This window comes from Scomber japonicus, chromosome 24, assembly GCF_027409825.1.
Source record: "Scomber japonicus isolate fScoJap1 chromosome 24, fScoJap1.pri, whole genome shotgun sequence".
NCBI lineage: Eukaryota > Metazoa > Chordata > Actinopteri > Scombriformes > Scombridae > Scomber > Scomber japonicus.
This window is the reverse complement of record NC_070601.1, coordinates 4,305,864-4,377,952: the sequence shown is the minus strand read 5'-3', so window position 1 is coordinate 4,377,952 and position 72,089 is coordinate 4,305,864. Positions and strand designations below refer to the sequence as shown.

The 72,089-nt window shown below is 38.8% G+C and overlaps 2 protein-coding genes and 1 long non-coding RNA gene across 3 annotated transcripts in view; all 3 read right to left on the bottom strand.

Moving 5' to 3' along the window:
- Positions 1 to 10,772: 10,772 nt before the first annotated feature.
- LOC128354455 (uncharacterized) lies at positions 10,773 to 11,241 on the bottom strand. Its single transcript, XR_008321041.1, has 3 exons — positions 11,228 to 11,241; positions 11,069 to 11,130; positions 10,773 to 10,933 (listed from the first exon to the last, which is right to left on the bottom strand). It is a non-coding gene; the product is annotated as an uncharacterized LOC128354455 (long non-coding RNA).
- A 12,851-nt stretch (positions 11,242 to 24,092) lies between these two features.
- Positions 24,093 to 52,720, bottom strand: LOC128354438 (glutaminase kidney isoform, mitochondrial-like). Its single transcript, XM_053314680.1, has 18 exons — positions 52,429 to 52,720; positions 43,080 to 43,176; positions 41,516 to 41,634; positions 38,852 to 38,981; positions 38,310 to 38,389; positions 37,328 to 37,491; positions 35,709 to 35,767; positions 30,929 to 30,961; positions 29,375 to 29,433; positions 28,647 to 28,713; positions 27,950 to 28,000; positions 27,683 to 27,859; positions 27,451 to 27,582; positions 26,565 to 26,657; positions 25,215 to 25,276; positions 24,576 to 24,652; positions 24,415 to 24,478; positions 24,093 to 24,246 (listed from the first exon to the last, which is right to left on the bottom strand). The coding sequence occupies exons 1-18, from the start codon at positions 52,695 to 52,697 to the stop codon at positions 24,099 to 24,101; spliced, it is 1,881 nt and encodes a 626-aa protein (XP_053170655.1). The 5' UTR covers positions 52,698 to 52,720; the 3' UTR covers positions 24,093 to 24,098.
- An 8,205-nt stretch (positions 52,721 to 60,925) lies between these two features.
- LOC128354444 (NGFI-A-binding protein 1-like) overlaps positions 60,926 to 72,089 on the bottom strand; it is a 24,828-nt gene continuing 13,664 nt past the window's right edge. The window contains exons 6-9 of the mRNA XM_053314686.1: positions 71,861 to 71,980; positions 68,150 to 68,318; positions 61,606 to 61,761; positions 60,926 to 61,052 (exon numbers count right to left, since the gene is read on the bottom strand). Coding sequence (XP_053170661.1) covers positions 60,976 to 61,052; positions 61,606 to 61,761; positions 68,150 to 68,318; positions 71,861 to 71,980 — 522 coding nt within the window. The 3' untranslated portion in view covers positions 60,926 to 60,975. The remainder of the gene's footprint in view (positions 61,053 to 61,605; positions 61,762 to 68,149; positions 68,319 to 71,860; positions 71,981 to 72,089) is intronic.

Genomic DNA, 72,089 nt, shown 5'->3' with positions numbered 1-72,089 from the left:
TAAGATTAAGTCGATTAGTTTCTAAATGTCGGTTTCGATTATTTCTTTATTTAATTGTGCAGCCCTACTCCAACCTTTTTAAAATACACACACACACACACACACCCCATTCTGACTTCATCCATGTGTTTATCACCAGGTGCTTTTGTTGCTGGTGTACCATGACATGATGAACGACAGATGCACTTTAAACAAGTTGGAATGCGACGTGGAGGTAAGTCGAATAGTTTTTTTAGATATCGCTTCCTGTTTTAAGTCTGTGCCAATTCAATGACATCATTCCTACTCTTGTCTTTTTAGCAAGAGCTTGCAAACCTGACTGGTTATGTGATGGAGAGTGAGGGCAGTGTTTATCTGAGCAGTGGGCCATTGAGACGTAAGTCACAAGTTTATTTCATATTTCATTTGATATGTGATACTAATGTCTGACTGACTGTAAAATGAGTCAAAACACATTTCTTTATGAATTTCAGGTTTGTCTGTCAGGGGTGAAATACTCGATCGGCCGTCGTCCACCTCTACCTCCGGTGCCTCATCCACCTGCTCCTCAGATGATGATGAGTCCCCCATGGTCCGCCGCACACAGAAAATCACATTTCTGGACATGCAACCGGTGGCTTCTCCCTCCGTCAGGTATCACTGTGGATTTCAGTTCATTTTAAATAATTTTCAAACTTCTTCTGTTTGTGTAATGTGTGCAATGTGCTGTGACAATACTGTACCTCAGTATCTGCATGCCAACAAAGCCTCTCAGACTTGAATTTATCAAACACTGTTTTATCGTGTTCATCAAACAAGACTAAGGCCATTTAAGCAGCAGAAATAATGAAACTCATTGGAGACTCACATTTGTTTATTTATTCAAAATAATAACTTTCAAGTTTTCCTGAAAAATGCAATGTATGTAAGTTGAAGGTATGAACGTTAACATTTGTAGTTATAATTATTGCCTGTATCATCTTCTCTTTTTATTTTATTTATGGGTAAGAGTATGTTGTGGTGCGAGCTGTCAAATTAATTGCCCTCCAGGGTATTAATAAAGTTGTCTCGAATCTTGAAAGCAAAAGTTCCCTGCAAATTTATCGGGGAGGGTTAGGGCTTCTATTAAAAAGGTTCTCAGCATTCACAGATGGCAAGTAAAATGATTTAATTTAATGCACCATTGTCTTATATTATGTATATTACAATTATGCAGGATGTACCGACCAGATCAAATAGTTTAAGTCCTTAATAACCAATTGATGCAAGACAGATCATTTTTTCCTCAGCTCTGGAAACAATTTTTCAATATGTGGGAATGCCCCATAACCAATAATTGATTGCTCTAGACTAGTTAAATCAGTTAAATGACACTAGTGATTTAAATGGTCGAAGCCAAATACATGGATCAAGAAAAGATTGAACTAAAATATACATGAATGACTAACCCTAACCCTAACCCTAACCCAATTCTTAAGGAAAAGCATTTCAAAGAACCTTAAACTTTTTGTCACAGGTGTTATTAGTATCTTAAACTGGGTTAAGTTACTGCATGTCTGGTTTCAGTTTTTAATGTCCAACTCTCTCTCTCGTTTCTCAGGAACTCCTCACAGAACAGATTCAGATTCTCCAGGGAAAGGTTTCCTGTTTAGAGGAAGAGATATGCATTTGACGAGTCTCTACTTCTCGAAGACCATGGCTTCAACTTTTTCTTCCAGAGCTTTCTGATCCATTTCGGTCTGGAGTATCCTGGCCATGAGTAACTCTTTTTCTCTGACTAGACTCTGGTTTTGTTGTACTTGCTCCTGTAGGCTCTGGATCGTCTCTTCCCGTTGAGTACTTTCCAGCTGCTGTTGAGCCAACAGATCTTCTTTGGACTGAACATCCTCCTCAGCCTTCCTCAGCGAGGACTCAAGAGTCTCCATCTGTTTCTTTAAACTTTGGATCTCTTGGTGGAGCAGATCAGATTGCTTTTTTGATTAATTGTCTTTTTGCTGTGTTTATTAGCTCAGTCTGTTAGAGGACTGTTTAAACATTTGGAGGTGTTGAGTTTGATCCTTATGAGTCTCAATTCTTCCTTTTTCCCATCATACTTTAGTCAGTTCATAAACGGACATGTTTTAAGTGTGTCTGTATGTTTGTACTGCATTTGCATGATTAAAATTAACATTTTTCAAATTGTGTAAAAAGCTTTTTCTAGTTTCACAGGTTCAAATGTTTTGTCTTTAAATGTCTCATTTGTCTGAAGTCCAGAACAATAAAACATTGTATTTATTATCATGTGAAACAAAGAAGCATTACATTTTCACAGATGACAAACTGAAATCCCATTTTTCTGTAAAGTTGTTCATTTGTATGTTTTATTAAAAAAACCTGTTGTATCAAACTTAAGAGTATAAGAAATAATAATAGAAGCTTTAATTTGATCTATCTTTATTTAAAAACTGGCACACAATAACCTGAACATTATTATTGTTTATTTACACACAGCTTAGTGCAGGATCACTTTCAAATTTCTACAATCTTCACAAAACTCAACTTTACATGAAAAGTGGAATTTTTATAGAAATCATGTACTTTAATAGTTATATTTGGAAAATCTGCTTTGGACAAAGAGCAAGAGTTTTCTTCCCCGTGAACAAACCATCACATCTTTAGATCATACTTTATCAGTGAAAAACTCTCATTTTTGTCTTTTTTAACTTTGAAAGATGAATAAAACATCTGGACTCCTGTCAAACCAAACCTTACTCCACATTTCACCAAACAAGACTTTTACAATCTGTCAAACAGAAATACAAGAAACAAGGGAACGGGGCTTGTGTGTTTGTCAGGAGTATAATGCCACGTGGTGGAAATATGAAAGGGTTTCTGTTATTGTCTATAAACGTTGCCATGGAACAATTCAGTCTGTTTTAAAGGGAATCAGCCTGCTATGAGTTTCCAAAGATTATTGACAAATCAACGAAAAAGAACCTTGAGAGCTTAATTTAGTTTCTAATTTTAAAAAACACATTTGACCAAAACCACCTGATCAGCTGCTCTTCCTTTAAGAATGACATACACATTGATATGTCTCTTTTAAAGTACTTTAATACAAAGTGTAATTGGTCTGATTTCATGTTGTCGTGCTCATTAGCATGTCAGTGTAATCTGTGAATTGCTCATCAGTTTTTTAATTGTCATAGCTTTTCTTTTAGGCCCCAAATCACAAACATGTTTTTGACAATAATTTATTTTCAAATGTCTCAATGAGAGGAAAAAAACACTTACTTATTATTTTATAAAGAAAATACGTGTATTAAAACAGTACACACCAGCTACATTCAAATATTAAAACATTTCTGCAACTGTGCTTGTACTTCCCCCTCATGTCCACCAGATGGCGCCATTTCACCTGAAACAGCAGCTGACAGCAGACTGGATGTTATCGTCAACATGGACCAGTCTGATGACTCTTCAATGTAAGTTTACTTTCTTTCAAATTGTTTTTAGCTTCTTCTACTGTAACTATACACACTTTGTTTCTTGCTATTTCATGTTTGTGTTTCATCTTTTTATTTATTTATCTCAAACTTTGGAGAACTCTAATGTTAGAAGATAAATCTAAAATCTGGTTCATTTTTGATCACCCTGTTGGAGTCAAACTATATCAATCAGAAGATCAATATTTCCTTTCTGCAGCTCTTAGAAATCAACATGTTTTATACGTTTAAATATTAAATGTGTCGTATTCACTGATGTGGAGGAACAGTTACAATAACATGCAAACAGTCTAATTACACTCAGACAGGAAGAGATGATCTGTGTATTTATTGCTTTATTTCTCTTTGTGATTATACTTCATCTACTGAGGGAAGAGTTCAAAGTTAAACTACTAAATTATGTTAAATTAAGATCTAACATAGTAAGTTTTTACTGTCAAATAATTCATACCAAAGTAAATGTGTCACGATTATATTTTAATACATTTCTTTTTGTGCATCATGTGAAATATTAATGATACAACTACTACTACTACTACTATCACGTCAACTTGCTGCTGTGAGTCATGTATACAGGTTGTGTGTTTCAGAAGAAAAGGCAAAGGTGGGGGGGGGGGGGGGGGGGGGGATCAATTTGCGACTGCAGAGGCTGTGAACAGGTTGTGAGTGAGTCTCATTCTCAGAGGAAAAGCAAAGGGGGGAGGGGGGCGGGGGATAGACTGACCTGTGATGATTATGATCCCAGGCCACACAACACAAACTGCTGCTTCCAAATAAATAGTAATACATTTATAAAATGAATACAGACGCGTTGTAGCTACATGTAAATTATTGGGTTATGTGAAAATGCAATAAATAAATAAATAACTTTACACCTGCACTTTCATGTGGTCAAGCACTCCCTGATAGCAACCCTAACCCTAACCTCTAATCACCCAGAAAACATTTTAATGCCAGTTGTAAAAAGGATGAAAATCTGTCAGATTACTTTTCATTTATTTATTTTATTTTATTCATTTGTATGATGATGGATGTGTGTAATTTACTTTGGTGTTTACATACTATATTTCATTTATTTATCTTATTTTTTGTGTTATGAAGGATTTGTAGGGAGGAGCGCCGATAGTCGGTCCGCCCAGGGCGCAAAACTAGCCAGGACCGCCTCTGACCGCAGCGTCGGCACACCCAGATTCAGGGTAAGAAATGTTTCAAACAAAATTAAGCACCTCCCACCAACACACCTGCTCCTCCAGCTCATCTCCTGGATCCCACACTCTGCATTAAAACCACACTTTAACAACATTACTAAAGATATTGATTGTAGAGAGCATGGCTAGACACATAAATAGAGAACATCTGCATATCCAAAGAAAGACAAAGACAAACATTAGCAGCTGGATTGTGTCTTTTCTCTTTCACTCCAATTCTTAAACTCAGCTTCTCAATTGAACATTAAACTTAAGGTCAAACTTTTATTTTCATTAGTTAAGTGTCACTTAAAGCCTGTCAAATGTATTTATCAAACACATCACAAAATATCTCTGCAGAGATAGCTCAGCAGGATGAGTGACAGCTCTTTGTTGCTGTGTATCAGTAGAGTTGTTGGTTCAATCCCTGCAGCAGGATGGAAATATTCTTGTTAACTCAGGTTTACACACACCAGTCATACTGCCCCCTATAGGCTGCTTCACTAACTACACACACTCTGGTTAAAGTGCCACAGGAAACGAACCACATCCACACTTTCATTTCAGGATTTGGAATTTTAGGCCTATGGCAAGGCGGTGGGGCGGTATATTATAATATATATATATATATATATATATATATATATATTATAATATATATATACATATATATATATTATAATATAGATATATATATATATAGGTGTGGGTGTGTGTGTATGTGTATATGTATATATATATACATATATATAATAAGCAACAAACATACAATGGCAAAACACTTCCAACTGTTTTAAAAACTCGTTCACACTTTCCACTAAAACGTCACCCGGACGGGATTTTTTCCCTCATAACCCCCTGCGGACAGACCTCCGAAACATCGGGAGACACTCCACATGAGACACAGTTTTAGTATGATCCGGTTACTGATGCAGGAGAGGGATCGAACCAGCGACCTCACATCCACAGACGTATTTGAGATCTGTCTCCGTCACTACACCAGGTCCCCTTCACACTCGCACCTCTTCTCTCAACGCTTTTCAACCTCTCCTCTCTGTGATGTCACTGAAAAGTCACACGCGGGCCCGGGATCGAACCCACCACCCTTAAAACGTAAACTGGCTGTCTAACACACTCAGCCACAGCCTCACACTATCTTTACAAGTCTTCATCAGCTTTTCAGTCTCCAGCAGTTTGTCTGACTTACAAAACTTTGCCAGCACAGTCGGGATCAAACCCACCACCCTTATGACTTCAGACTCACAGCGCAACACACTGAGCTACTCAGTCTGTGTTCTCATTTCATGTTTTCAGTCCTCAGTGGGATTGAACCAACAACTCTACTGATACACAGAAACAAAGAGCTGTCACTCAAAAAACTCATCAAACTATTTAAACTACTGGACCAAGTCCTTAAAAAGATGCTTTAGACAGTCCGTCTCAATCGTTAAGCGTGTTATTCATTATAAAAATAAAAAGGCCCTTCACTGAATTGAACCCACAATCGTAAAACTTGAGTGTTGCTGTTTAACACTTTGAGCCACAGAGTCAAGCTGCTGCTGAGAGGTTTCACCAAAGCTTTTCAGTCTTCATCCAGCAGCTGATCAACACACAGTGCAGTGCTGGCTCAAATGGGCTCAAGGTGTTGTCAATTAATTAATTAATCTTCAGTGCTGGATTTTGTGCCTGACTTGTGATTCACAGTTGAACCCACTACTTCAAAACCTTCAAGCAGCTGCCAGTCAGACTGACCGAGTGGACCAGGACAGTCATGACTCAACATGTTGGCTTCAAAAAATTCTCCAAGCAGCTCTGGCTTCAACCTTAAAGCCTTTGAATTCACTCAAAATACACTCAAAGTGTTAGACAGCCACACTCAAGTTTTAAGATTGTGGATTCAATTCAGTAACGGGCCATTTTATTTTAAAAATGAATAACATGTAAAGATTGAGACAGACTGTCTAAACCATCTTTTTAAGGACTAGCCTGGCGTCGTTTTTTAAAGTCAACGGCCCCCGGTGGTTTTAATAAATACACGTTTCTCAATTTATTGTGAAATAAATCTGATGAAAAAACACTTTAGTTAATATTATATTCATAAATCCTCACTGTGAAAAACAACCTCTGCCCATCTAGTTCAACAGATTATAATAAATAAATCAAACTAATTTAACATATTCATATTGATGTTAATCAGTGTGTACATTACACCAAATTACATCAATTAATATATATATATATATATATGTATATATATATTTGCTCCTGAATATCATTCACACTCAGACAAATATCAAAGTTGCTTTAATTGAAAAGTATTTATTGAATTTAATTATCACACTGACACATTTTACAGGTTATAAAAATATCCCATGCAATATTCCATGAAGACTAAAAACAAAAACAGAAAGATGATTTTCATACTTTGAATCACACAGTGCAGAAAGATGCTGAATGAACAAATATTGCAATACACATTTTTACCAAGTTACAACAGCAGGAGGTGCTGCCACAGGTTGAGGAGGTGCTGGTTGTAGGAAGGAGGAGTCAGTGGATGGGGAGGGGGGAGATTGATGAGGATAAAAGAGGAAGGGATGGGAAAGGATCAGGATCCTCTGGAACCTGTACAGAGACCTGCAGCTGTAGAGTTAGACAGGCATGAAGAAGTTATTATGTACAGTACATTTTCATTTATGTTATTTTGCAGCTCTCATATAAGCCCTGACCCTAATCATCAACATTTTCATAAGTAACTGTAACAGATTACAGTTACATTTATGAGCTGTTGCAGGTCTTCTCTTATACGTAACTGTCTTAAAAATAGTTGTTCCAAGCTAAATTTTGCAGGAAAAAAATCAATCTTGTGATTAATTGACTTGTTTTGGCTCTAACTTGATAGATAATGTAATAGAACTGAGTCAGAGGAAGTTGCTGCAGTTCCACCATTAGTCCACTAGATGGTGACTTATGGGTTTATGGACCTTGAGACTGAAAAGTTGCAGGAGTGATGTTTTGAAGGTTGCATTTACAACATATGAGGTGTGTGCTGGACACACTGGGTGGATGGATGTGTGCTTGGTGAAGCAGCAGGAGGAAATATTTGCAGGGTGCATGTACAAGTAAGTTATGTTGTTTAATTACCAGCAAGTTACAGCAAATTGTCGCTGGCCAGTTAGGTTACGTTACAAGGCTGGTAAACATTGGCTGCGCTGTTTCTTACCTTGCTCTATGTTGACTTTACTAGTTCCAACTTCACCGTCACCACCTTTTTAAAAATATGTGTTTAGAACATTTCTAAGGCCTCTATTTACTTCTTCTCTTCTTCACTTCTCTTTACTTTTCTGAGCACCGGACTTGTGCTGACCGGACATTTTGAGCGTACTGAACTTGAAGTTGAACTCAAATGACAACATCAAATTAACTTGAGGACAGAGTCAGAGGAAGTTGCTGCAGTTCAACCATTAGTCCACTAGATGGCGACATGGGTTTTTGGACTTGAGACTGATTTGAAAAGTTGCAGGAGTGAAGTTTTTAAGCTTGCATTTTCAACATGTGAGGTGCTTGGTGAAGCAACAAAAGTAAATAAAAGTGCAGTTTAAGGATTTCTCTCTACTTTTAGACGCTGTTAAATGCTTTATGCTTTAACTCTTCACTCAGTAAATGAGTGACTCGGCATTGACTGACTGTCCTTCCACATCAGTGAATACAACACATTTAATAGTCAGACATATTCATTTCTCAGAGCTGCAGAAAAAGAAAGGAGATATTGATCAGCTGTTGGTTTGATTCTGGCAGCTTGATCAATAATTAACATGTAGATATTTAGATTTATCTTCCAAGATGTTCTACAAAGTTTGTGATGAAGCACAAACATAAAAGAGCAAGAAACACAGTGGAAAGTTACTGTAGATAAATAAGTTAAAATGAGTATGAAAGAAAGCAAACTTACAGTGAAGAGTCCAAACTGCTGCTTTACTCAATGATGACAGTCATGTGACTACATGGCAGTCATGTGACCTGCATCAGGTGACTTCATGGATCCCAACAGGTGACACCCCACACACTGCCATCTGCTGGTCATTTATGAACATTACCGGTGCACCTGTGTGTGCAAAGTCTCCTCTAAGATATTTTAGTTGATAACTCCTAACCCTTACTTCAAAACTATCCCAGGATCAAAGCCACAACCTTAGAACGTCCAACCTCGTCCATGCAGCGTGTCTGAGAGAATATCTCACTTTTGCAGTCTAACATCAAGAGGACAGACTGAAAAGTTTGATAAAACCACTTTCCCCAATGAAGATCCAGCGACTCAGTGGTTAATATATCTTCTCACTCACAGAGATTGTGAGTTCAATCCAAGGTTACTACTTTTAAAGTCAGAAAGCCTAAATAAAATGTGAAAAGCTCTAAAAAAAATTAACAAAAGAGTGTCAGTCTGCATAGCTCTGGCTGTTAGATGACTGCTTGAGAACCTTGAGGTCATTGGTTCAAATCTTGCACAGCCCTGAGTACTTTTAAAGTCCAACATCCAAATCAAGAAGATAAATGCGCCCAGAGAAAAGGTCTGAGTGTAGACAGGCTCGCTGGTGTAGTGGGTTTGTCTGAGATCATAAGGTGTTTGTGCTACAACACACGGTTTGAATCCGGGTGTTGCTGGGATACAGATAGTAATTTAAGTAATTGGTCAAATTTCTAAGTAATTTTAAAGTCCAACATCCAAATTAAAAAGATACCAAGCAGGAGCACACCTGGCTCGACTCATTTAATCAGCTGAACTCACTCTTCAGTCAGCTGATTGGTGTGCATGTGTGCTCCTGCTTGGTTGGAATGAAAACCTGCAGCCACATGGCCCTTTGTGGAATGAGTTTGAGATGCCTGGTCCAGACTTACAGAATAGGAGTATATCTGTACTGTCATGTTAGCATCCTTTCTTTCTATAGAGTCTCCTCCAACACATTGATCCAATTTTCCACCAAATTCCACAAAGGAGGTCCAAAACAATAATGAATTAATGCATTTGTATGTAGCCTGCCATATAGCCACTGTTGGTCAAACACTGAATGCTCCCTCAGCTCAGTAGGTCTTGAATGCAACCCCAGGCTTGGCCCCGCCTCTAATCAAGGTAAGGTTATTTAAGACACCTGTGTACATTTGTTCTTCCTTTTCTGCTGCCGTGTGGTCTGGACGGAGGTCGGTATGCTGAGATGTAACTGCCAGAAGTTGTTGTTTCTGAGAGCTAACTTTGGTTTTCTATGCTTAGTTTCTCTGTTGGTGTCTCCAGCTCGTAGACCCTTTTCCCTACTATGGTGGAAAGTGGTGCCTGGACAGTTTGATTCTATTGTGTATGCAGGTGGCTAACTAACTCTGTCTCTTTTTGTAGGATACCATCTGCTGCTGCTTTTTGCCTGCCCTCTTTAGTACAGCCTTATAAATATTGGAGATTAGGACCATCTATTTTTGTTTAACCTTTGTAGTTTTATTAGATTTAGTGGAGTTGTGGGCCAGTCTGCTGGGACAGGTTTGTCCCTCTGGTTGAGGTCTCTTCACAAGTGAGTATATGTTGGCACACCTAGAGATCTGCTAGCCCTAGTCCACTTGTGTTTTGTTTTTAACTATTGGTAGTATATTCAGATTGTGATTTTTAAACTGAATTTGTAATAAAATGCTTTTACATTTAAACTCAATATTGTCTTTAATTTACTTTTGTCAGCTTATTCTTGAAAAATGTATCTGAACCAGTTTATGATCTGAACTCTATTTTGGAGTCACTGACTTTTCATGTGCCATAATTCCAAGTGGTGTATCACATCTAGTCACTTTCCAACCATTAGCACTGCTGTGTACAATGTACAGCAGTTCATTTTGTATAGTCCTGCTGGAAATGGTCCAAATGCACCATTTCCTTATTAGAAGTAACAAATGGTGTTTACCAACACCTCATTTAGTTACTTCAGTGTACTTAGTAAAACTTGCTTTGGTTCCTCAGACTGTGCTAATTGTCTTATACCTACAATGTATTGCCATGTAGTTGTGAGATATTGCACTATCTGTTGAATACTGATAATGTAGTCAAATCTGGGGAAAAAAGCCTAATAAACCATGAAACAGTTGCTGCAGATTTTTCAATTTTTATTCAACCATCACAGATTTTACATTCCAGTAAAGTTCATGTAATCAATGTTTGACAGTTTAAATTTCATCCTCAAACTCAGGCTGAGCAGAAGTGCCTGGTCACATCCCAGCAGGTGGACTCCAGTTCTCCACACCAGTCAAGCAACACTAAAAAACAAAAAGAACACACACATTACTAGAGAGCACTTGAGTTTTGAAAAGAAATTGCAATTCACATGTTAGCTTAATAGAATCTGCAGATAGAGATGTCTGCCATGGCAGTACAGGATTGGGGATACATACCTGACATCAGTCTTGGTTCCTGCTGTGTACTGCCCCCTACAGGCCAGCTGCTCCACACACTGCTGTAGAGAAAATAGTTAAAGCAGGAACAATACTGGTCACTGCTCAGGGTTTGATTATCAACACATTAATATCATTTACTGGTTTTGCATCACTCACCTTCATCTCCACACTTAGCAGCTCATCAGTAGCTCTGCCTGCAACAGTCAAGGAAAAGTTACTTCACATCATAAGTCATATGGCTACTTTGATTGAAAACTATTTTCTACCACCTATGAAAGTTCAACTTCAAAGCTTCCTTATAGGAGTGAGTCTGAAGTGTGCAGCCTTGTACTCTCATTGGGCCAAGCTCTGCAGCAGCTCAGCGACAGACTCTAAAACAGAACCTGCAGCCAAATACAGAGATACTCTACCAGCACTAACACTGAGCCAGACACACTACCTGGACAGCTGGCTGAGCACTGGAGTGAAACAAACAGCCACCATGATGTGGTATCTACTGCAATTTAAACATTTTGCTGTCTTTTAAAAATCACTACAAAATAATTTGATGTGAAAAATAAAGAAATGTAAAGTTCTGGGACATGACTTGAATGCAATGTGAATTTTAAAGTGAACCATCACAACTCTTAACTTTTACTCCAAAGAAAAAGGCTGGGGGTTGGTAGTTTCATCCCATGGCAGCGGCTCTGTCATGGGGGACCCAGCATCTCTGAAACAAAACATAAAGGTCATAAGGTGCTGCAATGGAGCCACCAAGTGTCACAGAAATTGGAGGGCAGGCAATGAACAAAAAGTTGACTTAATTACTGGATTATATATCTAAAGTCAGGTAATCCTTGTGATGTAATATGTGCACATAAGTGCTCAAGTTCAGCTGCGTGGTTGAACACGTTCAGTAACGTTAGCCAGCAGCACAGTAAAGTGAACAGGTCACGCAAAAACCGCCAAAAAACGACTCATAAGCGCCATTTTATAAAAGTACTTGAACTTTCTCAAGAATTTAGTCCAATAATACATTTCTGTAAAAAAGCTGAAATTCTTACCGCGTTTAAACAGACATCAGAGTCACGTCTCCCACACGTTTTTCTTCTAGACTGAGATCCAGAGCGAAAGGCACGCTCATATTTATAACCTACGGCTGTCGCAGTGCATTATGGGAAGAGACGCCCTTCCAAAGATCGTCTCTTAAACAGAACGACCACTAGTTTATTTCCCCCTGGATCTTCATTCGTGTTATATATAAGTATAAAAGGTGAAACAACAACATTTGTACAACATAAAATTTTCGGAACCCAGTCTTTAGGATAGCTCAGTGAGATAAGTGTTGGGCATTAGGTAATTGAAATTAAGGTTGTTGGTTCAATCCCCGTGTAGGGTCAATGATCTTTAATGTTACTTTACAGCATTGGTGGTAACTCTAATTAGAATACTGCCCCCTGTAGGCAACCAGTAGAAACACATCCACAATCCTCTTTGGAGGATTTGGGATTTTAGGCCGATAGGACGCAGACAGATATGTGAGCAGGCCGGGGATCGAACCCACCACCCCCAAAACTCAAACCGGCTGTCTAAATCACTGAACCACAGGCTCACATTGGCTCTGCAAGTTTTTCATCAGGATTTGACTCTCCAGTAGTTTGTCTGACTTTCAAAAACTGCAACAATTGAACGAATAACCTGATAGCTTCCCAAGTAGTCATAAGGCATGAGATGTGTCTGACTTGGAAAAACAATTGGACATAGTGAGAATTGAACCCACGACCACTAAGATTCAAAGCAAACAGCTAACAAACTGAGCTAATCCCCTTGGGAAGAAGAAGTTCAAGAAGGTTTCCCAACAAGTTGAGCTGTTTGAGTTGAGATGCCAAGGTTTGGTTTCTTGCACCTGAGGCTCCAACTTGTCAACCTAATTGACATTGAACATTACTTGCTTCAATTAATGTTAATCTAATGATTATTAATAATTATGTATTAATAAATTAATAATGTTAATCATTCATAATCATTGCTCCAATTACAGATTAATTAGGTTGACAAGTTGGAGCCTCAGGTGCAAGAAACCAAACCTTGGCATCTCAACTCAAACAGCTCAGCTTGTTGGGAAACCTTCTTGAACTTCTGATTTTGCTGATTGAATTCCAAGGGGATTAGCTCAGTTTGTTAGCTGTTTGCTTTGAATCTTAGTGGTCGTGGGTTCAATTCTCACTATGTCCAATTGTTTTTCCAAGTCAGACACATCTCATGCCTAAGATGACTACTTGGGAAGCTATCAGGTTGTTGGTTCAATTGTTGCACAGCTTTTTGAAAGTCAGACAAACTGCTGGAGAGTCAAATGCTGATGAAAACTTGTGTAGCCAATGTGAGCCTGTGGTTCAGTGATTTAGACAGCCGGTTTGAGTTTTGAGGGTGGTGGGTTCGATCCCCGGCCTGCTCACATATCTGTCTGCGTCCTATCGGCCTAAAATCCCAAATCCTCCAAAGAGGATTGTGGATGTGTTTCTACTGGTTGCCTACAGGGGGCAGTATTCTAATTGGACTTACCACCAATGCTGTAAAGTAACATTAAAGATCAATGACCCTAAACGGGGATTGAACCAACAACCTTAATTTCAATCACCTAATGCCCAACACTTATCTCACTGAGCTATCCTAAAGACTGGATTTCCAAAATTTTATGTTGTACAAATCTTGTTGTTTCACCTTTTATACTTAAATATAAAATGAATGAAGATCCAGGGGGAGATAAACTAGTGGTCGTTCTGTTTAAGAGACGATCTTTGGAAGGGCGTCTCTTCCCATAATGCACTGCGACAGCCGTAGGTTATAAATATGAGCGTGCCTTTCGCTCTGGATCTCAGTCTAGAAGAAAAACGTGTGGGAGACGTGACTCTGATGTCTGTTTAAACGCGGTAAGAATTTCAGCTTTTTTACAGAAATGTATTATTGGACTAAATTCGTGAGAAAGTTCAAGTACTTTTATAAAATGGCGCTTATGAGTCGTTTTTTGGCGGTTTTTGCGTGACCTGTTCACTTTACTGTGCTACTGGCTAACGTTACTGAACGTGTTCAACCACGCAGCTGAACTTGAGCACTTATGTGCACATATTACATCACAAGGATTACCTGACTTTAGATATATAATCCAGTAATTAAGTCAACTTTTTGTTCATTGCCTGCCCTCCAATTTCTGTGACACTTGGTGGCTCCATTGCAGCACCTTATGACCTTTATGTTTTGTTTCAGAGATGCTGGGTCCCCCATGACAGAGCCGCTGCCATGGGATGAAACTACCAACCCCCAGCCTTTTTCTTTGGAGTAAAAGTTAAGAGTTGTGATGGTTCACTTTAAGATTCACATTGCATTCAAGTCATGTCCCAGAACTTTACATTTCTTTATTTTTCACATCAAATTATTTTGTAGTGATTTTTAAAAGACAGCAAAATGTTTAAATTGCAGTAGATACCACATCATGGTGGCTGTTTGTTTCACTCCAGTGCTCAGTCAGCTGTCCAGGTAGTGTGTGTCTGGCTCAGTGTTAGTGCTGGTAGAGTATCTCTGTATTTGGCTTTGGCTGCAGGTTCTGTTTTAGAGTCTGTCGCTGAGCTGCTGCAGAGCTTGGCCCAATGAGAGTACAAGGCTGCACACTTCAGACTCACTCCTATAAGGAAGCTTTGAAGTTGAACTTTCATAGGTGGTAGAAAATAGTTTTCAATCAAAGTAGCCATATGACTTATGATGTGAAGTAAATTTTCCTTGACTGTTGCAGGCAGAGCTACTGATGAGCTGCTAAGTGTGGAGATGAAGGTCATACTGCAGACTGACTGAAGGTGAGTGATGCAAAACCAGTAAAATTGATATTAATGTGGTGATAATCAAACCCTGAGCAGTGACCAGTATTGTTCCTGCTTTAACTATTTTCTCTACAGCAGGAACCAAGACTGATGTCAGGTATGTATCCCCAATCCTGTACTGCCATGGCAGACTTCTCTATCTGCAGTGGACTCTTAGTATTGGGAGAGACTTTGGCACAGATTCTATTAAGCTAACATGTGAATTGCAATTTCTTTTCAAAACTCAAGTGCTCTCTAGTAATGTGTTCTTTTTGTTTTTTAGTGTTGCTTGACTGGTGTGGAGAACTGGAGTCCACCTGCTGGGATGTGACCGGGCACTTCTGCTCAGCCTGAGTTTGAGGATGAAATTTAAACTGTCAAACATTGATTACATGAACTTTACTGGAATGTAAAATCTGTGATGGTTGAATAAAAATTGAAAAATCTGCAGCAACTGTTTCATGGTTTATTAGGCTTTTTTCCCCAGATTTGGCCACATTATCAGAGTATTCAACAGATAGTGCAATATCTCACAACTACATATCAATACATTGTAGGTATAAGACAATTAGCACAGTCTGACGCATATCAGAACCAAAGCAAGTTTTACTAAGTACACTGAAGTAACTAAATGAGGTGTTGGTAAACACCATTTGTTACTTCTAATAAGGAAATGGTGCATTTGGACCATTTCCAGCAGTGCTAATGGTTAGAAAGTGACTAGATGTGATACACCACTTGGAATTATGGTACATGAAAAATCAGTGACTCCAGATCATAGACTGGTTCAGATACATTTTTCAAGAATAAGCTGACAAAAGTAAATTAAAGACAATATTGAGTTGTAATGTAAAAGCATTTTATTACAAATTCAGTTTAAAAATCACAATCTGAATATACTACCAATAGTTAAAAACAAAACACAAGTGGACTAGGGCTAGCAGATCTATAGGTGTGCCAACATATACTCACTTGTGAAGAGACCTCAACCAGAGGGACAAACCTGTCCCAGCAGACTGGCCCACAACTCCACTAAATCTAATAAAACTACAAACTACAAAGGTTAAACAAAAATAGATGGTCCTAATCTCCAATATTTATAAGGCTGTACTAAAGAGGGCAGGCAAAAAGCAGCAGCAGATGGTATCCTACAAAAAGAGACAGAGTTAGTTAGCCACCTGCATACACAATAGAATCAAACTGTCCAGGCACCACTTTCCACCATAGTAGGGAAAAGGGTCTACGAGCTGGAGACACCAACAGAGAAACTAAGCATAGAAAACCAAAGCTAGCGCTCAGAAACAAGAACTTCTGGCAGTTACATCTCAGCATACCGACCTCCGTCCAGAACACACGGCAGCAGAAAAGGAAGAACAAATGTACACAGGTGTCTTAAATAACCTTACCTTGATTAGAGGCGGGGCCAAGCCTGGGGTTGCATTCAAGACCTACTGAGCTGAGGGAGCATTCAGTGTTTGACCAACAGTGGCTATATGGCAGGCTACATACAAATGCATTAATTCATTATTGGTTTGGACCTCCTTTGTGGAATTTGGTGGAAAATTGGATCAATGTGTTGGAGGAGACTCTATAGAAAGAAAGGATGCTAACATGACAGTCCAGATATACTCCTATTCTGTTAGTCTGGACCAGGCATCTCAAACTCATTCCACAAAGGGCCATGTGGCTGCAGGTTTTCATTCCAACCAAGTAGGAGCACACCATTTCACCAATCAGCTGTCTGAAGAGTGAGTTCAGCTGATTAATGAATCAAGTCTGGTGTGCTCCTGCTTGGTTGGAATGAAAACCTGCAGCCACATGGCCCTTTGTGGAATAGTTTGGAGACCCCTGGTCTACATGAAGGTAAGACTATAGTCACCTGCAGGAGGCGCACATGGAGCATCAGAGGGTCTCTTAAAAATACAGCACACACACATACAGACACATATGGATTTAAGGACTTGAGACTGATTTGAATAATTGTAGAAGTGATGATTTAATACAGATGAGGTGTTTGCTGGACTCACTGGGTAGATAGACATGTGCAGGAGGAAATATTTGCAAGGTGCATGACATGTACAAGTAAGTTATGTTATTCATTTTGACTTGTTTTTATTAATTTCAACTAAATAATAAAAGTGCTGTTTAATGATTTTTCTATTTTAAGATGCTGTTGAATTCTTTATGCAACAATTTTTAAACCTACAAGGGGCCTTAATTAGTTTAACAAGATCTGGCCTATAACTCCCAAATAATCTTTAAAAAATAAAGTGGATTTCTTGCAACAGATCCACTATTTGAATTCATACATTATATTATTTATTATGCATAATACTGACAGCCTAGCAGGTGTTGCAGGTCTTCTGTTATACTTAACTATCTCAAAAATATTTTTTTTGGCTCTAATTTGATAGATAATGTAATGAAACTGAGTCAGAGGAAGTCGCTGCAGTTCCACCATAAATCCACTAGATGGCGACAAGAAGCAGCAACATGATGCTCAGAGGAGGATTTACTAACATTCACTGACTGAATCATTAATATTCAGCAAATTCAACACCAATAAAACAACATTTAAATAGATTGAGGTGTCTATTAGTTCTCTTTAGTCTTGTAACCTTAATATTTGACATGATGCACAAAAAGAAATGGATTTAAATATAATCGTGACACATTGACTTTGATATGAATTATTTTACAGTAAAACCTTCGTTTGACCTGTGTTGCTGTTTATAAACATAAAGTTCACCTGAGCCTCAGTGGAGAGGGTTAGGGTCACGTCCCTCCCTAATCTAATACACAAGGAAATGTGTTGATTGTCGATGTATATACTTTATAGATGTAGTGATTGTTTACTTTGCAGTGGGTGAGTAGTTAAACTGTTGCGGTAGCATTAGCATTAGCTATTGTATGGTGAGTCGCTAACAAACTGTAGCATTAGCATTAGCTACTGTATGGGTGAGTAGTTAACAAACTGTAGCATTAGCATTAGCTACTGTATGGGTGAGTAACTGACAAACCGTAGCTGTAGCATTAGCATTAGCTACTGTATGGGTGAGTAACTGACAAACCGTAGCTGTAGCATTAGCATTAGCTACTGTATGGGTGAGTAACTGACAAACCGTAGCTGTAGCATTAGCATTAGCTACTGTATGGGTGAGTAACTGACAAACCGTAGCATTAGCATTAGCATTAGCTACTGTATGGGTGAGTAACTGACACACCGTAGCATTAGCATTAACAACTGTATGGGTGAGTAACTGACAAACAGTAGCTGTAGCATTAGCAACTGTATGGCTAACGAGCATTAGCATTAGCTACGGGATGGATTGTGGTTTCTAACCTGACTTCTCTGGAGTGTCGCCACCTTGCGTTAATATCATGGGGCGTTGTGAGTATTTCCTAACAGTGATTTGCTCTTGTTGTGTTTGTTGAGAAATAAAGCAATAAATACACAGATCATCTCTTCCTGTCTGAGTGTAATTAGACTGTTTGCATGTTATTGTAACTGTTCCTCCACATCAGTGAATACAACACATTTAATATTCAAACATATAAAACATGTTGATTTCTCAGAGCTGCAGAAAGAAAATAATGATCAGCTGCTGATTGATATAGTTTGACTCCAGCAGGTTGATCAATAATTAACCAGATTTTAGATTTATCTTCTAACATGTTCTCCAAAGTTTGTGATGAATAAATAAAAATATGAACTACAAACTTAAAAGAGCAAGAAACACAGTGTAAAGTTAATGTAGATGAAGTCAAAATAAGTATGAAAGAAAGCAAACCTATAGTGATGAGTCTAAACAGCTGCTTTAATCAACGATGACAGTCACGTGACTACATGGCAGTCATGTGACCGGCATCACGTGACCCACCAACACCCCCCCCCCCCCCCCCTCCAGGTAAACTGGTGCTGGTGTTACTGGTTATCAGACTGGTTCTGCTGCTGAAGCTTCTCTTTAATGGTTTCATTTGTTTATTGCTCTTAAAAATGTGAAGATGTAATAACCTGCATTTATTTTTAAATTTAGATAAATAAAGTTCTAGTTATTTAATGAAGTTTATTTTAATTTATTTAAAAATAATGGAAGGAAGAAAGTAAGAGAAGACAGGAAGGAAGGATGGAAGGAAGAACAAATGGAAGGAAGGAAGAGAAGACAGGAAGGATAGAAGGAAGGAAGAGAAGACAAGGACAGGTGGAAGGAAAGAAGAACAAATGGAAGGAAGGAAGGAAGAGAAGACAGGAAGGAAGGACAAATGGAAGAGAAGACAAGAAGGACATATTGAACAAAGGAAAAGAAAGAAAGAACGAAAGAAAGAAAGAAAGGACAGATGGATGGAAGGAAGGAAGAGAAGACAGGAAGGAAAGATGGTAGAAAGAAAAAAAGAAAGACAGTGTGGATGGAAAGAAGTAAGTAAAATAAGAAGGGCCTCATGTTTGACCCCCTTCCTGTGGAGCTAAAACAAACTAAAACTTAAAATCGGTTTATAATAAATCTTTATATTTTTATATCAATGAAGACAAAAAAACACATCGGAAAAAAACCCACAGAACTCACGAGAAGTTTTACGACTTTTATTAAATGTTTTTCATCTGTGAATAAATACATCTGGACTGCGTGCGACACTCGGCGAGCGTCGCAGGCAGCAGAAACATGAAGAGGAGAACAGAACGACACCGAACACGTTACATTCAGAACAGTTTGAGTCGCAGCTGCAACAACAAAAACATACAATCTAACAATCGCATCGTAATCACCGACGAGCCGCAGCGCTAACAGGTCGGGGTCAGCTCAGAGAGAAAATAGGAATTATCTAATCTGTATTGCTGATTTTTATTTAACCCCTCCTGTTGTCCTCAGGTCAAGGAAGGAAGGAAGGAAAGGAAAAGAGTAAGGAGGAAAAGAGGAAGGAAGTAAGGAGAGAAGGAAGGGAGAAAGGAAGGAAGGAAGGAAGGAAGGAAAGGAGTAAGGAGGAAAAGAGGAAGGGAGGGAGGAAAGGAGGAAGGAAGGAAGGAAGGGTGGAAGGAAAGGAGGAAGGAAGGAAATGAGTAAGGAGATAAAGAGGAAGGAAGGAAGGAAAGGAGTAGGGAGGGAGGGAGGGAGGGAGGGAGGAAGGAAGGAAAGGAGTAAGGAGGGAAGGAGGGAGGAAGGAAGGAAGGAAGGAAAGGAGTAAGGAGGGAGGGAGGGAGGGAGGGAGGAAGGAAAGGAGTAAGGAGGGAGGGAGGGAGGGAGGAAGGAAGGAAAGGAGTAAGGAGAGAGGAAGGAAGGAAGGAAATGAGTAAGGAGGGAGGGAGGAAGGAAAGAAGGAAGGAAGGAAGGAAGGAAGGAACAAACAATCAAAAGAGATGGGGTAAATTTGACCCGGGAGGACGACACAACGTACAATCATCGAGTTTATATTGCTAATCGTCACCGAAAAAGTTTTGTGCTTCTGGGAAATTTCAATTAAAAGACTTTAAATGATTTTAATTAAAGAATATAAAGTGGAAGCATCGATTTCAGGGTTCAAGTTTAAAGTTTTAATTAATTATAAATATTCATCATGTTCGGATGAAACTCGCTAATTTGTGCCTCGTGTTTGGAGCTGGTGGCGCCCCCTACTGAGCTAGTTTGGTTAAACACTGTAAACAACTGCACCGCCCCCTAGTGGTCGGTTTGAATGAGACCTTCAGGGTACATGTGTTTAGCGATGATTGGTCCTTTTTTTTGGAAGTTGATCAAACTAATTAAGACATTAACAAACTTTATATTTAAGTAACTTTTGATAACCCTGGTCCAGTAATGATGCTCCTAAAATTTCGGAAAATCTAACCATGTTGAAATAAGCGTGAGTAACTAATGTTCGGATTCGTCTGAAACCCCAAAATCCACGAGAAAATGTTGCTAATGAGACTTAAATTCTCGTCGGTTTTATAGTTTGTGTCGCTTTATGTTTTCCTTTTTTAATGTGCACTTGGGATTTCGTTGCCATGGACACCGTCGTATTTAGTCGATTGATTGGGTAGTGTAACCGATAGTCGCCATGGTGATTTTTGCAGGTAGTTTTCACTGAACTTCTTCCTAAACTCTAGCTAACTTGTTTATGTCCTTGTTTAAAATTAAGGATAGTGCTTTTGGTTACCATGGAGACAACACTTTAATTTAATTTTTAACTGTTGGGAATCAGCCTTTTACGGTTTATTTATACACGTTACAGGCCCAAAACGTAGAGTTGGTTGTCATGGCGACCCCATCTGGTTGATTACGTTAATAAAGGAATTTGCACAAACCTATCTGAAGAAAAAAAAAAAAGAATAAAACCAGTACACAAAGTCAAGTTAAACCCTTTTTAAGCTTGAACCCTTAAAGACTGAACTGATCTCGACCTGAAGGCGGAGAAATGTTCGCTCTAAAAACATAGACATCCAAACCTCCGACACGCTACAAACACACAAAAAAAACAACTTTCAGAGTGTGACAAATATAAAAACTTGTGTTATAAAGCTCATCCAGTTTTAGGTTTTTTTTTTTTTTTAATAGTCTAAAATCTGCCGTTGAAACAGACCGAAACCTTCCTGAGTCCTCACACGTACAAACCTTCATATTTCATGTGATACATTAACAACACGTTTACTGAGAAGTGGCTGAAAGCTTTTTGATTCTCACAGATTTTTTTTTAAGGGTTTAAGCGTCAAATGAATTGCACTTAAAAAAAGATCAGATTTTTGTGTCAAATGACGTTAAAATAAAACCAGAAGTTAAAATTTGAGGTTTAGCTGCTGTAAGAAAAGCTTTAAAGTTTATTATATTGAAATTTAAATTAAAAAGGTGACAAAATCTCTTCTATGATTAAGTGCGATTCCTTTGACACAAGTTATTTTTGGGTGTTAAGAGTTTTAAATCTGCGAGCTGAGATGTTTTTAACGTTAAATCTAAAAATAAATAAAAAAAACAACATAAAAAGCTTATGAGAACCTTAAAGACTCAACATGTAACTTTTCTGCATTTAAATGTCTAAAACCAAGATGAGAACCGTTATGTATTTTTTTGCTGAGTCACATTTTAGATCGAGGTTGTTTTGACGACTTTAGCCGGAAGTGGCACCTTGAATTATCGTTAAATGAATGTTCAATACAGTACATAAATATTCAATCTGGTCCTTTGTGTCTTAAATCTTACTTTAGTGTGAATATTGTGACGAAGCAGGTTAACTGGTTGAATAGAGGCGACTTTCTGATTGATGAGAACTGTTGTAAGAACCAAATACACTACAACTGGTCGTTATCGGAAACGTTACGAGGTGATTTCTTCTTGCCGAGCACAAACTTAACTTGTTTAAAAAGGTTTGTGTTGATAATGAATAAAGCCTGATGAAGGTACATTTTGACAGTCACTCGTTAAAACAGAACACTGGACGTCCTCTGTCTGGAAAATAGCATCAGAAAAATGCAGTTTTTTAACATGAAACTGATTTTTTAATCACCTGGTCAGTTTGTTCTCGTTCTGATGTCAAAGCTGTTTTTTAACAATGGAGACGACTCATTAAGTTAAAACACTGGACGTCCTCTGTCAGAAAAACACAGATATTTAACGTAAAACTAAATTATTAAGTGCTTTTTAAACTGATTTTAGGTCCTTTTTTTTTGGAGTGGAGGAGTTCTCTCTGAATAATTCGTCTCCTGCTTAAAAACAGTGAATTTAACTCCTGATCCGGTGCTTCTTGTGTCTTGTGTTTTGTGTTTGACTGTCAGGAAAATGTAGATATTCAATGTTTTTACTGTATTTAATCACCTGGTCAGTTTGTTCTGGAGTGAATGAGATCTCAAAGCTGGTTTTTAACAATGAAATCGACGACTCCCACGATCCCCGCGTTACATTACGTCGTCTTTGTTTAACTGCGGCAGAAAAATGACATATCGTGCCTTTTAAAAAGTTGTCGATCTTGACAGCAGTGGAGTTTCTCTCTGTGTGCTGTCAGCGCTGGCAGTGTCACATCTGATATGTAGAAACACAGAAAACAACCTCAACTTTTTGGCTGACTTGCTTACAATTCTTTTTAACTCATAAAAAAACAAAAATAAATAGCAAATAATACAACAAAACAGTGAAAAATAAAATCTCCATTTTTTGGGGGGGGATATTAGAAAGCAAAAAATAAGAACGTCACCTTTTAAAAGTTTTTAAACAAGGTGACAAAAAGATGTAAATTTCATCATATTCGTGTCATATTTAAAGATTAAATACTGACAGTTTTTTCGGAGTGTATCGGTGAAATCTAACTTCACACACACACACACACTGATCCCACTACAGAAACTACGACTCTACACCTGCACGTATTTACACTAAACGCGTCCTCTGTGTCAATACACACACACACACATACACACTACATGAATGTACACTTTATCTTAAATAGATAAATAAATATATCGAGGTTCACACACACACACACATTAAAGTGTATTTTTTTGGGGGGGAGGAGGAGGAGAGGAGGGGCGATACATTCCACCACGTTGTGATGATGACGATGAAGTGAAGAAGGTTTATTTTTTTACTTTTTTCCCCCCAACACCTGCTGCTTCTTGTTTTTTTTCTGCGATTAAAAACAACCCTCGATTTTAGCGGCCGTAGCGACGACGGAGAAAAAAGCTAAAATACAGAAGGAGACAGAATAATAATAATAATTAAAGCCGCAAGCAGTGATGAACGGGCCCTCGCCACCCCATGCATGTTGGTTTACAGATACAATAGGGCTTCTCGCTGGTCAATGCTCGGGCCCTAATAATAATAGTAATAATAGTAATGATAACAAAAATGAAAATGTTTCCCCGTCCCCCAGCTTTTCAGCTTTTTGCTCAAAGTTCATACGATAATATACAAAAAAAACCAACAACACCTAGTAACATGATGAAGGGACGCCGCTTCCTTTCAACTGAAGTTGTTTTAACGGATTTAAATCTACTGTACAGTTTATTGTCTGAGCTGATTTTAGTGACCTCTGACCTGATCTCACATCTGTTACATTTCTTCCCATCGGACAGTTTAAGAGGGGAGCTCTCTGTTTTCTCTGTTTCCCCCCTCCCTCCCTCGGTGCGTCCCATCCATGATTTAACGTAGGGAGGTGGAAGGAGAGGAGAGGAGCGGTTTCACTTTCATTCACACCATCAGGCTCGTTATCTAACGTTGGGTTTTTTCTTTCCCCCCTCCTCAGAGCAACCCGTCCAGGTTCTTCTCGGCGCTCTGCTTGTCTTCGGGCGTCTCCTGAGGACTGTACTGAGTGTGGTAGTCGCGGAGGATTGTCACGACGTCGTGGTGGCCGAAGTGGACCGCCTCGTCCATCGGTGTGTTTCCCCACCTGCAGGAAACACAGAAAAACACTCAGTGCGGTTAAAAGACAGGATCACAGTTGTCCAAATGTGTCAAATTTAACCTTTTTTTTACATTTGAGATCTGTAAAAACAACATAAACACATTTATTTAGCTGGACTTTTACTAATGTGATATTCAGGCTCTTGAATGTCACCTGTCTTTGGGAACCGGGTTGACTTTACAGGCCTCCAGCAGGAAGCGAACCACCTCAGTGTGACCTGAAACACATCACATCAGATCAGCTTCACAACAGACAGAAACACACCGATCACTGATGTCAAATCTATTAAATCTCTTCTTCTCTGTGTTTTTTACCTTCAGCAGCCGCCACATGCAGAGCCGTCCTGGAGTCGTAGTCTCTCTGCTCCATGTCCATGGAGGACAACGCAAACCTGGACAACGAAACGGAAAAAAACTAAATTAAATACCAAAATATCAAAAAATATGTAACATATACCAATAAAATACTCAGAATGCAAAGAAGCACCAGTATGTAGTATCTAAAACTACTAACTCCTAAAAACCTTTGTATTCAGCACACAGTTTAACATAAAATCAATACTGTTGGATAATTGACTGTTGGATTAATAAAATAGGTGATTTAATAATGTCATCTTGGACTTCAGGAAACTATAATAAACACTTTTTATCTTTTTTTCTGTCATTATCTTGTGTAATATTTAACTTGTGTGCAAACTAAACTGAACTAAACTAAACTAAACAGATATAAGAGACACTTGTAATGTGAAATAACTCCTAACAGCAACACATTTGAGCAAAACAAGGTTGAAAACATGAGAAAAGACACTAGTAACAGAGAATAAAAAATGAGTGTAAATAAAGGAATTTTTAAATTCTAAACATCTCTCATCAGGTGAGTAGATCTGATCCTGTTTGTGGGGGGTTACAGAGATGAAAGGACTCTTAATAATAGAGAATAAATAGCGTGTTTACCTCCTCAGAGCTGAAACGTCTCCTGTATAAGCAGCAAACAGCAGATTGATCACCGACTTCACCTGAAACAACAACAAGAAACTATTAAACTCTGATTCATGAAGAAGAACATCATAAAAAAGCTCTCCTGCTAATTAATCTATATTTATGTTATTCAGTGTTTATCCAGCAGAGGGCGCCGTTGATTCTTTATGTTATTCAGTGTTTGTCCAGCAGAGGGCGCCATTGATTCTTTATGTTATTCAGTGTTTGTCCAGCAGAGGGCGCCGTTGCTTCATCTCCTCGCAGACAAGGTCATGCAGCATCATCATCATCGAGGCCTCTGAGGACACGCTGAGGCCGGATGTGACGCAGACTGTCTGAAAAATGTTTCTCTGCGTGTTTATGTGACGTTTGAGACTAAAAATAAACCACAGCCACCAAAAATAAATAAATAAATAAAGGAGTAGAGCAGGTTGACATCTGCAGATTTCTACCTTTTTTTATTTATTTTTTTTCTGCTTAATGGATGACAGGAAGAAAAAGGAGGGAGATTAAATCCTACATTCATTTATCCTTCATGTCCCGGCTGAATAGAGTCATAATTCCTCTAGAGGTAATTTAATTAATCAATTAAGCTGAACCAATGTAAACAACAGCAGATTAATGAATTGAGTAATTAATTAAAACATTATTAATACACTTGTAGTTTAAAGAAAGCATCCAAACAGCCTGCAAACACATTATAACTTACTGACTACAGCAAGAAAGAGACAATATTCAAGACTTATGTGCATGAAGTTTAAGACTTTAACTTTAAGGGCTTTTAAAGACCTGCAGATATCTGTACGTCTTTAAAAGTCTTAAAAAGATTTGATTTAGGTTCATAAAATTAATAATAAAAGGTGTTTAAGGAGTCTCATAAAGGTCTTAAATGTTATTTCCAGCCCACCAAGCAGTAATGTGAGAATTAATAATAATAATAATAATAATAATAATAATAGGTAATTTTAGTAAAAACCTGGGTGGAAAATCCCAAATTTGATTGTTTCTTACCTCTGATCTGAAGTAAATGAGTTATATTTTAATTTCTCTGCTGCTTCTCCACGTCCAGATCAAGATTAATTTACTCATATTAACTTATTACTTATAATAAAGGGAATTTATTGTTCTGATCTAGCAGGAACTAATGATATAAATGTGAAATAAATGTATATAAACTGATTTAATGGTTCTTATTGATTTCTACGTGATGTTAAAATGTCTCAAACTGAACATGGTGAAGCTGCAGGAACTCTCATTTCCTTCTCTGCAGGTTTCTGACTCATACATCATGTGACAGTGACAGTTTTTGGAGGAAGCAGGACTCACCCTCTGGTCTCCTCCCTCCCTGCGAGGATCCAGTTTCTTGGCGAAGTGTCGCAGGTTATCGTAGTTGTGGAAGTTGAAGAGAGAAACGAGGTCCTGAAAAAAAGGAGAAGATACACTTCAGTTATACGGCTTCACTTCCTCTTAAAGAAATCAGAGTATTTCTGCTCCAAATAAATGAACTGAGCTTCTATTAAAGTTTGTAAAGAGCTGCATTAATCAGTAAGTTGTTAATAAGAAGAATAATCAGCAACTATTTTTGGTAATCTGAGTATTTTAAAGTAAAAATGTCAAATGATAGATAGATTATTGATTCTTCTCAGGAAAACTTGATTATCTGCAGCTACATCCACAGTAAAGACAGCCACACATAACATGAAACAGGTCTGTAACTAGAAAAAAACAACAATAATTAATAAAATACCCCAAAATTGTTCCAATAAAACAAAACAATGTGTAATATATACGAACAAAATGTGTCCTGCAGTATCTAAAAACATATAAAATCACCTAAAAACTTGTGAACTCAGCACACAGTTTAACATATAATCAATATTTTTGGATAACTGACTCTTAGATTAATAAAACAAGTTATTTACTGACGTCATCTTGGACTTAAGGGAACTGTAACAAACACTTTTACATTTTCATTCCTCTCGTCTGTAACACGCCAGGAAAAAGAAGGAACGGCCAACCGGTCGAGGCAGATGGCTGCCGACCTAGAGTCCGGTTCTGACTGAGGTTCCTTCCTGTTTAAAGGGAGTTTGGGAATGTTGTGTCTCTTTAAATTAAATTAAAGTGTTCAGTTTAGACCTGCTCGATGTGTAAAGTGCCTTGAGATGACTTTTGTTGTGATTTGGCACTACATAAATAAAGATTGACTGGTTACCGTGCAGAACTGGATTCCTCTGACGCTGTTTCCCAGCTTATCTAGCGGAGGAGACCAACACATGATTCCCATCACGTTGGGAACGACCAGCAGGATACCGCCGGCGACGCCAGACTTCGCCGGCAGACCGACCTGAAGACGAGGAAAAGACGATGACGAGTCGTTTAAAAAAGCGTCTAAACCAACATGATGATGATGATGATGATGATGATGATGATGGTGAGATACTGACGTGGAAAGCGAACTGTCCGGAGAAGTCGTACATGCCGCAGGAGTGCATGAGACTCAGAGTGTTTCGCACCGCCTCGGGGCCCAGTACGCGCTCGCCTGTGATTGGACAGAAGCCGCCGTTGGCCAGAGTCGCCGCCATGACGCTGGCGCTCTCACAGGTCACCTCGATGGAGCACAGCTGGCACGGACAGGAAGTAGAAACAGACACGATTAGATGATATTTGATTTATGAGAACAGATGTTGAAGATTTGATGAAATTTCTTTTACCTGGAAGTAGAAATCCAAGATGGCCGTCATGTCCGTCCCTTCTGGAAAACACTAAAAACATAATTTAAAGGGTTAAAATGTGAAAATAAACGTATGAATAACTTGCACACAAAAAAAAAGATTTTTTTTTGTGGACCAAGCATCAAATTTCTGCTTTTAATCCATTTAGAGAGAATATATTAGAGGATTATGGTAAAAATGTCTAAGTGGTGTAACCTTAAAAACAGTAAATAGTCAATAAAACACCATATCAACTAGTTTGGCATGATCTTACATTATAACTTTTATATTAAATAAAGCTAATGGAATACAATTGTTCTAAATATTACATTTAATCTGGAGAATCATGTATTTTGTGGTTACACCATTTGACATTGATTTTTCAGGAGCATTCAGTCTTACTTTTGGTTAAAAAATGGTGCAAATGTCATTTCAAATGATATAAAACCAACAAAAATACTAAATGTACATTTTAACAAACCAGATGCTGCTTTTAAAACTATTTATAACATATGTTTGAATTGCTCATCTTTAGTTAAATCTGTGGAGTGAATAAAGTAGAAATAAATGACAAATGTGACACTATGTTACTTTTACTTTTAAGATGATGATAAATAAGAAGGTTTGTTTTCTTTAGTTTTCAGATTAAATTAACTTCCTGCTCAGCCCCTCAGCTGTAAACGACCTTTGACCTCACCTTCTTCTCCTTCAGGTAGTAGCCGATGGCAAAGTTCCTGTCTCCAGACTCTCGCTCCGACTGGAAACTGGGACACACAGAGAGGAGGGGGGGGGGGGGATGGGGGGGCAGAGAGGGGGGTTTGTGATTTAAAAACATCATGACTCAGCTCAGGTTACATAAAACTAAAACTGAGGATTTTCTCTCCGGTGTTGAAGGAAAAATTCACCTCATAAAACCTTCAAATGTTCACTTTAATACAAGTTCATATGAATTAACTGTTCCTTCCTTCCTTCCTCTTTCTTTAATTTTTCCTTCATTATTCCCCTCCTTCCCTCTTCCTCCCTCCCTCCTCCTTCCATACATCCTTCCTCCCTCCCTCCTTATTCCTTTCTTTCCTTCCTCCCTTCCTCCTTACTCCTTTCACTCCTTCCTCCTTTCCTCCCTTCTTACTCCTTTCCTTCCTTCCTTCCTCTTTAATCCTTTCCTCCCTCCCTCCTTCCTCCCTCCCTTCCTCCTTTCTTTTCTTCCATCCTCCCTCTCTTCTTACTCCTTTCCTTCCTTCCTTCCTTCCTTCCTCCCTCCTTACTCCTTTCCTTCCTTCCTCCCTCCTCTTTTCCCTCCTTCCTTCCTTCCACCTTTCCTCTCCTCAATCCTTTCCTTTCCTTCCCTCCCTCCTTTCCATTCCTCCCTTGACCTGAGGACAAACGGAGGATGTTGATGTGTGGTTTTGTGTTTGTTGGACTCACGTTGCGTTACTGAAACCGACGTATTCGTTTCCTGCCAGTTTATTCATGAAGTTCATGACCTGCAGACCAGGAAGAGATTCAGTTAATTAATCATTATTTTATTAATTAATCGATCGATCAGCTGTTTGATCCATAAAACTGTTAAATGCCTCGTTTTGTCCACAACTCAAAAATATTCAGTTTACTGTCACAGAAGATAAAGAACCCAGAAAATATTCACATTTATTCTTTAAAAAAAGACTCAAACAATTAATTGAAGGTTTAATAATTGATAAGTGATTAAAGTTTTAGTTCCATTCAAAACTTTTTCAGAATTGATGGTTTTAGATTTAGTTTTCAGCCGCAGACTAAAACAGATTTCTAATATTTTCTTCTCCCTGTTTGATGTAATCTTCTATATTCCTGTCATAGTGTTTTTCCATGAGCTCATTTTGCTGTTTTGGTTTCTTCTCTCTCAGATTCTGACTCACTTTTTCCCTTTTTTGGGGATTTTTGGGGGAAGTTGTTTTATGATCCAGACTGAAGGTCTAAAGATAGACCATGTTTTCAGATCTAACTCTAGTAAAACTATTCTGTTATTGAACTACATTCTTCACACAACACCAAGAGGTCAAATCAGGCCCACTCTCCTTCCTGTCTTCTCTTCCTTCCTTCTTTCCTCACTGTCTTATTTTCCTTTCTTCCTCCTTTTTCCCTACATCTTACCTTACTGTCTTATCTTACTTATCCTCCTTCTTTTCCCTCCTTCCTTCCATCTGTCCTTTCTTTCATCCTTCTTCCCTTTCTTCCATCTTTCCTTCCTGTCTTCTTTGCCTTCAGTCCTTCCTTCCATCTGTCCTTCCTCCCTTTCATCCTTCCATCTTTCCTTACTGTCTTATCTTCCTTCTTCTTTTTCCTTTCCTGTCTTTTTTTCCTTCCTTCTTGTCTTCTCTGCCTTTCTTCCTTCCATCTGTCCTTTCTCCCTTTCATCCTTCTTTCCTTCCTTCTTTTTTCCATCCTCCCATTCTTCCTCCCATCTTTCCTTACTGTCTTATTTTCCTTTTCCCTCCTTCCTTCCACCTGTCCTTTCTTTCTTCCTTCCTTCTTCCATTTCTTCCATCTTGTCTTCTTTGCCTTCTTTCCTTTTTTCCATCTGTCCTTCCTCCCATTCTTCCTTACTGTCTTATCTTCCTTTTCCTCCTTCCTTCCTTCCATCTGTCTTTTCTTTCTTACTTCTTCCATCTTCCCTTCCTGTCTTATTTTCCCTCCTTCCTTCCATCTTTTTAATAATCCATATCAGATAAAATGAGTCTGTATGTGACTCTTGAATATAAATTATACAGCTGTAGATTGAATTTAAGTCATTTTAAAACAAAAAAACTACAAGAAGTTGACTGGTTTTAACTTCTTTTATGTTTATAAAGTCAATATTTTGGTGTTTTTCAACCAGTTGGACAAAACAAGACATTTAAGTGAGTCAATTTATGCATTTTTGTGACATTAATCAATCAATTTATGAATGAACTTGACTTTAAAAGAATATTTATCATCCAAAAAACATCTTGTGATACTCACATAATCAAACTTTTCGGCGTTGCTTGCTCCTTGCTGCAACAACAAACACAACAATCAACATAAATAAATAAATACAATTAAATAAAAAGATTAAAATGAAACTAAACTAAAATACACCAAACTGACACTAAAAGTTACCCAAAGTCATGACATTAGCACTACCATCCAAAAACTCTATGTGATGATATTAAAACTAGGACAGTGTGAGTTTTACATCACTACAGATTTTCAAATTAAAAGAGGAAACAGCTCATCGTCAAAAGTTAACGTGACCAATTAAAAAAATTTAAAAATTAAGAAACGGCCATTCAAATCATGACATCAGATGAATTAAGATTAGGAGGCGGGAGACTAGCTGGAGATGAAGGAGGAGGTGAAATAAAAACGTTAATCCACTCGGGAGGTTTCTGGTTTTATTTAGATTTTTTAAAATATATAAATCACTCTGTGTGTGTGTGTGTGTGTGTGTGTGTGTGTGTGTGTGTGTGTGTGTGTGTGTGTGTGTCGCTGGGAAGAGGATTCACACTGCGAGCCACACAAACAAAAAGGACAAAAAACAGTTGATTTACTCGTCATGTTGGATTAAAGTCAGCTAAACATCTTTCTATAACTGCTCTGGTTTATTTTAACTCTTTATTAATAATTTAACTGAGGATTAAACTCTGTAACTTTTCATTTTGTCAGTATAAGATAAGCAACTATGAAAGATTTAATGAATCTATCTTTAAATTCATCTCTGAATTAAGCATAAATTAATCTGTGCATCTTTGAAAATTAATGAAGAAATAACCCATCCCTACAACTTCAGAGGAAGTCCAATTATCACATCAGCATTTCTTCTATTAATAATAATAATTTGGATTTTTTCTTTCACCATTGTTGTGATATAAGTTGAGTATAATGAGTATTTATATAAATTAAAAACTGGAGAAATATATAAAATAAATAAATGTTTGGACACCTTTAAACCTCTGTATGCACAGACAGAAAAAGCACAAAATAAATATGGCAATAAATTTCAAATTAAAATATCATTATATTTAAAGAATATATTTTGATATTGACATGTTTATTAATCCTATCAAATATTTATCTATTTAATAATGCTTTTAATTGGTGTCATTTTAAATTATTTTTTTACTAAATGTCTACTTTTATTATTTTATTTGCTGTGATTTAATTGTATTGTATTTTTATTATTTTATTTTTATTTTATTTTATTTTCTCTGTAAAGCACTTTGAGTTACATCCCTGGTATGAAGTGCACTCTATAATAACTTTATTATTATTATTATTATTCATTAAATTGACTTATTGAACAACTCATTTTGGATGTTTCATCATATATTTTATTAAAAACAATAATAATATGTTTATCATCACACTCCTGTTAGTGTACAGACTTGTTTGCATGTAGCTTGCAGTGTGAGTGAATCATTTTTTTAAAGTAATTTTTTAGCCTAAGTTGATGAAAACTCAAACGGATGGCTGAAGATAAACTAATGAAATGATTTTAACATGATATAAAAACCAGTAGTCTGAGTCGAGGCAGAGCTGTACTGTTTATAATCCACACGTATATATAAACAGTTTGAGGAGGAAGGAAGGAAGGAAGGAGGGATGCAAGTGAAAAGTATAGAAAACAACATTAATAATAAAAACAGCCATGTGAAGGCTAAAAGCTTTGTCACAAATCCAGACCAAAAAAAAAAGAGGGGAAGAGTAATAAAAAAAAAAAGTAAAATTAATTAAAAAAAGGGGAAAATTACCAACGTCATTGATTGACCTGTTGCAGGGGTCATAATTCCCTCATAAGATCCTAATGCTGTAAAATATGCAACAACACATAAAAGCACACAACGAGCCTCGAATAAAGGAACATTACACATGAGTGTATCTGAACTGTAGAGGAAGAGGAGGAGGAGGAGGAAGAGGAGGAGGAGGAGGAAGAGGAGGAGGAGGAGGAGGAAGAGGAGGAGGACGAGGAGGAGGAGGAAGAGGAGGAGGAGGAGGAAGAAGAGGTAGAGGAGGAGGAGGAAGAGAAGAGGAGGAGGAGGAAGAAGAAGAGGAAGAGGAGGAAGAGGAAGAAGAGGAGGAAGAGGAAGAAGAGGAGGAGGAGGAAGAGGAGGAGGAAAAGGAGGAAGAGGAGGAAGAGAAAGAGGAGGAGGAGGAAAAGGAGGAAGAGGAGGAAGAGGAGGAGGAAGAGAAGGAAGAGGAAGAGGAGGAGGAAGAGGAGGAAGAGAAGGAAGAGGAGGAGGAGGAAGAGAAGGAAGAGGAGGAGGAGGAAGAGGAGGAGGAAGAAGAGAAGGAAGAGAAGGAAGAGGAGGAGGAAGAGGAGGAAGAGGAGGAGGAGGAGGAGGAGGAAGAGGAGGAGGAAGAGGAGGAAAAGGAGGAAGAGGAGGAGGAGGAGGAAGAGAAGGAAGAGGAGGAAGAGGAAGAGGAGGAAGAGGAAGCATGCACAGAGTCTCTGATAAAAGTGTAAATACAGAAATATCAGTAGAGAGAAAAGGACGGATCGTTTGTTTCATATCATCTGAGAATGAATATTTCTCATTGCTGCTAAAATTTAAATAATGAAGAAAAATAAAGAATATATATCTGCTTTTCTTCTTTTATTTTTAATGAAATGTCATCACTCTCATATGATGTGAACACGACGGAAGACAGGAAATGATTCATCTGCTCATCTGGACATGAACAGCTGGAGTCAAGTGAGAAAAAAAAAGGAGTAAAAAGAAACATATTGTAATTAAAACATAAAAACACACTTAATGTCTTTAGTGTGTTTGTATTTAACCCTTAAATACTGTTCAAAGTCATTTAAGAGAAGAAAAAACACATTGAAACCATTTTTTGGGGTATAAATGTGATGATTTATATTTATATTCATTTAAAAAAATTGGAAATATTTCGACTTTCTAAACATGTGTTTTTTGTTTATTCACATTTAATATAATTCACTGACATTAGACAAATATATATAATGTGACTGTTATGAGGGTTAAAAACTAAATAATAAAGTCTCTCTGCTCTCTGAAAGCTTCATTAAGGATTCATTAACTGTAACATGTATGTAAGGGTTAATGCCTATGTATGTATAAATGTTTAATAGCAGTATGTTTAACTAGTTTTATTTTATTATTTTAAGCATTAGAGATAAAAAGAAAAGAAAAAGTTTGTTGGTTTTTTATTTGTTTCTAAACTTCAAATCCGACTCATGTTGTAAAACAGAGAGCGGAGGCGGTAAAGTGAAGTTTACGAGCCGTCACAGATTATTTATTGTCTGTTAAAAACAACTGGAGGCTAAATGTACTTTTATTTTTAGTGTATGTGCTGCTTAATATTAATATAAACAGTATTTCTATAATGGATTATATTATGTCTAAGAACCTTGCAGATATATTATATTATATATATATTATAGTTTAGTATTATAAATGTTTGTGTTTGTACATTGGGATCTATTTAAAAGACTAATAATGATTTATTAATTTACTTATTTTTTCTCCTTTTGGTTTGTCACTATTTATAAAGGAGATAAAGAAAATAAGGATGATTATTAACTTTATTTAAACATGTGTATTTGAGTTTTAATGACCAAAATAAACTAAAACTAAACTACATTGTGTGCCTTGCTTTCAGGTTTAACTCTTATTTCTAATTTTTTTCTAGACTTTTGAGAATATGAATCTTATTTTAACTTTAATTTCCCTCATTTGGGATTAAAATAAAAACTCTCTGTGTGTCTTATATTAGGAGATTTGAGGATTATGTAGTAAACTCTTTATTTGCTGCTCTTACAAACAGCTTCATAAACTCATTATTCTATTGCAGCCACTTGTAAGTATTTGCTGGTTGGTGTGAGACAGATTTCCTTTATTATTTTACTATTGGCTTTCTGTTAATAATCTCAAGCTTTACCTGGCAGCTCTCTACGGTGAGATCAGTCCTGTTTAATAAGAGATTAATGAGTTTGAGGAGAAGCTTAAATAAAACCAATCTTTCATTTAAGATTCAGATCTGGCTTTTTTTTTTACATTTCTATTATTGTATAAGATAAAAGCTCCACAGGTATGAGCAGAGAGATTTAGTGATATTGTAATTAAAACTGCTTCTCCTGTTAAATCTCCGCTCGGCCTCTGGAGGACGCGGACAGGTCGACTTTTTCCCCGCTGTTTTAATTTGGGTCTTAACTCAGCAGGTGGTGCTCTTGTGTTTCTAACAGAGAGGAGGTCAAAAGAGGAAGAGGAGGAGGAGGAAGAGGAAGAGGAGGAGGAGGGAGGAGAGTGATGAAGCTCTCAGGTAACAGAGCAGAGCAGAACGGTTTCCCCCTTCATTATTAAAGCTGTTAATGTGGCTGAGCTGACCTCCACCCACTCTCACTTTCTCCTCTCTGTGTGTGTGTGTGTGTGTGTGTGTGTGTGCAGGATGTCTGAGTGATGTTGCTTTCAACCAAATCCCCTTTCAGCATGATTATCTAGAACCTTAATCTCTTCCTGTATGCAGTAATCTGGCAGAAACACATTCTCCAGACAGTTTTATTGATAAAAACTTTCAAAATAAAAGTCATATAATTATATAAAAACATAAAAAAACATAACAGAAATCTTCCTGTGCTGACATGAAAACACACTTCACACAACGAATAATAACATATTTTACTGCTTGTGGCCCAATTTAGTCTTTTATATTTGAGCGTCACAGTTTCAAAATAAAATCAGCCCAATAATCGATGACTTTGTGTGTGTGTGTGTGTGTGTGAGTGTAAAATGCAGCTTACCTTAATGAGGGAGGTGCAGACGATAGCACCAGCGTTAACCATGGGGTTGTGTGGTTTATCTGCAGGAGAGAGAGAGAGAGAGAGAGAGAGAAAATTAAGATAAAATATTCCTTTATTAGTCCCTTTATTTTGGTGAAAGTGGACAGTAAAAAATAGAAAGAGTGTCAATAATAAAACAATAAAGAACAATAAATAAAAGGTAAGTACAAAAAATTATGTAGAAGAGAGATAATATTAATTGAAGTTAATTTTAGTTTTTTTTTGTCTTTTATTAACAAAATAAAAGCACAGAGAGACAACAGACGGAATACAAAGCAACTTAAATGTTAAAAAAGTACTTAATAAATCAACAGAAAGGACACTAGAGGTCAAAAATGCAGCTGAATAATCTGCAGTGAACATCAGTATAATGAGGTTACAGTACACAATGTCATATAACACACACACACACACACACACACAAACTAAAAACATACACAGTGCAGCATTACACCACTTCCTGTCCTGTGATTTAATCTTCTTATATAACAATGTTAAATTTAAAAAAATCTAACTGGTGAAACAAAGACGGAAAATAACACAAACTGATTTTATAACGTGAATAAAAACCTGCAGAGTTTAAGTGTGTTTAGTCTCAGAATCCAGCAATTAGACGGATCCCTGCTATGACTAGTGAGGCCTGACTATAAACTACAACAAAACAGGATTTATTGAGCTTTTAGTAGAACATACACAGCCAAACATTTGTGATTTTTAACTCTTTTAACCCCTCATAAGATTTCAGGTTTTGGTTATTTACTCATTTTAACCCTCCTGTTGTCCTCGAGTCAAGGAAAGAAGGGACGGAACGGAGGAAAGGAGGAAGGAAGGAAGAAAGGGAGGGTGGGAGGGAGGGAAGAAGGAAGGAAGGAAGGGAGGGAGGGAGGAAAGGAGGAAGGAAGGATGGAAGGAGGGAAGGAGTAAGGAAGGATGGAAGGAAGGGATGGAGGGAGGATGGAAGGGAGGAAGAAAGGAAGGAAGGTAGGAAAGGAAAGAAGGAAGGGAGGGAGGGATGGAGGGAGGAAAGAAGGAAGGAATGAAGGAAGGTAGGATGGAGGGAGGAAAGAAGGAAGGAGGGAGGGAGGGATAAAGGGAAGAAGGAAGGGAGGGAGGTAGGGGGGAGGAAGGAAGGGAGGAAAGAAGCAACAGTCAAAACAGACGGGGTCAATCTGACCCGGGAGGACGACAGGAAGGTTAAATAGATTTTATTTCATATCAAACACACAAACACTTGAACGCTCTCTCCTCCTCTGCTCAGGTCGCTTCATTCTGGTAGAAACTGCTTCTTTTTTTTTTTTAACACACTATGCAGGAAAAAGTCACTTCCTGCATGTCAGCAGCTTTTATATTTTCCACGTTATTAAATCTCTCTATTCCACATTGGCAGCTCTGGGTTGTTTTTTATTCTTTCTGCAACCTCTCATTAACAATTTATCACGCTTCCATGGCAACCAGGCCTTGAGATGTCTCCTCTTACACTTGAGTCACAATGCAAAGGAACACGCACACGCACACACACACACACACACACACACACACAGGAGATAAGAAGCATGAAGAAGAGGAGCGGAGAGCCTCACCTTCCTCATTCAGGAAGAGCTTGTTGAAGCGCAGGCCGCTGGGCTCTTTGCCGATGAAGCGGTGCACGTACTCGGTGCCGTGGTCGTGGACAGCGATGGCGTATTTCAGCGGCTTGACGCAAGACTGCAGACAGAAAGGGACCTTAGTGTCGCCAACGGTGTGCCTAAAACACACGGAGAGAGGGAGAGAGAGAGAGAGAGAGAGAGAGAGAGAGAGAGAGAGAGAGAGAGAGAGAGAGATGCTATTAGGAATATAACTCTTCAAAAAGGTGAGTGTTTGTCAGTGATGTTTTTTTTGTTAGAGGATTATGGCAAAAATGTCTAAGTGGTGTAACCATAAAAACAGTAAATAGTCAATAAAACACCATATCAACTAGTTTGGCATGATCTTACATTATAACTTTTATATTAAATAAAGCTAATGGAATACAATTGTTCTAAATATTACATTTCATCTGGAGAATCATTATCATGTATTTTGTGGTTAAACCATTTGACATTTTCAGGAGCATTCAGTCTTACTTTTGGTTAAAAAATGGTGCAAATGTCATTTCAAACCAACAAAAATACTAAATGTAGATTCTAACAAACCTGATGCTGCTTTTAAAACAATTTTTTAACATATTTTTGAATTACTCATCTTACCAACCCTTATTAGTCACTGACTCCTTGTCTTTAATATGAGATAATAAAAAAAAGATAATTCATCATCTGAGTTTGCTCCCAGTGACTCTGCAGCAATGATTATATAAGAAAGTCTGTTAAAAAACTATTCCTGCAACTATAAACCCAAACTTCCTCCAGTGTGTTACGTGATCTTCTTGTTTTTATCTCTAAACTCTGTAAACTTTCTGACATGCCAGCTCGTTAAAACTTTAGCTTTCTTTTCTCTCCTCCACAGTTCAGGAGTCGACTCGTCTTGTTTTTTCTCTCTCTTCTCTCGCGTCAGATTAAACTTCCAACATCTCGTTAAAAATTGCACCTCTGTCCGTCCACGGTGCACAAGGAGACGGCCCACAGGTCTGGGCTGAAGCGAGCCAGCTGGGGAATGTAGTCCGCCACCTACAGACACGACACAGCAGTCATTTAAAAAACAACATGTGATTAAATGTAGTTTGTGGTTTTAATGAATTCAACACAGAGACAAAAACTTCTCATATTAACCTTTGTATCGTCCTCCAGGGTCAAATTGACTGTTCCTTCCTCCCTCCTTCTCTCTTTCTTTCCTCCCCCTTACCTTCCTCCCTTCCTTCTATCCTCTGTCCTTCTTTCCTTCCTTCCTCCCGTCTTTCTTCCATCCTTCCATCCTTCCTTCCCTCCTCCCTCCGTTCCTTCCTTCTTCCTCCTTTCCTTCCTTCTTCCTTCCTCCCGCCCACCTTCCTTCTTTCCTTCCTTTCTTCCTCCCTTCCATCCTCCCTCCATCCCTTCCTTCCTTCCTTCCTCCTCCTTCTTTCCTTTCCTCTCTCCCTCCTTTTCTTCCCTCCTTCCTTGACTTGAGGACAACAGGAGGGTTAAAACACTCACCTGCCCTCCTGACAGGTTCTTGGCGTTTTCGAAGAGGTCGTCCATGTGTCCGCAGAAGGACTGGAAGTCTGGGATGACAAACTTCTTCCTGAAGGCCTGAGTCAGCAGAACGATGTTGCTCTGAACGCATCTGAGAGACAGAAGACAAGAAGAAGAAGAAAACGGTTTAGATGAGATGAGATGAAGAGGGTCGGTCTGTCCTGGTGGAGATTGTGTTAAATATATATAAACAGGAAATGCGAATGAAGCTTTTAACTTATGAATGTGAGTCTGCAGACGAGGAAGCTGATGAAATTTTTGGGCAGCTGCTTCCCAAATGTTGCATAAACAGACTGAGGAATTCTTTTGTACCTCGATCCATCAAAGGAGAGAGGAGAGGCCTTTTATTTTAACCAGCACTTCATTAGCTCATGTGTTTTTATAACAGATTTTAGACATTACATGTGTTTTTTATCTTGCTATTGGCTTTATTTTACTCTCATATTGTCTTTTTATTGTCTGCTGTTTTTAACTAACTAACTAAACTTCTTTATTTTTAAGTTTTTAGCTTGTATGTTTCACTACAGGATGAGCCCTGATGGCTTTTATTGGCTCCTGCTGCACATTTATCTTTTGTTAGTTATTGTATTCTTAATCTCAACAAATCTGCATGTATTACTTTTCTTGGATTATGTATTTTATATCTAACTAAACTATCTACCTATACATAATATTAATAATAATAATAATAATAATGATGATTCTTTGCAGTGAATCTCAAAGTGCAAATCTTACAACAGCAGCTTTTTGTCTGTGTAGCTGCAGCTTTGACTCTGTGCTGCTGTAGTTGATATTTTTAAACTGTGTAATATAAAACTTTTGTTCACTGGAGCTGTTTTTTCTGTTCGACGGTGACACGAGTTTCTTCACAGAGTAGGTTCTGTCCTCTTAGTTATCACAGTAAAAGGGAGGATGAAAGACAGAAAGGAGGACTGTCTTAACCAGATTTTATTTATTTTTGAAGTTGGAGCCAAATCAAACAGAGAAGATGACTAAGTTCTCTCTTTGTGGCTTTCTATAAAGTTTCCACTAGACTCTTAAATGCTTGTTGAATCCTGTAACTTCTGGACTAAAACATCATGTAATTAGTTGTGTCATCATGTGGAAAACTGCCACACTTTCACACTAAAATCTCTCTAAATCCTGTTATTGGAAGGATTTCTACATCTGAGAGAACCAACCCCATTCCTACAAGCTCCAATTTTGTTCTTTTTTTAGTTAGTAGTTCTTTAACAGTCTTTACTCCTATTAGAAGCCTCAGATTGTACCCTGATCCTTTTCTACTTGAGCTAGTAAAAACCAGTGTGACTCATAATGAGGCCGTGAGGTGGAAGCTGTGCCTCTCCGGTAGCAAACACTCTCTCTCACACACACACACACACACACACACACACACACACACACACACACACACACACACACTCACACACACACACGCAGAGAGTGAGAGAGATTTGTGGCTCAGCTATCTCACTGCATCAAACCCCGTCTAATCCCTGTGGCATGGGATCCCTGCAGGGAAAACACACACGCTACTCTAACACTCTACCGCCCCGCGCTCACGTGCTTTCCCCCCTCTGTGAGGCTGAGCTCTATAAATAAGCCCGGAGGAAAAGAAAAAGCGAGAGAGAGAGAGAGAGAGAGAGAGAGCGAGAGAGAGAGAGAGAGAGAGAGAGAGAGAGAGAGAGAGAGAGAGCCAGGAGCTAGGAGCAAAGAGCTAGGAGCTAGGAGCCAGGAGCTAGGAGCCAGAAGCTAGGAGCTAGGGGCAAGGAGGTAGGAGCCAGGAGCTAGGAGCTAGGATCCAGGAGCTAGGAGCTAGGAGCTAGGAGCCAGGAGCCAGGAGCCAGGAGCCAGGAGCCAGGAGCCCCCCCCCGGTGAAACGTCATATGCCTCCTGACACACGCCGCTGTTTCAAAAGCTGTCACCCAGTTCTGTCACAGCGTCGTTTCTCCTCTGGGTTTGTAAGAGAAACAGCAGCAGCGGCAACTCCTGTTATTCTTCTCCACACCCATCCTGGTTTTGTCTCCAGTAACTAAAGCTTCACATATGTTCAAAATGTGCTGCTTTCAGACTCTGTATTATCAATAAATGACTCATTATTTTGGTGCTTCTTTGCTTTCTATAACAGACTGATTATTTCCTGCATGCTCACAACATTATTGATTTGACCTCTGATATTGATCGGTGAAAGGTCGTCCTGTTACTGTCACACAACGCAGAAAATACCTTCACATCTTAGAATAAAAAATAATAGCTTGATGGCAGCTTTTATGTGTTTTCTGTGAAGCACTTTATAATATTTGTATAAAAAGGTACTAGATAAATAAAATAAAATAAAATAAAGTTATTATTTAACACCAGATGTTAGTGTTTTTATTGCTACTGTACAGATGTTTCATTTTGGGACCAAATCTGTATAGTTTTTGACACTTTTTCTATAATAAATCCTAATAAATAACTTAATATCTGTCATTTTTAAGATTTAACAACTGTCTTCTCTCTTCTCTTCTCTTTAAAAGGAAGCTGCACATCTGGATCTTTTCATTATATTTATAGGCATTAATTAAAGTTTTCTGCAAATGTTCTGCACAATAAATCAGTCAGGTGTGATGGAGAAAAACAAACTTTTTAAAGAGGTGTCGGTCCAGCGCTCCGTCAGACGTAGTTTTCACCGTCACCTTCAGCATCTCCATACATTCCTTCAGCCGAGGGTCTCCTGTGCGAAGCCCCGTAGCTTTAAGAGCCTGTAGAGAGAAAAAAGAAGAAGAAGAGGAGGAGAGGAGGAGAGGAGCGGCGTGATTAAGACAGCTGGACAAGAAAATCAATAAAGTGACGAGCCGTGAAGCGAGGCAGCTGAAGAGTTTAACGAGAGGAGACAACTGGGCTCATAATTCAAGCAGGAAGAGAGAGGGACAGAAGCAACCTGCAACATTTTGTTTACCTGCTATAAATCAATACATATAAATCCTAGAAACCTCCTTTTTTTATTTCCTGTATATTTTTTTATACTCCTGTTCTTTGTGTGTTCCTGCCGATAAAGAGATCCTTCATCAGTCTGCAGGATGTGTGACATCACGGGTAGATCAATGGAGATGCGTTAAATTAAATGTATTAATTAACCTTCATGTCGTCCTCCCGGGTCAACTTGACCCCATCTGTTTTGACTGTTCCTTCTTTCCTTCCTTCTTTCCTCCCTCCCTCCTTCTCTCTTTCTCTCCTCTCCCCATCTTCCTCCCTTCCTTCTGTCCTTCTTTCCTTCCTTCCTCTTTTCCTTTCTCCCTCCCTCCCTCCTTCCGTCCTTCCTTCCTTCTTCCTACCTTCCTTCTTTCCTCCATCCTTCCTTCCTCCCTCCTTTCCTTCCTTCTCTCCTCCCTTCCGCCTTTCCTTCCTTCTTCCTCCTTTCCTTCCTTCCTTCTTCCTCCATCCCTCCCTCCCTCCCTCCTTTCCTTCCTTCCTCGACTCGAGGACAACAGGAGGGTTAATTAATCACACGTAACGTCACATGAAGCAAACATCTAAATTACCTCCAAATGATAATCAGGTCTGTAGCGACCACTGAGCTCATATCCTTCATGATTAAATGAGATTTTAGGGGGATTTGTAATGGAAAAGTACAATATGTTGAACTTTTTCTCATACTTTGCTACTTACACTTATAATTTATGGTAATATTTGATGATCTTGTGTAAGGATGTTACTACTTTGCAGAGATAACAGACAGGAGGAGGCTGAAGGTAGAATAATGAACTGTTCAGAGCTGATTTTATACTCTACCTCAGACTTTTCTAGTATATTTAATTTTGACTATGTTGAAGTTGAGACTAAAACAGATGAATCCTTATTCCTGGCTGCTTCGATTAGGTTTAGAAACAGCATTTAAAGTAGTTTTTAGATGACATTTTCCTAAGAGGTTTCCTGGAAAGAACAACAACAACCGTCCACACACTCAACATACTGGCTGAAACTGAACTGAAACATATTTGTGCTTTTATTTCCACATGAATGCCGAAAACTTGGGACTCAATGATGGAAAAAAGATCTAATGATTAAATAGAAAGGCTCTGTTTTGTTTCCTTAGTGCTTAACATCTCCTATTCATAACAACATTTCCTACTGTCAAACTGTGTAAACCATTAAATCCTCAAACATAAACGCCATGTCACTTCCTCTCCTCCTCTCAGAGACTCACTGTGGTGAATTTGTGCGCTGGGATTTTTTCTTGGCCCTCGGCGATGGTGTAGAAGAGCAGGTCCTCCAGACTGGGCAAGATGCCTGCCTTCCTTCTCCTGCAGGGTGAAAGAAAAACACACACACACACACACACACACACAGAGACACACAGTGAGAAAAAATAACTCCACAGTGAGGCGTGCTGCGGTTGAAAAAAACATAGAGGGAGAAACTGACTGCAGCGGAGGGAGGAGGAGGAGGAGAAAGAAAAGCTTTTTTTTGACTGCAAGGAGAAGCTGAGTGAGTAACTGTAATACTGCATTCAAACATTACATTACACTGGCCTGACTTCACTGTGTTAACCTGTTTAAAACTTCCTCACAGTGCATCCTGAAGCCTCTTACAGTACATCAACCCTCCTGTTTTCCTCAAGTCAAGGAAGGAAGGGAGGAAGAAGGAAGGAAAGGAGGGAGGAAGGAAGGGAGGACGAAGGAAGGAAAGGAGGGAGGAAGGAAGGAAGGGAGGAAGAATGAAGGACAGGAGGGAGGGAGGAAGAAGGAAGGAAAGGAAGAAGGAAAGGAGGGAGGGAGGAAGGGAGGAAGAAGGAAGGAAAGGAGGACGGAAGGGAGGAAGAAGGAAGGAAAGGAGGACGGAAGGGAGGAAGAAGGAAGGACAGGAGGGAGGGAGGAAGAAGGAAGGAAAATAGGGAGGAAGGAAGGAAGGACGGAGGAAAGAAGGAAGGGAGGAAGAAGGAATGAAAGGAGGGAGGAATGAAGGAGGGATGGAGGGAGGAAACAAGGAAGGAGGGAGGGAGGAAGGACTATAGGAAGGTTCAGAGAGGTTTTCAGTGGTGTACTGCTCTGCTTTTCCATTGGTTAACCAACCAGCTGTCATAAAGCCAGTGTAAAGTAAACTGTTAATTATCTGCTAGAAGACCAGCCAGGAAGTGAAAGAGAAACGAAGCTCAAACCCAAATCAGACTCATTTCACATCTCAAATCCAGTGTTTACATCTATTTTTGATTCAAATCAGGAAACATTGTGAGAGAACGGCAGCAGTGATCACACATAAAACAGTCCGTTAAATTAAATAAAATTAAAAATGGAGCCACAGAGAGATCCCAACGTCACCAGAGGTCTAATTAACTCCTCACTGCAGAGCTTTGACGTGTCAATTAAGCCAATTAAGACTTTAATATCTTTCTATTACCAACTCCAGTGGTTTTAATTTACAAATGTAGAAGCAACTGTGTCCATCATTTAATATCTGAGGATTTGGAGGTTTTTGGTGTCTAATAGTTAGAAAAGTAAAGCTAAAAACAGCCAAAAACAAGAATTTGGGTTTTTTTTCAATGTGTGAGTATTTCAATGTTTAAATAAGTTTTGACATATTATTCAAAATGTGTTATAAAACACAGTGTTGAATTAATAAAAGTGGATTATATTAATTCCACATGATAGTTCACATTTATTTTCCTGTGTATAAATCAGATTGCTATAATAAAATACTGGTTACACCAATTGGACACTTGGTTGCATTATGTCATTGACTCACATGGATTGATAAATGTGTGTAATGAGCCTTTAAAAAGAGACTTTAAAAATGCATTTCTGTACTGTTCATGATCAATTTCCGTGCTGCTGTAATTGTGTAATTTATAATGAACTTTTCATAAAGTCATATTATAAACCTGGCTGGTATTCTGAGCAGCGTTTCCACACCGAGTCGTCTCTGGGAGGAACGTTAGTAGGCGTGTCAGGAGGTAAAGACGGGGGCAGGCTCTCTCTCTCCGCTATGATTCATATCCACGCCAAATTGGATTTGCGCAAAGCTCTGGGTGCCGAGGCTCAACGATGGTCCTGCAATGCATCATGGGGGCCCACCGGGGCAGCAGTGGCAGCAGCAGCAGGAGGAGAGGATGGCCGGATCACTCTGAGGATAAAGCTTTTAGTTGTTGGCAGGTGGATCCTCTCAGTTTGGGGAGGGGGGGGGGGCGGGGGCATGAGAGCAGAAATCTACCAGACTCAGTAATAAAAAGATTTCCTCTGGATTTAATCAGCAGCAGTGAGTTTTTATAGAAATCTGCAACTTTTAAAACATTTTTTTTGGAGGGATTTAAGATGACGGCAAGAAAAATACAGAATATTGCAGATTTAACCTTTAAGAAATGTGTTTTAAGCCCACCAGCTTGCATTAAAAAAAGCATTGCTGAGTCACACTGCTGCAACATTAACAACAGAGGAAAGAGTCTGTTTTACATTATTATCAATATTATAATTATTATTTATAGCTCCACACAGTCGGAAGTCCGAAATTCAAAGTGAGGAAAAAAATCTAAAAGTAATAAATGCAGAATATTAGGCTCATTAGGTTTTTTTGTGTCAAATGGTGTAACCACAAAATAATTATAATGATGATTTTCCAGATTAAATGTAATATTTAGAACAATAGTATTCCATTAGCTTTATTTAATATAAAAGTTATAATGTAAGATCATGCCAAACTAGTTGATATGGTGTTTTATTGAGAATTTAAAGTTTTTATGGTTACACCACTTAGACATTTTTGCCATAATATTCTAATATATTCTCTCTAAATGGATTAAAAGCAGAAATTTGATTCTGGGTCCAAAAAAAAAAGAGAATGTGTCCAAGTTATTCATACGTTTATTTTCACATTTTTGAGATTCGTCTTTTTACTTGAGTCAGAATTTCGGACTTTCCCGGCACATGTGGAGCTAAAACAGAACTAAAAAAAAAAAAAAATCCACATGCAATCTGGATTAGAGCGTCGTCCTGTCCTTAAAAAAACTTTAAAAACTGCTTTGCTCTTAGTTTGTTATTGTTGCTGCTGCTTTGGTCCACCTCATTAATGAAGGTTGATGCCTGCTGGTGAGGAAAAGGACAGAGGGAGGGATGGAGGGATGAAGGAGGAGGAGGAGGAGGGAGTCAAGCTCAGCCGCTGGCAGGAAGTGGGGTAATTTTAAAGAAGGTAACAGGAAGGATTGAGATAGAGAAGCGGTTGTCGACTCTACTTCTACTGGAAAACAGAAAAGAATAATAATAATAATAATAATGAAAATAAAAAACAGACTAAAACTACTGAAATAAAAAATAAATTGAAACATACTTACAAATGCAAAGCAAGCAGATCAACAACAGGAGGAGAGAGAGAGAGTGTGCAGAGAGGGGAATACTTGAATTAGTAACAGTGACAATGGCTTTTCAAAATAAAATAAAATAAAAACAACATAAATGTACACATATTATTCAGTACAAGTTTAACACATGTCTGAATACTGGACAATAATTTAACACACACACAAATGAATGAATGGAAAGCACATTAAGAGTTAAGAGTCCAAAAACCTGCTAAAAAAAACACATGATTTGATTAATTACACTGTAAAAAACAACAGCTCTGTACTCTGTAAAAAAACTTATTCTAATTAAATAACAGGAACATCTGGAGCATCTTATTAATCTACCTCAGCTGTCCTCGTTAGCTCTCTTTCTCTCTCTCTCTCTCTCTCTCTCTCTCTCTCTCTCTCTCTCTCTCTCTCTCTCTCTCTTCCTTTCTCTGTGTGTTTTTAAAGGTCAGCTGAAAATCCAACACACAGCATTTATTTAATTAGGAGCTGTAAACAACATACTACGCCAATTAAAATAAGTATATTATATTAAACTTTAAAGTCCTTTAGATAACACTATATTCTACGTACTGCACCTTTAAATTAATAATCTACCAGCTAAAAAAAAAAGTCTTTAGCTTCTTTTTCTGACTTTACGATTTAATGCTGAGTCACTTTTTACAAATAGTTTTTACTAGTATTATTATTATTATTATTGTTATTATTATTAAATATATGCTTTATTCCAGTAAGTGTATAATATAGTATACAGAGCTTAAACATGTAGTACTTCCATTTCTTCTTCTTCTTCTTTTAGTATTATTATTATTTATGATCCATTTATTTATTTCACTTTCATTTTTGCAATGATTTCTCGATTTTAAAAAAACACTAATTAGCAACTATTTTTGGTTATTAATTCATTATTTTGAATTTTTAGATCCAACTTTTTTAAATATAAATATTACTTGGTTTCTTTTGTCTGCTCATCTGTTAGTTTTACACATTTATAGGTTGAATTTTGGGAATTTTTCACCAAAGAAACAATCAATTAATCATATAAATTAGCTCCAGATTAATCAATATAATCCGAGCCCGACTGAAAACAATATTAGTGTTTTTTTTACTCTCTAATATCATTTTTTTTAAATGTATTTGAAGCTTCAAATTCCAGCTTTTGAGTCACTGTATCAGATGTTTAAGTTAAACTAGTGTAAATGAACTTCTACAGCAGAGTGATTATCGATGGCTGGCTCACACATGTCAACACAGACTGGTTTTTCTTTTTTTTTTTGGAGGGGGGCGGGGGGGGGGGGGTTGGTTGGTGGGGCAGAGGAGGCGTTTACATGTACAGTGTTGAGACTGTACAAATCAATCTGTGCTGAGTGACTCATCTCTCTCTCTCTCTCTCTCTGCTTCCCTGAGGGTCGCCCCTGACAACCGCCGGGCTGCACGCCAGCACGCGTTCGCTTTGGTGCAAAAAACTGTGGAAAAAAATGATGTGGGCGGATTAAGCTCTGCTCGCATTACAAACATTTTTAACCCCTTATTAGCCGGAGCACAGCCTCGGGACCCTTTGTAACCAGACTGGGACCCCCGAGATTTCAAACGCTGCCTCCAGTATCACTGAAATATGCATTTAATCTGGTCATACTGGCCCTGATTACTGACTCTGAACCCTGATTACTGCTTACCTCTGGCATTAGGACTCCATCATAACTTCTTCACATTGTGTCTTTGCTACTTTAAGCATTGATACATGTCATTAATTCAACTTTTTAATTGATTTTTCACTCTCACCACTTTAATTGGTTTAATACACGTTATAGTTGCTATTAAAGTAAAGTTATTGCAGCTTTTATTGAGTTTTTTCATGTTAACAATAATGATAATGATGATATTATAGTTTTTTAAGTGACATCTATGTGTCTAATCTGGTACTTCCGTATTTAGGATCAATAAAGCTAATTTAATTGTATCAATACCTTCATCTTGTTTTTTGTCCAATCAAACCACAAATATTCAGTTTTGAACTAAGAAAAGCAGCAAATCCTCACTTTTTTTGTTTTTTTTAACTTAATAAATGACTTTGATTGATTAAATATGATCAAAACTTGCCAATTGATTGATTAGTTGATTAATTAATCGCTCATCTAAATTCTCCAGAGCTCAAAGAAACAGATTAATGGTCCAAAAACCCAAACATATTCAAATTATAACGACATAAAGCAAAGACGAGCAGCATGTCGTCACATTAGAGAAGCTGGAAACATGTCTACTTGATGAATATCATTGATTGATTGATTGATTGATTATCACACTAGTCTTCCAATCAGCTGACTGTCAGCACAACCCAACATCACATGATTCTTCACTGATGCCAGAAGAGCTGAGCAGGTTTTAATTACGCTGCTTTAAAAGAAACCAATAATCAATAAATCAATAATAATAAATAACGTTCCTCGACAGCAGGATGCTACAGATGTTTTACTCGGCCAAACAGCTGAGCACGACGACACCCGACAGCCTCGGCAAATTGTCCGTGAATGAAAATCTAATGGGGCAACTTGAGCCTGTGTGAGGGGGGTAATGAAGCATTTTATTACCATGGAAACTCTCTGGAGGCAGAAAATAGGCTGGTATCTTCATTTTATCTGCTACAAGGCAATAATATCACACTTCTATCTTTACTTTTACTTATATTTATGACGGTTTTTTTTACCTATATTGTAACTGGGAATTCAAACTGAGCTGATTTTCTTACTGTAAAAGCTAAATTTAGCATTAAATATTCCCCAAAATCTGCTTATTATACGGGATAAATGTCATGAATCTAGCTCTCCTCTCTGCTGCAGAGGCTTCAGTCAACACTCTGCTGTTTATACAGTGAGGGAGAAAAAAAGGAAATTTACATCTAATTAGAATAAAACACACATCAGACTGGACGCTGCTGCCTTGAATACAGATGCAAACACACATTAGAATTATAATGTTAGTTTAAAGGGATAGTTAGTGTGTTTTTTAAGCTACAGGCGCAAAATGTGTTATAATAATAAAAAAAATCAATATCAGTTTAAAGGGTATGTTATATTTAGGATATTTTAATGACTCGTTACCGTTCGGCTCTACGTTTTCTCAGCCGCAGCAGTATCTCTACGCCTGCCGTGTGACGGTGGTGTTACGCCGCGGATCAGCTGTTTAGGGGTCACAGAGTGCTGCTGCAGTGAAAATAAGCTAAATATAGCAAAACACTCACACATTTTTTTATAGGTGGCTTCTGTATTTATATAATTTGCTGCTTTTTTTTCCTACCTCACATAACCCTACTTTAAAAAAAACCCAAACTAGCCCTTTAAATGTTGAATATTCCCTTTAAAATCTATTCAATAGTGAAAATTAAACCAATCTTTTAGTTGTTAAGGAGGAGTTTAGTGAGGAAATATGAATACTTAAAGCCCAGAGAGTATTCAAGTGTCATTAAGTGTTAACTAATTATAATAACTGGGCTACTATTAGCTTATTAATGTCGTTAATTGCCTTTTAATTGTTCTCTACTTAAGTTCAATGAGTAAAAATAAGTATTTGGATGTCATAGCTCCACAGATAAGCAGAGTTAATCAAATCTAAATGAATAAAAGACTTAAATTAGTTAGTTTCCAACTCTCAGAAATCAGAAGATATTCAGTATTTCATTTTATTTTTTGCACATTTTTTTAGAGGAAATAATGAAGTATTTATTCATTTTATTGTTAAAGGCAGCTGTAGAGTAAACTAAGATATCCAAAAAACTGTTTACAGCTGCTGCAGTCAACCACATCAGTAAATATCAGAATTAAAGAGCGATGCTTTCTCTCTTTTTTTATTGAGTCATGTCTAAACCTGCAGGCTGTGATGCAATGCAGCTACAGGACAGATTGTGGGTTTTTTTCCTTAATAAGTACAGGAAATGTAGGACGTTGCTTTAACCTTCAACTGTACAACATGACGCAGCAGTTTTCTGATAAAGCATAATAAAGTGCATCATTGTTTTTAATTGATGTCAGTGATTTAAGTGGCAGTGTCAACCTGTGGTGATGTTTCTGGTCCTGAAATGCTTTTAACCTGCATTAAGAGGACTCTCATCCTCACTCCTCTATCAGCATTCACTGATTTCCTCTGTTAAATGATCACCTCTGTCAGGCTCCTTCAATAATAACCTTATCTGTTCATCTAACGCAGCAAATAATCACTGATAACGACGATGTAATGCTCTGAAATATGGACACTTGAATCATTATTGTTAGGCTTTTAAACCCCCTCTTATTCCTGAGAGAGATTTGTGAAATTATAGAGATTAAATTACTAATATAATGATGTTTTATCTGTGGATGCATCATGGCTGACCTTCATTAGACATTGAGTTGAGGCTGTGGACGCGGCCTTTATCTGCTGTGGTTAAATATACATGTGATCGTTCTCAAAAAGGTAAAGAGAAGCTGGTGGCAGGTTGATGCCTTGGTGGGTTTAACATGCTGAGCCGAGGATGAAAGCTGCTGCTGCTTCTGGTGGTCATCATATCCGGCTGGCTTCACACAGCACGCTAACATATTCACACATGATAGAAATGTCACAGCAAATGCAAAACATACTCCGTTACAAAATAAAAGCCCTGCATGAAAAACCCTACTGCAGTAAAAGTACATAAGTATTACTATTATGAGTGATTTAGTATGCAGTATTACAGTAAAAGTACTGCAGTATTATAGTGATGTAGTATGCAGTATTACAGTAAAAGTACTGTAGTATTATAGTGATGTAGTATTCAGTATTACAGTAAAGGTACTGCAGTATTATGAGTGATGTAGTATGCAGTATTACAGTAAAAGTAGTGATATATTATTATATATGACATCATTAGATTATTAATAGTGAAGCATCAGTGCATTTAGCTAGTTTAGTCCAGTGGTTCCCGACCTAGGGGTGGGGCCCCTCCAAAGGGTCAGCAAACACTGTGAAACAGCTGATGGAAAGGTGCACAGCTGTCAACAGGCGGCAGCATGCAGTGATACGAAGGGAAGGAAGGGAAAATAGTGCCAGGTGATTGTGAGGTCTGACTTTTTTACGGACAACGATTTTGTGATGCAAATGTATTACTCTTTTGAACACATATTGTTTTTGGAAGCAAAACACTTTATCTCTGTGACCCCAGCAAACTAGCCAGAACTACTTTCTTCAACACTACAAGCGGGCCAGAACTCTGCTCACAGGATGCAGTGGGGGAAAAGCCGCTGCTGATGCACGACACTGATGGCATGACACTGAATAACGCTGTAAATCAGGAGGGTCAAACTCATCTTCATTCAAGGGCCACATACAGCCCAATATAATCATATGTGGGCCGATCCATTAAAAAGATGGAAATGGATGGAAGGAAGAGAAGACAGTAAAGATAGAAAGAAGGACGGATGAGAAGTAAGGAAGGAAAGATGGAAGGGAGGGAGGAAGGAAGAAAGGAGTGAAAGAAAGGACAGATGGAAGGAAGAAAGGGTGGAAGGAGACGAAGACAGGAAGGAAAGTGGGCCGGATTGGACTCCTTGGTGTGCCGGTTCTGGCCTGCGGGTCACATGTTTGACACCCCTACTGTAAATAATGTCTCACCTGTTTTTAAAGCTTTCAGGGTCTAATCCTGCACACCTTGTTCGTTAATGGATCTCGACGCTCGGCACTAGCTGACTGTAAAGCTACTGTATCAGTCCAACCTGAGCTAGCTACTTAACCACCAAACTCCCTTCTAAAAATACACTATTTAAAATAAACCTCATTTTTGTTGGTGTAAAATAAACAACATTGGTGTAATCTTGCACATAAAGTACCATTAAGAACCACTTTATAATTCGGCACGATTTTTTTTTAGGTTTAGTACAATTTTAACTTAAATGAGTTCAGAGCTAATAACCGTTATGTTTAAATTGTTGTTTAAAAAATGGAGTTCAATATTAACCGTTACTGCTAATTACCGTTATGTTTAAATTGTTGTTTTTTAAAAATGGAGTTCTATATTAACCGTTAATGTTAATTACCGTTATGTTTATATTTTTGCTTCTTAATAATGGAGTTTAATATTAACCGTTACTGCTAATTACCGTTATGTTGAAATTGTTGTTTTTTAAATGGAGTTCAATATTAACCATTGCTGCTAATTACCGTTATGTTTAAATAGTTTTTTTTAATGGAGGTCTATATATTAACCGTTACTCACTTCTCCGCTGCTGAGTCCTTGGACGCTTCATTTTGTCCGTCACCTTTGGAGCAGAACTCTCTCACGCCGTGTTTTTTGGTGAAGTTGTGCCCGGTGAACACCCTCCCTCTTCCAGGGGAGCTGCCATCCGAGCAGCCGGTGCTGAAGCTGGAGGAGCTGGAGCTGCAGGCGGCGGTCGGTTTATTAACACCGACTCTACACGTTAACGGACGCTTCAGCTGCGTTTGAAACAACTCCTTGAGCGCTACCGTTGACCGGAATTGTAACATTTCAATTCTGTGAAAGGGAGAGTAAAAACGTATTTAATCGGTAAACGGAGCAGCTCGGTAACAGCTTGCTCGGTTGAGTAACGGGTTTTTTTTTTTTTCCCGGTGACTCAACAACGGAAACAGGCTACAACCAACCCCTACCCACCACACGAGCTCTGATTGGACCATTTTTACAGAGCCTTCCACTTGATTGGCTAAGAGAGCTGTCAATCATTTGAGCTGTTGTGACCGGATGTAAGTCGTGTTATTGATCATTTATCAGCTGATCAGTGGACATTATTAACGATTTTTATATATTATAATATTTTAAAGCACTGTCTACAAGTTTACTAACTACTGCTGTGAAATTATACTCATGCAAAATATTTATTTATATTTATATTTTTTATATACATAGTGTTTTGATTTTTTTTTTTTTTTTTTTAAATGTCCCCTGTTTTATTATTTTTGATTATCAGCACTTTTACGGTACTATTTTGAGCCATTGCTGCACAATTTCGTAAGGATGTGCAATTTAGGTTATAGTCTGAATGACATATAAAATCTTATCTTATCTTTAGAAAGGAACATTATAGCAAAAGTATAAACTATAACATGTAGGATACCTTTATGATGTTTATAAGTCAGTAAACTTATAGTTATACCAGATTACTAGTTACCCTATATAGATATTTGTAATAAGTAATGTAACTATTTCAATTACTTAAACTAACTTATTGCATTTGATGACTTTTTGATTCTAATTTTCTAACCAATGTTTTCAGCTGTTAAGGTAAGTGTTCCCATTAAGCACCAAAATCTAAGTCCAGCTGTTTTTCGTGGATACCAACATGATTTATAAGGGAGATCATTTCCTATAAAGCAACATTTATCTCTCATTTGAAAATGTATTCATTAGTTCATGTAGATTTTGGAATATAAAATAAAGATAATTGATGAATAAAGTGGGATTAATTGTTACTGTGACTCAATTTAAGACCGTGTGTGCTCCAAATAAGCCCACATCATGATTTATTTACTAACTATAAGAGAAATAACAAATAAAGTGCACTATGAATGAGCACAGACATCATTCACTATATATTAACATCACTGTGCAGCACCTCCACTGCTTCCCAGCTGGTTCATAGTGATGTCTTATTCTGGTCTGCCACCTTGTGCATTATTTTGGTACTGCACCTGTTCAGACTTGCTTCCTCAGCAGATGGCAGCCTCCTCTGTCTTTAACCAAAAAAACCAAAACCAAACACATTCACAGCACCATCTCCTGGCTGCAAAACCATTTCAGTTATAACTCCACATGCAGCACTGGAAGAATATCAAGCCTAGAATAGATTATAAAAACCTAAAAGGAGATAGATCAGTTATTTTTTTTCAGTAAATTAACATAAATATATTTTTATCCTTACCTTTGTCATAATAATAATGAATCCATGCATGATGTATTACTGGGAACAATGTGCTCAAACGCTGTAATAAAACTAAATTAATATTTTTTTATATGCTTTATACTTCTTAACATAATAGTAAAACTGAGCCAAAGTGTCTGATTCATCTTATGTCATCCAGTAAAACAGATTATAACTTTATGGCTTTAATATTGTTATCCCACTGTATTAGACCTGAGTCAGACAACATGTGAATGTTTGTTTTGACCTCCTTTGATGGCCCGGGTGGGTGGAGTTTGACACCCGTAAAATAATGACCTACAAACTAGATTACTCACTGGAAAGTCTTTTCTAAGTCGCTTCTGTTTATTCTGCTGTGGTTCCCAACTTTTTATCTTTCTTTATCTGAATTTCGGTAAACTCCGCCCACCTGGAGCTCCAAGTAGGATACAACAAACAAATGAGTGCTGACTAATAATGCCTGACTTGGAACATGAAACATTTTTGAATTTGGACTGAATTTGCTGCGAGTATTTGCGGCTCAAATTTCCATATACAGTAATCAGATCTAGAATCAAGAAAAAAGGGGACTTCCAAGAAAATGCACTCTCTTTTAAAAAAAAAACCTTTCGTTGCATTTCCTGAATCCAAAAGTCCCAAAATGGAGAAAAAAAGGCAGAGTAACCTAGATTATCAACGTGGCTGTTGCTGCATTATGTGTCAAAAAGTACACGAGCGAACTGTGTGGTCTAAATAGAAACGATTGTCCCAGTTTGTGTGACCTCGGGGTCTATTTTAATCTTCTGAAATGACAAAATCAGCAATCATATATGGGGTAACGTTCAGGTGTCCACATACTTTTGGTCATGAAGTGAATTTAACAGCCTTGCTAGAGCTTTCTTGACTATTATGAGCTTCTAAAAAAGATAATTTTGACATTTAATCTGCAAATAAATGACCTATTATTGCATTAGAGAAGTAGCTGAAGTCAAAAATTCTTATTTTATCTATTTTATTACAGTTTTTATTTGTACTGTATGCTACTATTGTGTAAAATATACTTTAAATAAATGTACTTTGCTGGTATCAATCAGGTTCACTGGCAATAATAGTGCAAACAGCAACAATCCAAGCGTGTCCAACACATGTACGCCTTATTTACATTGTGGTTTAGTGGGTTTCTGGTGTAATAACGACTTCTGTAAAGTAGATTTTCATGCAAATTTGAGGGTTTTTTTCAGGCTGAATGATGCAATTAGCAATCTTAAAGACAAATGATGTGATTTCCAGCAGCTCAGCAGATGATACTTTGAACCTAACATGCTTTTATTAAAGGAAATGCAGGAATATGTACTATTTATATGATAATAATAATTAAAGTTGCATTTAGAGTCTTTGCTGCAATGAAAATAAGTTATGTTAACTAATATTTCAACTTCATGTACAATACTACCCTACAGCTTTAGACAGGCTTTCTTTTCATTCTGGTTTCATGTATATTTTGGAAGAAGTGGGTTATCCGTTTGTCGTTTTATGGCATCAAATTACATTGTAAGTCTTACAGTATCAGTCACAGCTATATTGTTCACTTCCTGGCCATAAATCAACATGATTTATGGCCAGGAAGTGTCATAATGGGGAAGAAAATGGTGAAAATGAGAGCATTTTTTGCATACAAAGTTTCAGTCTCAAAAGAGAGAAAAATGCACAGATGGTGAAGAATGATCTCTATATTACTGTAGCTTTATATTTAAATAAGCCTTTTCTATCCTGTTATATTCTGTATGCTTATGTTTCTCTCTTAAAAGAGCTTTGGCATACAATTTTAAAAAAAGAGAAACCCTCAGAAGTAATGAAAAGAGCATGAAAACGGTCACTTTTCTCAAACTAAGAGCAGCTATCAAAGTTTAATTTTGTGCAGAAACCCCCTGTGAGCAGCTGCGTTCACGCTGCATGGAGAACTAAAGCAGAAAACAAAGGAAGGAAAAAGAAGGGAGACAAACAAGGCGATCCCTAACGAAGCTGCAGGGAGGAGAGGCGATAATTCACCAACACCCACACCTTCTCAAAAGCAGTCAGCTTCCTGCTCCTTTCAAAATGAGGGTGATGGGTGCGCTCGGCAGATCCCTCCCACGCTGCTTAGCGGCTGGCTTCCGCCCACCGCCCGTAGAGCCGCCCACCTCCAGCCGTTGCCACGGCAACACATCATCATCAGTGACTTGCACTGGAGGAGGAGGACAGGGAGGGGAGGGGAGGGCTGCCACTGTGAACAGCAACTAGCGTGGGTGTTCATGAGCTGAGCTATTCTCCAGAGAAAATCTGTCTACGTGTGTGCGTGTGTGTGTGTGTGTGTGTGTGAGGGGGGTGAGAGAGGGGTGGAAGGAGTGGAGAGAGAGAGAGGATGATGGGAGGTATGTGAAAAGGACCTGCGTCAGAGTGAGTCATCAGCCAGTTTCACAATGTGTTGATGTGACGCTGATGCAAATGGCCTGCGCAGGGATTCATCTCAGTAAAACAAAAAAAAACAAAAAAAGAAGAAGAAGAAGAAGAGGAGAAGAAGAAAAACAAACAGAAGGCAGAAAAGCTCCTTTAAAGGAAGCCGCATCGTCCTTTGATTGTTTTTGGCAGTCGTCACTTTCATCCTAAAACCTGCCTGAGCCTTCTTTTTTAAACCTGTATTTGTTCAGGGAAGTTTAGTTTTTGAGCAAGACACCGAAACTCTGTCCGCTCCTCCCTGTAGCGGAAAGCTAATATATAATCTACCAAAACATTATTATCACTACATTACAGTGTTACCAGGACTACAACCTATTATTACAGGACTACAAAGGGCCTTTTCTGCCTGAACCTGATATTCTAACTTGAGTAAAATGGCACCAAAAGCTCTGTGTATGGAGAGCATGCTAACAGATTAGCAACTGGAAACAAACTTAAGCGTTAAAGTTCATTTTTGACATTCATTTTTGAACTTACTCGCTTTTTCTGGAGCTTCAACAGAGTCGAAAGTGTCAGAAAAAGCGAGTATGTTGACCTCGAGTTAAGATACTAGCATGTATGAAGATAAACTTTCTTATTTTTTTGTCACCTATTAGTAAATTTGTTATGAATTAGCACTCATATCCTCATCCTGTGACAAATCTGGTAGTTTGTGCTAACTGTGGCTAAATGTTAGCCGTGTTTTGGAACTAAGCCGGTTTAAGTCCATAATTGGCTGCCAGATTTAAGGAGGGTTTAAAGTGGATTTAAGAGAATTTGGATGAGAATTAGCCACCTTTCGGTTAGTTTCGGGCTAGCGTTGGCACCCTGAATCCAGAAATATTGGATTTCAGGTGATGCTAACCAACAGTTAGGCTTTTAAAGTTGAAATGTACATTATAAGGCCCCAACAAATTATTGGAAACTCTAAATTGATGCTTTTCTGACATGTTAGACCAAAAAAAACCCTTATAAAATCTTCATATACGGTCTTTGAGCATCTCCTTTATGCAGTTACTATAACCTGCCTGATAAACTGGCATAGCCTATTATAGCCATTAAACAAGAAGAAATATAAGCTAAAATAGATATATTAGTCTCCACTAGAGTTTGCTCCTCTTGCTCAGAATATGTCATGATCACATTTTGTTTAATAACCACATTTCAAAAGTATCTAAAACTAGAATTCAGTGTCAGCTAATATCAGTCAGGCTCTGGTAGTAAACATGAAATTATCAGATCAACACAAATACTCAAATGACAAGTAAAGAAAACCACAGATTTGAGTCGGATTTAAAGACGACATTGATCAGAGAACGCACCTTACAATAGAGTTCAAAAAAATAAAGTTTAATGTTTATGTGCTGTATAACAAATAAAATATATTAGTGTTTAAAAAACAGGTGCATAACTAGGTGAAGCCTAATCTATCACTTTACAATAAACAGTGAGGAGAACGGTGATCAGTGAGACGGCAGGTCAGACATGCGCTATATTCTCTGAAACATCACAGGCCAGTGTTCGAGGCAATCAGGTGGGTAACAACATTTTTTCTTTCTTTTTTTTTATGTGTGTGTTTCCCCGCTCAAAGTTCAGCTTTTTTTTAAGCAAACTAGTTTTTTTACAACACTCCACATCATCCTCTACTAGTTTCTCGGCTTGCTTGAAACAAAACAACCTCAAGGTATTTTTTTTTATGAAAAGAGCACAATGTCTTTAAATACAAATACAGTGCGCCGCACACTTAAAAGTAAGACAACACAAACATTTTCCAAAGTTGTAAGGTGATTTCCCACCTTGGGTGCTGATGACAGACATACAGTTACTGAGCACATAACAAAATGATCCATATAGTATGCAAATAGACTTATTACTTACATAAATATTGCATTGGTCTGTCATTACGCTGAGTGAGACTAAACTATCTGCGAGGAACAAGGAGGGGGGAGGGGGGAGAGTTAGACCAAATTGTCTGGACATTATTATCATCTTAGACCAAACAGACATATTTACACAATGTGGCGAAACACATAGAAACACAGTGAACACTTATTTGTTATGTATCTACCTCTAAACAGCAAAAACACATCTTTTTTTTTTTTGGAAATATGCACTGATGGTCATCACAGGTGGATTAAACACTGTTAAGAGCTAAGGCTAATCAACATTATCATCATTGTAAAGCATGTTTTTATATACCAGACACTTTCACACTGTTGTATTTTTTCCTCAATGACACTTAAGTTTTCTTTTTTTGTTTTTGCTCTACATACATAAACACTGTATTGACACCAAAATCTACAGCAAAGTTACACTTGACAAAGGAAAAACCCTGGTTGAGAGATTAGGCTAGCACTATGTGTTATCATGGTACTATTTACAGAACCCAGACTGCTGCTGCTGCTCAACAAAGAACAGCATAAAACAGGAAATTTGCTTTTTGCTGCTTTTTGTCAAAAGAAAAACCACAAACCTGCAATCTTTAATATTTTATCCTTTTCTTCAGATGAAAGTTTACACATCAAGTGAATTTTAAGACCCTCGGGGCTCGCTGAAAGCTTGTTGGATCATTTCTATAAAAACACACAGTCATCCTCATTCCTGAAATACTCCCCGTTTGCAGATGCATGGTTTCAGTTCAACAGCAGTGTTTTGCTAAATTACAAAGTGAAATGAACCAATTAGCTTGGCCTCTGGCATGCCAGCCCAGCCATCCTGCCAAGACGGATGACAGAGGTCCCCTGCTGTTATTCCACAAACAGCTCTTCATCTTCTTAAATTACCTCCCATAAATATACACGAGACAAGAGTGAGTAAAGGAAGGATTAATCCCACCTCTCCTGTTTTTCCCATTTGAAAGTGAACAACAAATAAAAAAACTAACCTGCTACAGGGGCTGAATCTTAACTCAATCTCCCTACAGTACCTTTGTTTTGAGTTACAGTACAAATGCAGATGCCTTAATTAGATTTTGGGAGAGTGACGGAGGCTCAGAAGGTGACCTGGGTGACGGCATGGGTGGCGACCTCAATGCTGCTAAATCTTTGGCTATTGCTGGTTAAGTTCTGATCTTCTTCTTCTTCTTCTTCTTCTTGTAGTCAAAAAGGTCTAGTTGGCTTTGTAAAGTCAGGAAAAATGGCTTGTGAGGTTTTGGAATCGAGCCACGCTGCAGCCGACAGCCGACAAACAATTATTGTGCGTTCCTTCGCCACAAATCTCAAAATGAGGTAACACTTTGCACTTTGGATGTCTACCGTTATTACCGTGTTAATGAGTTTGATATTTCGCCCGTAAAATATTCACGTTAACATGCAACATAAATAAAAGTGCAGATAATGGTACGCCACACAACTCGTGTCACTTGTTGCTGTAAGCACTTTAATGTAAAGTACATTGAGTTTACCTGTTAGGAAATGTTCTCTATAAACATAAATGCTAATGCTAATTAGCATTAAATTCAAAGTATGGTTGAGGCTGGTGGGAATGTCAGTAGTTTTGCAGGTTTAAACCAAAGTGTTGGACAAATTTAAAGTTTAATCTCACAATGGTTGAAGAAATAAAGAAACTATCACCAAAATTAGTACAATTAATCTTGTGAGTAACATGAAAGCCAATCCATTTAGTAGATTTTGAGTTATTTCACATGTTAAAAACTTCAACCTGCAGCTGTTCCTACATGAAAATTAATGGGATTAACAAATTAATTAGGATTAATTAGCTTCTGGATTAGATGCATGTCTGTACAAGTGATGGACTGAACAAGACTCACTAGAGCCCTGCTGTTCACAGACACTTAAAATATTTTGGAATATTTTCACCAGCAGCTTCAGTTTTAAGGTGTCAGCAAGTGGAAATATGAATTAAATAGTAGACATGTAAAGTGTTACCGAGAGGCTAAACTTGTCAAAACATGCTCCAACAACTCTTCCATCTCTGAATCTACGTTTGAGTTATGATTCAGCCCCGGCAATGAAAGCCTGCAACCTGGCTGTCCAAATAAAGCAACAAAAATAACACCCAGGCAGAGGTAAAGAGTGTACAAATGTCTGCAACAGATCACTCTTAAATTACCTGTACATCTAACGTGTACAATTAATCAACAAGACAAAGACCTGTAGAGCATCGAGGGAGGGGCGTCTCAACATGCTCTGTAGGTGCTTTGGCAAATACTTTCTTTAAAAACAAAACAACGAAAAAAAAAAAAGACAAAATCAAAGAAAAATAAATGCTATTCATGAGGCAACATTGGTTGTTAAGGCTCTACTGTGGCTGTGCTTGCTTAGTATCTATTGACGGGTAATAACTGCATACTGTCAAGTGTGAGTAGAATGAATTGGGGGGGGGAGTTGGGTGGGTGGGTTGGTTGGTGGAGGGGGTGGAGGGGGTGGAGGGGGAGGGGGGTGAGGCGGGAGGCACTATGTGGAGTCTTCCGGCTCTGACTTGATGGTTTTCTTTTCTGCGTTGCTCGATGCCCGCTGCGACGTCCCGTTTTCTAAAAGACGACCACAGAGATAAAGAAGAGTATCGTCAGCGAAGTGGTTGATAATCCGCCGTAAATACTCGTAGAAACCTATGAAGTTGTAGCTGCAGAATAAATGTAACTGTATAAACTCTTAGATTTTATTATTCATTAACTCTTAACCCTCCTGTCGTCCTCCCGGGTCAAATTGACCCCGTCTGTTTTGACTGTTCCTTTTTTTTTCCTTCAATCTTCCCCTCCTTCTCTTTTTCTTTGCTCCCTCCTCCTTCCATACTTCCTTCCTTCCTTCCTCTTTTCCTTCCTCCCTTCCTCCTTTCCTTCCTTCCTCCCTTCCTTCTTTCCTCCGTCTTTCCTTCCTTCCTCCCTCCTTTCCTTCCTCCCTTCCTTCTTTCCTTTCCTCCCTTCTTTCTCTCCTTAATTCCTTCCGTCTTTCCTTCCTTCCTTATTCCTTTCCTCCCTCCCTCCTTACTCCTTTCCTTCTTTCCTTCCTTCCTTGACCTGAGGACAACATAAATTCTCATTGTAAGCTCAGATGATGAGCTCCAACTTGCGATGGATCACTAACCTGTTGCTGGTGTTTTGGTCTCGTCTGTGTTGTTGTTGTTGTTGCTGTTGTTGTGGTTGTGATGGCGCTTCAGCTCATTGGCTAGCTGTTTCCCCAACGGGAGGTCGCCTTCCTGCATGTTTTGACTAACCACCCGCAAGTTGATTGGTCGTTCATCTTGGAGAATGAAGAAAAGACAGAAACAGAAAGGCACAAATAGAATTATTATGGTTTTCCTAACTCAGCTTGTTTCACTTTATGTATTCAACCATCGCTGAAACAACCAGAAATTCACATAGACTGTAAGAAACATTGGTCAATCAACCTGTCAATCACCACGTAGCCACGCCCTAATGCATACCCTGCTTTATTGTCAAATATAAAATCAGGGAGGCCAAAAATTTCACAAATGAACATCATACTGCATTGAAGAAGGCTTTAAACTAGTGATTGAGACCATAAACACATTTTGAAAACGTTTACTGAGGTTAGAAATCAAGTGAGAAGTTGGTGAATTCTCCATTGACTTGTATAGAGACGGTCGCCCCCTGGTGGCCTTTTCATAGAATGCAGCTCTGAGTTACTTCTGTGTTGGCCTCATTTCAGAGGACCAGAACTCCCCGCCTGGACGTTTGGCAAAATTTGAACCATGAAATCTCCACTTTCATGGCTCTCACTGCTGCCGAAAACATAACAAATGTGACGATAAACTTTATTATTGACCACAACTCAGAGACAGAGAAGTGAGCTAATTCTATCTACTGAAAAAGACAGTGAGATGTGGTTGAAAGCTCTGCAGAAAGCTATGAAGTAGACCTTTACTTAACAAAAATCAAAATTGTCTGTGAAAGTAAAGGTATGTCTCAAAGAACCAAGAGAAAAAGCATTAATAGGAAGAAGAAAGAGAAGACTAAATCTGAGAAAGCTTTTCCCCACAAACCACAGTGTAGTGTCGATCATTCAATCATCACCTTTCAAGATTTTGAACCATAAAATCTCCACTTTCATGGCTCTCACTGCTGCCCGAAAACAATAAAAAATGTGACGATAAACTGTATTATTAACCACAACTCACTTACAGAGAGCTGAGCTAATTCTATCTGCTGAAAGCTCTGCAGGAAGCTATTAAGTGGACCCTAATTTAACAACAAATGTCTGTGAAAGTAAAGATATGTCTTTATAGGACACAAAAAAACTGGAGAAAAAGCATTAACCCTCCTGTTGTCCTCTAGTCAAAGAAAGAAGGGACGAAGGGAGGAAGAAGAAAAGAAAGGAGGGAGGAAGGGAGGAAGAAGGGAGGAAGAAGGAAGGAAGGGAAGAAGAAGAAAGGAAAGGAGGAAGGGAGGAAGAAGGAAGGAAGGGAGGAAGGGAGGAGGAAGGAAGGGAGGAAGAAGGAAGGATGGAAGGAAGGGAGGAAGAAGGAAGGAAGGAAGGAAGGGAGGGAGGGAGGAAGAAGGAAGGAAAGGAGGAAGGAAGAAGGGAGGAAGGGAGGAAGGGAGAAGGAAGGCAGGAAGAAGGAAGGAAGGAAGGGAGGAAGAAGGAAGGAAGGAAGGAAGGAAGGAAGGAACAGTCAAAACAAACAGGATCAATTTGACCCGGGAGGACGACAGGAAGGTTAACAGGAACAAGAAAGAAAAATCTGAGAAAGCTTTTCCCCACAAACCACAGCGTAGTATCGATCATTCAATCATCAACGCAGCATCACCTTTCATCCGTCAGATATGACTAAAGTAAATCCAGCGGGACGGATAAAAGCAAACAACGGGCCAGATGTTGTTCCACAGTAGCTCTGGCTTTGATTTACGTGTTCAATATTCCCCGTGGTAACAAAGTGTTTGTGTTAAGCTGCTGATCCCTCATGTTTGCCTTTTATTCCCCTCCGAGAGCAAGAAAGGAACAAAGAGGAAAAAAGCCAGAAAGAGAGAAATGTGACTGTATTTCCCATCCCAATAGAATACCACATATATCTTTATGTTTTCATCTGTTAGGGTAAATGTTCCCTCCCTCCTTCCTTCCTTCCTTCCTTCTTTCCTTCTTTCCTTCCCTCCATCTGTCTTTCCCTAACCCTTCTTCCTTCCTTCCTTCTTTCCTTCCCTCCATCTGTCTTTCCCTAACCCTCCTTCCTTCCTTCCTTCCCTCCCTCCTTTCTTTCCTTCCTTCCTTCCTTCCTTCCTTCCCTCCATCTGTCTTTCCCTAACCCTCGTTCCTTCCTTCCTTCCTTCCCTCCACCTGTCTTTCCCTAACCCTCCTTCCTTCCTTCTTTCTTTCCTTCCCTCCATCTGTCCTTCCTTCCCTCCATCTGTCTTTCCCTAACCCTTGTTCCTTCCTTCCTCCACCTGTCCTTCCTTCCTTCCCTCCATCTGTCCTTCCTTCTTTCCTTCCTTCCTTCCTCCCTCCTTCCCTCCTTCCTTCCTTTCCTATACCTTCCTTCCTTTCCTTCCTTCTTCCTCGCTCCTCTCCTTCTTCCTTCCTTCTTCCTCCCTTCCTCCCTCCTTTCCTTCCTTCCCTCCTACCAGTATTTGACTTTTCCTTCTACTGCCATTTCCAGTGCTGCTCTAAGTACTCACATCTTTTATTTAAATAAAAGTGGCAATGTGCAACTTTATTGTGATGCATTAATGTGTGCACTTGCTTTATATACTGGTGGGTAGCTTGTAAAGTACCATCTGGGGATCAATAAAGACTTTTTTTTTTACATTATATATTGTATTATCTTCTGAATCTGCAGAGTAACTCATCATTAAAGTTATAAAATAAACGTGGCAGAGCAAAAAGTACAATATTTGCCTCTGAAATAGAGAAATACTTGACTATGAGTGTCTCAAAATGGTACTTAAGTACAATACTTGAGTGAAAATTGGTTTGACCTGAGTACATTTACTGTTCATTTCAGTGTGTTCATTATTACTACAACTTCTATCAATCATAGTTTTATGGTTTTATAGCATTTTCTGGTTTATTTCAGTTGGGATAAAGGCTGTTAAAGGTTTCTCAAAGCAATATTTGAGGTTTAAACATGTTAATTGACTATGTGGCGATGCAATCTCGAGCAGTTTAAGATGTTTTTGTTGGCAATAATTGATATTTGTTAATTGCTCAGGTGCAATATGAGATAAATGTGCATAAAAATAATGAAAGAGAAGAAGAGAAGGGCAAAAATAGAGAAGAAATAATGAAAATGTAGGTCGACAGAGAAGTAGAGACAGTGAAAAAGGGGGATAATATAGAAGAAACACTAGAAGAGAGGTTAAGACAAGACAAGAAGAAGAAGAAGAAAAGAAATGACAAATGACAGAGAGAGAAGGGGAAAAAAAGAGACGACAAGAGGAAGAATTAAAAAAAAAAAGAGGAATGAAAGCAGAGAAAGAAGAAGAGGGGGAGGAGAGAGAGAGAGAGAGGTAGACAAAGAGAGAGAGAGAGAGAGAGACGCCCCCCTCCGGGCAACTGGCTGGAGGTAAACAGGCGTGGGCGTGATAATTACAGGTGCATTGTGGGATTTGTGGGAACAGTGATATAATGAGCTGTCGGGAGTGGGTGAAGGAGGAAAAGGATGAAAATGAGATGAGGCCCGGAGGAGAAGTAAGATCCTGAATAATGATGCATCCCCCCCCTCCCCCTCTCTCTCTCTCTCTCTCTCTCTCTCTCTCTCTCTCTCTCTCTCTCTCTCTTTCTTTCTCTTTCTATCTCTTCATAGTTCTTTCCTTCTGTGTCGGAGAAAGAAAAAAAAATGGAGAGGAAAAAAAAAAAAAAAGAAGTGACAGCTGCCGCGGCCGTGTGTGGAAAGTGAGCAGCTAAAGGTGATGTTTCCATGCATATGTACACACATCCTGTGGCGTTTATGACATGAAATAAATCTTCACACTTACAAGTCTAATTAAGCTCAAGATTCAGTCGGTTTGTTTCCAATTCCAACTTTTTCCTTCTTCTTTCTTTCTGTCTTTCTTGTCATATTTCCCTTGCACCTATTTTCCCATCCCCTCCACACCCGTTTTGCTTCAACACATTACAGGACAAATGTAATTCCGATACTCCCCCTCATTTGTTTATCCCAATTTCTCCACAGACGCCCATCACCCCCTTCATCCACCCCCATCCAGAGCTAGAAAATTGCTAACAGCTGTATGTACTGTATATCACATTTTGCACATCTTAACAAACTCGAAAGACACTTGAAAGACAAAAAGCGACCAAGCAGAAAACACACAAATTAATTTAAATTTTAAAAAAGAAAGAGAGAGAAAGAAGAAAAGAGGTACTAGTGTGAACTCTAAAGGGGGATAAAAGGCAACCCTGCTTTGTCTCTCTGTCAATGCCAGTCAATAGTCAGATCAGGTATCGCTGGTATGAACGCTGAAAAGTCGAATCCAAGACACCAATTTATCACCAAACCCAAAATTCTTGAGTACTGCCAGAAGCTCCCTCTCTTCCTCTCTTCCTCCCCACCACTCCACTCCACTCCACTCTACTCGATCGAACGCCTTCTCCGCATCCAAAAGAACAACCACTTCTGGGTTTAGTGAGGAATGTTTTGAATAGAGGAGCATGCTGTTCCTTAATGAGACCGGTTTGCTCCTCTGATATTACACCAAATACCCGAAAATCCAAAAATCCATCAGGGCCTTTTGGAGCTTTGTTGTTTTTGTACAGCTTTGATTGATTGTATTACTTCTTCTAATCTTACTGTGGCTAAACTAACCAATAAAAGAGTAGAGCCCCGACACCTCGGATATGACTCTATTTCTCCAAAATCTTGAGGTCCCTACCTTAGACCAGGGGTGTCAAACATGCGGCCCGCGGGCCAGATACGGCCATCCGAGGGGTGCGATCCGGCCCACTTGCCATCCAGTGCTTTTTACCTTCCTTCCGTCCTTCCTTCCTTCTTTCCTTCCTTCTGTCTTTCCTTCCATCCTGTCCTTCCTTCCTTTCTTCCTTCTGTCCTTCCATCTGTCCTTCCTTCCTTTCTTCCTTCTGTCTTTCCTTCTTGTGTCTTTGTTGAATGTCGATGCTAGCTAAAAGAGTAGAGCCCTGCAGAATCGTATGTCTAGGTGTAATTCGAGTAAGATTTTCCATTATTGAAGAAGACTAACACAACAAAAAAGGCCAAAAAATGAAACAAAAGCAAGCCTAGTAGCAAAAAATACCACCAATAGAGGAACTATGGTCAGTCAACTCATGCTCCAACTTGTTCAAAGCGCCTTAAAAGATAAAATTAACCAACTGAGCAAGCTCCTACTTCACTATCTTGCTCTTAATAGAACTGAAAAAAGGAAAAACTGAATATTCACAGCAGTAATTTAAGGATTAATCCACTTGAAAATATCCACAATGTGTCATATAATGTCTGTGTGCCTTGATTCATGCTTACTGTGATTCATAAACATAGATGTACCAAATCGGACACCTGGAATCTCTCAGAGCTGCTATGTCTGACATCACTGAACGCAACACTGGTTGTTTTGGCCGCGTGAGAACCGAAAGTATGGGAGAGATAGTCATGTCTCAAATCATCCGCACAGTCAAAGTAATAATAATCTAGTCTGGCTATTACTACACGGGGGCGTTCTCCTCCTGGTTTGGGTCTCGATTTGGAGTGTGTGTGTGTGTGATAAGCTCTGTCTCCAGCTTGAGATGCATTTCCTCCTTTATTGAGTTTAGAAGACATTTTAATAAGCGTTCCTGTACTCAACTAACAGCGACGAAATCACCCCAAATCGGTCTACACTGGAGCTCTACAGGTATGTTTATGCACGTTATGTCATATAGCAGCCAGGCGGGGAGTTCTGGTCCTCTGAAATGAGGCCAACCAGGAAGTAACTTAGAACTGCATTCTATCATAAGGCTACCAGGGGGCGACCGTCTCTATACAAGTCAATGGAGAATTCACCAACTTCTCACTTGATTTCTAACCTCAGTAAACGTTTTCAAAATGTGTTTATGGTCTCAATCGCTAGTTTAAAGCCTTCTTCAATGCAGTATGATGTTCATTTGTGACATTTTGGCCTCCCTGATTTTATATTTGACGGTATGCATTTGGGGCGTGGCTACGTCCTGATTGACAGGTTGATTGCCCAATGTCCTCGAGATCCAGCCCTCGCAACCATAGCAACCTCCCCGCTCCGCCCATGGCTCCACCTCATGCCCATATAAGTAGAATCCGTGTTTTTAATTTCTCCCAGCATGCACCTGAAATTTTCAAGATGGCGCTGCGTAGATTCGAAACTATTGGCTTCCGAGCAGCAGTCCACAAACCAATGGGTGACGTCACGGATGTTACGTCCATTTCTTTTATAGCAGCTAAGCAGTCAATAAAACAGCTTTAAAAAAAAGGTCTTATAACTGATGTTTTCACTTGACACAGGGGGCAGCAGTGAGACAATTACGATATGGCAAAGTAGCATTTTGGAGGCTTGCATATAATAGAAATGCCTCCAAAATCCCATATTTCCCATACTGTAGTTTGAGCACAAAGACTCAGCTTCATTTATTCAGTATAAGATCCAGAGAAGTATATTTAGTCGTGTCTATGCATCATTTATCTGACCCCAAAAAAAGTCTGCTCTCCTACCTTGGTTGTCTCTGCTGGATTCGCTAGCGGCTCCGTTGGTGTTATGGGCGTCGTTGAGGTACTTTAAGGCGGCGGGGGGGATCCTCCAGTCCAGAGCTTGGAGTCGCTCCTGTACGGCGGCGTCCTGAAGGATCTCCATCTGCCTCGCCAGCAGACGCTCCAGCTGCATCTAAAGAAGAAGAAAAAACAGGATGTAATGATGTATTTTAGTTATATATGGTGTAATATCTTCCTTTTCACCTTTCACTCAACATACTATAGTTTTATGGGCGATTATGGCAAAAATCAAAATCACGATTAATTACTTTTAACTTTTTAACTTTTAACCCCCCTGTTGTCCTCGAGTCAAGGAAAGGAGGAAGAAGGAAGGTAAGGAGGAATAAAGGAAGGAAAGGATTGAGGAATGAAGGAAAGGAAGAATGAAGGAAGTAGGGAAGGAAGGAAGGAAGGAAAGAAGGAAAGGAGGAACGAAGGGAGGAAGAAGGAGGGAATGAAGGAAGGACGGAAGGAAGGGAGGAAGAAGGAAGGAAAGGAGGGAGTGAGGAATGAGGGAGGAAGAAAGGGAGGAAAGGAAAGAAGGAAGGAAGGAAGGAGAAAGGAAAAGAGGAAGGGAGTAAGGAAAGGACGGAAAGAAAGAGAAAAGGAGGGAGGGAGGAAGGACAGACCTTAAAAGATATGTAACCTTTGCTGCCATGGCAACAGTGAACACCACCATTAACTGACATGAGCAAGATTAAGTCGATTAGAGTTTCTAAATGTCGGTTTCCATTATTTTTCGATTAATTGCCCGGCCCTAGTAGAGTTCATGAACCTCAATAGAAAGGATGACAGTAAAAGTTGATATGTTGGTAATACATTAAGTGCAAGAAACTAAATGATTAAATCAAAAATACACCTGAAACAAAAGTCTAACCGCATTGACAAGCTCATGAAAATGGGAACTACAGTAGAAACTTCCTGGAAAACAGTTTGTCTTGAGCGATGACCTCATCGTGCTGCTCTGGTGGGCGTACAGTATCTAAAACATTCAAACCAATAAGGTCATGACAAGAGAAACTCAACTCCAAATGAATGATGAAGTTTCTCCGTTAAACCACTGGAGCCGGACGTGGAAATAAGCAACGGAGGCGGTGGAGATAAAACTAACCCTTTGATAATATTTTACCATGAGAGTTTTTTTTACATGAGCTGAATTAAAGCTGCTTTTTCTTTATTTAATTGTTTTTTGACATGTATAAATTGCTCATTTTGTCCGAGCATAAGCCAAAAATCTAAAAATATTCAGTTTAATATCATCCTAGACGAAAACAGTGATTTTGGAGCATTTTATTTTGAAAAAACATGATTAAAATGTCAAATAAGGACAATTTGAATGTTTTTAAAAATGTTACAGCTGCTTTTCTTGACAACAGCTGTATAGATTTTGGGTACGGGCGGTCGGGACAAGTCCCTACAAATATCAAGCTGTTGCTGAATCATCCACACTGATATTTCTACTGAGTGTTTCCTGCTAAATAAAGTGATTTAATTTGTGTTGCCTAATTTGTGTTAGTTGCCCAGACATGTTTTAAATTAATTGGACAACTTGTATTCCTGTTAGTAAAAAAAAAAAACCTCCTGAATGCAAATGAAGACATCTGGTCCTTTTTTAAATAAGAGCCAAAGTGTCAGCGACAGTTGAGCTCACTTAATAAGAACCAACAAACATTTTATCTTTGAAATTAGCAAAAGAAATATCAGAGACACACATATGGAATTATTAACCTTCCTGTCGTCCTCCCGGGTCAAATTGACCCCATCTGTTTTGACTGTTCCTTCTTTCCTTCTTCCCTCCCTCTTTCCTTCCTTCTTCCTTCCTCCTTCTTCCTCCCTTCCTTCTTCCTCCCTCCCTTCCTCCTTTCTTGTTTCCTCCCTTCCTTCCTCCCTTTCTTCCTTCTTTCCTTCCTTCCTTCTTCCTTCCTCTTTTCCTTTCTCCCTCCCTCCCTCACTCCTCCCTTCCTCTTTTCCTTTCTCCCTCCCTCCCTCCTTCTTGTTTCCTCCCTTCTTTCCTTGCTTCCCTCCTTCCTTCCTTCCTCCCTCCTTTCCTTCCTTCTTCCTTCCTTTCTCCCTCCCTCCTACCTTTGTTCCTTCCTCCTTTCCTTCCTTCTTCCTCCCTTCCTTCCTTGATTCGAGGACAACAGGAGGGTTAACTGTCCCGACCACTAAAAGTTAAAATATCTGTTTATTCCCAGTCTGCACATCCTATTCACGGGTTCGGAGGTGATTTCTTATGAAAATCACATCAAAATGACAAGTGTAACTGGAGTCAGGCACACACACACACACACACACACACACACACACACACACACACACACACACATAATATGACAAGACATATGTTCACACACACATGAAGACGGACACATGAAGGAACGATGGGAGCACGTGTTTCCTGCACAAATCAACTTGAACGTGTTTTCTGGGTAATGAGTGATCATGAAGCTCTCCTCCTACACTCCGGCTCTAATTAGGAACAAGCCTCGGCAGCGGCAGCAGCATGGAAACCAATAAAGAACATTACTGGGGATCAAACTGGATCCTGCAGCCACAAACATCTGCCGACATGGAAATCTGTCGCCATCGCTGCTGCGGAGAATCCTTTCAACCCCAACAGCTGAGGTGCAGATTATTATGCAGGAAATGAAAGAGAGGCATTTGTTTCCAATCAAGCCGCTCTGATCGAAGGAGTCAACAAAGTTTTTGTTTGTTTTACGGCAAAATAAACAGAAAAGCAATAATATTGGTTTGATTGGTAGCCAGTCTAAGTTGGCGGGAAACCAGAATAAAGAAGGAAATTAAATCCGGACCTTTGACAAAACAGTAGAAGAAACACGAGCTTAAAACAAGAAGATGAGCGAAACATCTGCTGATGAAGCTAAAAAGCAGTAAGTGACCCAGGCAGCAGTTTTACATAATGTTCACCTCAAGTTAACCCTCCTGTTGTCCTCGAGTCAAGGAAGGAAAGGAGGGAGGAAGGAAGGAAGGAAGGAAGGAAGGAAGGAAGGAAGGTAGGAGGGAGGGAGGGAGGGAGGAAGGAAGGAAGGAAAGGAGGAAGGAAGGAATGGAGGGAGGGAGGGAGGGAGGGAGGGAGGGAGGGAGGGAGGGAGGGAGGGAGGGAGGGAGGGAAGGGGGAAGGGAGGTAGGAGGGAGGGAGGGAGGAAAGAAAGAGGGAAGGAAGGAAGGAAGGACAGACGGAAGGAAGATAGGGAGGGAGGAAGGAAAGAAGGAAAGGAGAGAGGGAGGAAGGAAGAAGGAGGAAGGGAGGAAGGAAGGGGGATGGAGGAAGTACAGACGGAAAGGAGGAAGGAAGGAAGGAAGGAAGGAAGGAAGGAAGGAAGGAAGGAAGGAAGGAAGGAAGGAAGGTAATGGGGAGGAAAGAAAGAGGGAAGGAAGGAAGGAAGGAAGGAAGGAAGGAAGGAAGGAAAGAAGGAAGGTAATGAAAGAAAGAGGGAAGAAATGAAGGAAAGAAGGAGGAAGGGAGGAAGGAGGGAGGAAAGAAGTAATAAGGAAAGGAGGACGGAAGGAAGGAAAGAAGGAAGGAAAGGATGGAGGAAGGAAGGAAGGAAGGAGGGAAGGAAGGAAGGAAGGAAGGAAGAAAGAACATTTGGGTTCATTAATCATTATTTAGCCTTCAAAGTAAAGTTTTGTGGTCAGTTTTATTCCTCCTACCTGCAGATTCCGTCCGATAGTTTCCTCTCCTTTCGACTTAGCGCAGGCCAGCTGCTCCCTCAGCATCTCCTGCCTCATGTGGATGGCCTGCAGCGCCTCCTGGATGTCGAAGAAGTTCTCCTGAAGATGTCGGAAAGACACGAAACGCGTTAACGACACATTTCTATGAAGCCATACGGAGCTACTTCCTGTCTCAAAATACTGAAGGTGTTTTTTCCCCCTTCACTTA

Coding starts and splice junctions, on each gene's coding strand:
- LOC128354438 (XM_053314680.1), bottom strand. CDS start 52,697: ATGTTACAATTCCGGTCAACGGTAGCGCTCAAGGAGTTGTTTCAAACG. Junction 41,635..43,079: donor CAGCGCACAAATTCACCACA/GTGAGTCTCTGA, acceptor TTCTCTCTACAG/GCTCTTAAAGCTACGGGGCT. Junction 38,390..38,851: donor AGAACCTGTCAGGAGGGCAG/GTGAGTGTTTTA, acceptor TCGTGTCTGTAG/GTGGCGGACTACATTCCCCA.